Source organism: Myotis lucifugus, unplaced genomic scaffold (assembly GCF_000147115.1).
Source record: "Myotis lucifugus unplaced genomic scaffold, Myoluc2.0 scaffold_107, whole genome shotgun sequence".
NCBI lineage: Eukaryota > Metazoa > Chordata > Mammalia > Chiroptera > Vespertilionidae > Myotis > Myotis lucifugus.
This window is the reverse complement of record NW_005871155.1, coordinates 2,149,571-2,221,659: the sequence shown is the minus strand read 5'-3', so window position 1 is coordinate 2,221,659 and position 72,089 is coordinate 2,149,571. Positions and strand designations below refer to the sequence as shown.

Sequence of the window (72,089 nt, the reverse complement as noted above, 5' to 3'; positions counted from 1 at the left end):
TGTCATAGACAACCAAATGCCATAGACAACCAAATGCCAAAGGCACATGTTTATGGCGTGTGAGGAGTGTGTGTGTGTGTGTGTGTGTGTGTGTGTGTGTGTGTGTTCTGAGATAGAATAAAGGAGGCTTGGGAAAGGGATCTCATCCCAAACTAGCTTATTTTGGACACCAAAAACAAACAAACAAAAACTCATCAAACCAAGCTGACAAGCAGATTATGAAGAACTCTAAGCAAATGCCAGTGGCATGTTCCCCGGGCTCTGAACATCATTTGCACTCTGCAGCTATAATTTCTTGGTTAACAAGTCAACCCTCCCAGTTCTCTCCGTGGCTTCAGATGTGTCACTATTATATACAACTATGGAAGGACCGTGGAGGGTGGGCTGGGGAAGGAGGGTATGTGACACCAGCCATCAATCTTTTACAAACCACAGGTTCTAAAAGAGCGAGGGATTTATGAGCGAGCAAGTCCAGGAGCCCCCGCCAGAAAGTGCAGAGATCCAGGGTGTGGGATGACTGTGGACATGTCAGAACCAAACAATGAGGAGGGACAGATAACATGACAAAATAGCTCTTCCTTGAAGACTGATCATTCTGATTGTCATCCAACTTGATTTCAAGAGCATTTTTTCAGTTCTGGAGTTTTTTTAATGAAATACAGGATGGGGCAAAAGTAGGTTTACAGTTGTTCATATGGAAAATCTATATGTATAAAAGCCTAAGCAATCATCCGACTGTTTGACCAGTAGCTATGATGCACACTGACCACCAGGGGGCAGATGCTCAATGCCCAGGCATGGAAACATGGAACAGACTGATGAATCTCAGAGGGAAGGGGGGAGGGGGGAGGTTGGGAAGAGATTAACCAAAAATCGTATATGCATACTAGAGGCCCAGTGCACGGATTTGTGCACCAGTGGGGTCCCTCGACCTGGTCTGCAGGGATCAAACTGAAACCGGCAGTTCGACATCCCCTGAAGGGTCCCAGATTGCGAGAGGGAGCAGGCCACGCCGAGGGACCCTACCAGTGCACGAATCCGTACACCAGGCCTCTAGTAGTACAATAATCCTATATAATAAAAGGGTAATATGCAAATTGGCTGAACAGCAGAATGACCGGTCGCTATGGTGCGCACTGACCACCAGGGGGCAGATGCTCAATGAAGGCGCTGCCCCCTGGTGGTCAGTGTGCTCCCACAGGGGGAGTGCTGCTCAGCCAGAAGCTGGGCTCCCGGCTGGCAAACACAGCAGCAGAGATGGGCTCTGCAGCAGCAGCGCTAAGGATGTCCAACTGACGGACATCCCCCGAGGGCTCTCAGACTGTGAAAGGGCACAGGCCGGGCTGACAGCACCCCCCCACCCATGCACAAATGTTGTGCACGGGGCCTCTAGTTAATAAATAATAATACAAGAGTAAACTCTGTGTTTGCATACTCACCACTATAAATCTACTTTTGCTCCACCCTGTAAAAATAACATGCCAAAAAGTGTGACTGATACTTGAAGTATGCTGATGGTTGGCTAATATTCCAATAAGGACATTTATATTTACTCAATTCTTAGTGGAGTTCAAGCACATGTATTGGATGTATCTGTTCTGAGGGACATGCAGGGTCTTGAATACAGTAGAAATTCAGCAAATCTGAGGGTATTAAATTGGTTGTATTCTACAGAATTCGGCATCCCTTCCTTCTCCTCTATTGTCTTATCAATTATCAAATGCTCTTGCTTCATCCCCCACGTTTTTAAATCATTCTTTTCTTTCCTATTCCCAGAACTGCACCCATTTTCAACAGTTACCAAGAGTAATGCCTCAAATACCCCAACACCTATTTAGCCAATCTTCCAGCTTTTAGTTTATCAGATTACTCTTTGTTAGCATTCATAAGCTCAAAAAGCTTTCAATCACTTTTGAGATGAAGCTCGAATCCTTCCACTGATGTTTTGAGTTCATCACAATCTCACTGTGCCTCTCCTAATGTTCAACAAACCTCAAAAGGGAAAATACTTGCATGAAACCAAAGTCCTCGCTGGACTTGGTAGCAACATGCGCATTTCTACCACTGTCACTTCGCTTTTGCTATGCACGCACTCTGCCCCACCTAGAAGGGGCCTTATAGTCCCTCCATTGCATCCTTCCACCTCCCATGCTTCAGGATCAAGTCCCACCTTTTCCATGAAACCTGGCCTCCTCTCTTTTTCCTAAGGTAGAATCTTGGAATTTCTCATTACTTTCTGATTTGCTCTCATCACCCACCCCAGGCCATTAGTATGATCTCCTCTCTCAAGTATTGCCATGCTTTCTTGAGCTGCTCTCTATTTATTCATCAATCCATGCTTTCATTCAACAATCATTTACTGGCTATCTATTTTGTGTCAAGCACTATGCAAGATCCCATGTATAGAAAGATAAATCAGAAAGAATCTGTTTTTGAGGCCCTCTTAATCAAAAGGAAGAATTATAATGCACTATGCTTAGTTCAATAAAGCATATTTATATGCACATTAATATGACCTTATGGTTAGCCTCATAAATTCCTGAAACCAGAGCCTATACACCATGGACTTCTTTCATGATCCCCATTATCCTTGTTGAGTAGTACTAGGCTTTGGAACATCCTTGCTGAATGTAATTGAATGTTTCAATAACAGACTAGGGCTCAAAATTATCTAGGCAATTAATTTCAGCATTTCTTCATTCTGCCAAAAAGAAAATTCAGGTCTAAATGAGATTTACATATGGTACACAGAATATCTCTGAAAAGATCCACAGATAGCCCAACCAGCATGGCTCAGAGTTTGAACGTAGACTATGAACCAGGAGATCACAGTTCGATTCCTGGTCAGGGCATATGCCTGGGTTGCAGGCTCGATCCCCAGTGTGGGGCTTGCAGGAGGTAGCTGATCAGTTATTCTCATCATTGATGTTTTTATCTCTCTCTCCCTCTCCCTTCCTTTCTGAAATCAATAAGAATATATGTTTTTTTAAAATCCACAAGTAACTAGTTGCCTCAGGAAAAGAAAAATAATTGGAAAAAAGAGTCACATAAAAAGAACATTTGTCCATAGACACATTTTTGTACTTTTGAATTTTGAACCATGTAATTTACTGAAAATTAAATAATGCATTCTAATCCATATAGTTTCAATAAATTGATACGGACAAAATAAAAATGCCTAATTTTTCTGTTTCTCTTGTCTTCTTGAGGATCATTGGTAATATGACAATGTAGAAAATCTTTACTATAGACTCAGATGAGAAAAAATATGGGAAGAATGCAGGTGAATGCATAATGCACATAGCGTTTCAAAGATAATGCCTAACTCTCTCTTTCTTCCTCCATCTGTTCTAGCCTGGATCTAAGTTGGCCCCAGAAAAAAACAGTAACAACAACACACACACAAAAAACCCTTGGGGGTGGCATCAGCCGTCTCTGGTTCTGCAGGCCCTGATGTTTTCTTGCCCACTCTGAAAATAACCAACAGCAGAGTCTGTGGGGTGATCTGGAAGCCTTCTGGACCCTGCCAAGGGCACCGGCCCTGGCTGGCCATGCCTGTAATATAACTGGGCACAGTACGTTCTTGACTGTCAACTGAGCCCTACTCAATGCTACTTCACCCCTGTTTATCCCTATGGATCTATTCACCTTTTCAGCTCATGAAGAAAGGGCTGCTTTTAGAGAACTGACCATGATATTAAGATATCAGCTGCCAAGCATTTAGTTAAATGACACAATACTGATAACATCCTTTTCTACATCTTTCCAACAGCTGGTAATCTTTTGTCAAGAACCAAAAACATATTAAAGTGGGTATTCTTTGTGTAACCAATATTATACGATGGCAAGTTTTTACAGGATACCCTTTTAACAAAGCACCATGTGACTGGGTTATATCGAGCTCAGTATCACACACTCAGAGTTATTAACAAAAATTAAGAACTCTCCAAACTATTGAACACCTATTAGCTGTTTGTTTCTTTTTTTCCTTTGTGAAAATCACAGTCAGCCCACTTGTGATCACGTTCCCACCGACATGCCTGGAAACAATTAAAAACAGATGTCCAGACCGAGCTCCAGACATCTGGGGATGGAGAAACTGGTTGCGTCATAAACACGTCTCTGTGCATGAGGCTAAGCTCCCTTCAGGTGTCTTTTTTTGTTTTCTTTATAATACCAAATATCTAACCCCCAAATAATAAACTAAAGGCAGCTTTTATTTGTATTTGCTTTGGCATCGTTTTTGTTTTGTAATTTGCTTTAACTGGTTTTGAAATATGAACTCTTATCTTGAGCTGTTGAGTCCTTCATAAAGATTGCAGTCAGACCACACATTTATACCCTGAAACTAGAGATTTGTCTTGTGTACATTATCTACCCTGGAAATGCCAGAGCCTACTTTGTTGCATCCAATAAATACTCTGTTATTAGGAAAAGAAAGAGGGGAAGAAGGATAACTATATTTAAAACAAGTTTTTTGTTTTTGTGGGTTTGGGGGTTGTTGTTGTTTTTTCCTGCACTGTTGTTGTAAATTTGGTGTTTGGTTACTGGTTTGTTTAGGTTTTGTTTGTTTTGGTGTGTTTTTTGGGGGGGAGTTGTTTTTTTGGTTACTGTTTCTCTGGTATTTGCAGTTTCTAAAATTATTTGAACCAAAGCAACATTTGTCCCGACTTCTTCTGGTAATAAAAAAAAAAAGTATGTCTGATCTTATTCATACTATCAGAACACAAGAGTAGGCTTTGAGCATGAATAAAAGGGTAATTCCAAAGAATTGATTTGCTAAAGAAATATTTAAAATTGAGAGAAATATGGCACTATTTACTCGTAAGTCTTTGAATTTTGAGAACTGTTGCCATGCTGATAGTCTATTTCTCAACTACAGTCGTTGGGGAAGGATTCTAACTCATCCCATTTGGGAAGAATAGGTTTAAATTGGCAAGTGTTGAGATGTCCAGAGCAAGTGGATAAGTGAAAGATGAAATCAATGACTGTCTTTTCTACTTTTCCCTTCCTCTATCCACCCCACCCAGTCTCTCACTCCCAGGAATCCACCTGCCATGAATGTCTGTTCCTCTCAGGCAACTGGTCTGAGCAGGAGGGAGCTACAGAAAGCCCATAGAAGAGAGGGGTTTCAATATATTTTATGAGTTTTTTAATAAATCTGCTTGGAGTCTTATGGATAAAAATTTTAAGCCCCTATGATTCATGGAGGACTTTTTCCCCTCACTTCCTTTCCACCATTGCCTTTCCTGCTTCCCTACCCACACTCCCAAACACTTACTAAATCAGAAGCAGCCACTGGCTCCTGGAATGTTAGGATTACATCAAAATGCGAAGAGAATGAACCCAACCATAGTCAGGTTTGAGTTTCAAAATTGACCTATGAGATGCATAATAGATAATAGTCATGCTCTCCAAAGGTTTTGATTTTAAAAGCTGGGTTTTTGAGTTTCAATAGACTAAGCCTATGAAGCACACAAAGTTTATGATAAAAATAATACATTGGAACTAGTACAGCTGAAAATTAAATTACAGTTCCATTGGCTAAGGTAGGAAAGTTGAGCAATAAAGGCAGATGATGATGCAGGTCTGCAAGAGAGTTCTCTAAACCCTGCCCTATGCCCACCCTCAAGGCAAACTCTGGAGGAAGGGGGACTGATGGAAAACCCAGATAGGGATCTGAGGGCAGGGGAGCTTGAGATTCCAAAAAGAAGCCAGGAAGTTGAGAAACCTCAAGGAGAAGTCACCTTTGTCAGCAGAGTGCGGCAGCCAAAGAGGTGAAATGGCAGTAGGTCTAAGACAGCTCCTGAGTCTCAGCCCCAGAGAGGTGGGAGAGAGCATCCAAAAACTTTCCCTTGCTCTCCTACCTCCACAAAGGGACCAACGGCTGAGAAAGCCTGGGAGCCAAAAGGAGCTTTAAAATCAGAATGAGTTTATCTTCAGAGGAAATGGTGAAACTGTCCACAGCTCATGAATGCTTCAATGAACAGAAAATGAACGTGGCGGACCAGATGCCCCTCCCCTCCAATTCACTGACAGCAGAGCCCTCCTCTACATTTTAGATGCAGCCCCAGGGAGAATTTACTCCTAGCTGACTAAGTTTTAGTGCCTATTGTAAGGTAGAATAAGGACTCTAATGTAGAAACTAAGTGGGGGGTTTTGTAAATTATATTTTTTTTCACACTTAAGTTTGTGAATAGTGAAAACTATACAGTTGCTCCACTATACTAACAGGAAAATAATCATAATACACAATGGCCACTCAATAAAGAATGTTTAAAATTTCTTAGCATCCTGATGAGCTAGGATGGGTCATCTGGATAGGTCACTCTCAGGGTCACTTAAGAAACAAGCTTGCCTGGCCAGTGTTGCTCAGTGGTTGAATGTCGACCTACGAACCAGGAGGTCACAGTTCGATTCCCGGTCAGGGCACATGCCCTGGTTGTGGGCTTGATCTCCAGTGGGGGGTGGGGGGGTGGGGGGGGTGCAGGAGGCAGCCAATCAATGATTCTCTCATTATTGATGTTTCTCTCTCTCCCTTCCTCTCTGAAATCAATAAAAATATATTGTTTTAAAAAGCAAGAAAGAAACAAACTTGATAAAGTTTAAGTAAGTATGTAGCCATCTCCAAGTAATTATTATCTTACTCTTTTTGTAATAATTAGGTCTTTGTTAATATAAAACAATTCTAGTTTCAGCACCACAAATGAAAAAAAAAATCAGAAACATAGAAAACAGAATAAGTGAAAAGCAACTATCATGGTGCAATCAGGAAAGGTAAAAAGTAAGAAATACTTTCCATAGCTTAGCAGGGGTGAGGAACCTTTTTCCTGCCAAGGGCATTGGGATATTTGTAACATCATTTGCAGGCCATACAAAATTATCAACTTAAAAATTAGCCTGCTATCTTTGGTCAAACATTTAATTAACTTATCCCTAATGCCTTGGCAGGGCCAGACCAAATGATTTTGCAGGCCTTATATGGCCCATTCCTGAACTCCTCCACAATGATTTGAGGACCTGATAAGTAGTAAGCACTTGATAAATTTTTCTTAATAAATAGCTACATTTTTAGGATATATCCTAAATAGCCCATAATTTTTCTCCTTTTCATTGTTCTCATTCCATGAAAAGAAAGCAATATTTGAGCCCTTTTAGTTTTCACTTCCTGTTCTATTTTCTCGATTTCTCTGTCATCACCCACAGGCTAATTATTTTTATTTTTCATCCACCACACTTAACAACTATGTATTGAATGCTTACTAAGTGCCAACTAAGTGCTTCTAGGTTCTAAAAATACATCAATTAGCAAAAGGACAAAAATTCCTCCCTCTAGAAACTTATATTCTAATAGGAGTGCCAGACATTAAACAAAATAAAATGTTAGGAGACAAGTGTTATGGAGAACAACAAAGTTGGAAAGGGGACAGAAAGTATTGGAGAGAGATGCAAGTATCTTAAATGCAGTGCCCTGAAAATATCTCATGGAGATGGTGACACTTGAGTGGGCACTGGAGGGAGGTGAGGAAGTGAGCTATGCAGAGATTTGGGGAGAGCACTCCTGGTGGAGTTTAAAGGCCTTGAAGGAAAGGCCTGCCTGGTATGTTCATGGAATGGCAAGGACATCAGTGTGGCTGGGACTAAGAGAATGTTGGGAATAGTTATAGGAAATGAGGTCAGAAAAGTAATGGGAACCAGATTGTAAAGCCTTTCGGCCACTGTGAAGATTTGGCTTTTACTCTGGAGGACTATAAGCAGAGGGTGACATGACCTGAATTACATTTTAACAGGACCACCCTGGCTGCTGAGTTGAGAATAGACTAAGTGCAGCTATGGCAGAGACAGGCCATTTAGGACTACTGAACTAGCTCAGGCAAGAGATTATCGTGGCATGGATTAAACTGAGAGCCATGAAGGTGATAAGAAATGATTAGATTCTACAAATATTTTGAAGACAAAACTGACATGATTTATTTATAAGTTAAATGTTGAATGGGGAAGAGAGGAGTCAAGGATGACTCTGAATTAGAAGAAACTAGAAGGATGTAGTTGCTGTTAACTAAAAATAGGAAAGCTGAAGAAGAAATTAATCTAGAGGCAATGATCAGACACTCTGATCACATTTTCAAGTACACCGTTGGATACAGAACTAGACTGCAGATATTGATGGAGGCTGATCAGTGCATAATGATGAGTTTAGACCTATGAGGCTAGCTAAGGTCATCAAGAGAGTGAGTATAAACAGAAAAGAGTTCTAAGACCTGAGTCTTAGGGAACGCCAAAGATATGTCAAGAAAATGACAAGGAACAAGCAATGTGACTTCCTTTGAGGTAGTTACTCCTGCCTCAACCAAAAGAAGGGATAATCCTGTAAGCATCAGAAGGAAACTGATCACTTGAGAACAACATTGATATTGACTGCTGCCTGCCTTTAAAGAATTTTTTGCTCTTTAGTGATAAGAAGTGTAAGGAACAAGAGATAAAACACAGAATCTTACTAAGCACGTGAAACTGAGAGGAGACCTCCAAATAAAAATGATGGTCCAGAAAAGGGTGAGGGGATTAAGAAAAAGCAAAACAAAATAAAAACAAACAAACAAAAATAAACCTCATAGATAAGACAACAGTATGGTGATTACCAGAGGGAAAGGGGGTGGGGGGAGGTAGAAGACAGTAAAAGGGGATAAATGGTGATGGAAGGAAACTTCACTTGGGGTAGTGAACACGCAATACAATATATTATATTATTGTATAATGTATTATAGAATTGTACATCTAAACCTATATAATTTTATTAACCAGTATCACCCCAACAAATTCAAAAAAAAAGAAAAAATAGTTACTACATATATAAAGCACTTAGAACAGTGCCTACCACATACTAAGGGTACAGCAAACTATGAATTACTACGTAGTACCAGCCAAGTGTGTGTTCAAAACATACAACTCCATGAATACACAGTAACTTAAATATACATTTAATAAGAAACACTGGAGACTAATCTTGAATCTGAAATGTATAGACTTATCCAAATCCTTTTAAATACCTTATCTTATTACATTGAAAAGATTCTTTAAAATATTGTGGTCCAAAATAACCCACAAGCCAAAATTTTATTTTAAAGGCTCACAGGTTGATAGTGACCCCATTCCTGAGAGAAGCACATTCTCCTCTGGAGGCATGCTACTGCATCCGGGTTGCAAAGAATTCCCGTAGATAAAATTCCACTGAGCATGGTCTCACATTCAAAAAATGGCTGAGTACATGCGCAAACAAGGAACCCTGAGCAAAAGTCAATAGAAATGATAGACAGACCTGGAAAGGCTTCAGTTTTTTATATAGTTTGAAAATATATCCATTTAAAAAATATTTCATGGTTTATAAATGTTTTATTATATATTTAAAGAAAAGGGGGCATTGAAATCACTAGTAAGGGGAAAAAAAGCTATAAAATGACCAAGCACTTTTGAAAAGCACAAAATAAAACTGGTAGAAATGAAAATGGTAATAGTTGAACTTTTTACAATACTATACTAGTAGATGGGTTAAATAGATTAAACACATCTGAGAAGCAGATTCAAGATAGAGTTAAAATTATTGTCCAGCAGAGAGAGACAACTAGCTGGGACTGGGAGGGTAGAGGGCCAGAGAACATCTAATGTACAACTGATCAGAGTTCCAGAAAAGTATGAGAATGAAGGAGAAGCAGTATTGGGAGACAAAAAAAAATGACTGAAAATTGTTCAGATCTTATGAACAACAAAATTCAGATTCAGGAATTAAAATGGATTCTAAGTAGAATAAATGAAAAGAAATCTGCAGCTAGACCCTTATAATGAAACCATAAAATAACAAAGCAAAAGAGACCTTAGAAGAAGCCAGAGCAAGAAAAGAATGTGTAAGTAAAAAAACACACACACACACACACAATTATACACAGACAGGATACAATGGAAGCCAGAAATAGTAGACTAGTATCTTCAAAGTGCTAAGGGGGGAGGGGGAGGGAGGAGGGGAGAAATGCTAATCTGTAAATTATAATTAGAGCAAAGCCAAAATAAAGACATTTTTGAACAAACAAGAAAATTAGAAATTTTACAATCAACAAATCCTTATTAAATAAAATAAATCAATACACTACAGGGGGACTTCAGAAGGAAAATTGCAGAATAAAGCTGAGACACAAAGTCATGTTGAGCAAAGAAAGTGGTTAACATTTTACAAAATCAAAATATTGACTGTATGAAACAAAAAGAATGAGGTATGTCATTTGTAATGTTAAAAATAATGAAAGAATTAAAATAGCACATGGGAAGGAAGAGGGTGATCAGATTACTTGTGCTATTTGCAAGGAGGGTATAAAAACCAATTAACTTATTAAGTGGGCATGTTAAGTGTCTAGGGTAACCAAAACTAAAATTATAATTTATTACTTTTAAACTAGTAGAGGGAAAACAATAGAGTAAGAAAACAAATCTATCTAAAAGGAGGCGAGAGGTGGAAAAGCATGGCAAAGAGAAAACACAAAATAACAGAAATAAATCCAAACAAGTCCAAAGTGTGATGGCCTGGATAAAATATCCAACCTGGGGAAAAGTATAGGCCTAGCTACTGACGACTTCTAAGAGACATACTTAAATACTGAAAACATACAGACACAGAAGGGTTGAAAGTTAAAAGACAGGAAAATACTAGCCAAAAGAATGAAAGGCAGTTGGCTATATTAATATAGAACCACAACAATAAAAAGACTTTAAGAAAAATTATTCCTAAAGATAACAAGTCATATGATAAACATTTTAATTCACACAAAAAGATGTGATAATTCTAAACTTTTACATACTTAATAATAGATCCTAAAAATATAGTAACATTAAAGGAGAAAAAGGTTTTAACAAAACTATAGACAATTTTTAAAATCAACCTTCTTTGTAGGATATTTTATTACAACCCTATAGATAATTGTGATAAAGAAGCAAACATAAACAACAACAAAAAGTAAAGATATAAGACTAAACAGCTCAATTAACAAGTTTGGATTTATGTATTACCCAAAAATTGAAGAATATATATTCATTTTAAGATACCCAGAATATATTTTGAGTTAACCGTGTACTAGACTTAACACATTTCAAAGAATTTGTAGCATATGAACAAGTTCTTTCACGAGTTCTTAAGATTTGGTTAAAAAATTCAATAACAAAAAGAAACCTAAACCAAATAAAAAACACAAACAAACAAACATTCATTTGGAAATTTAAAACATGCTTTCAAACAAGTATGAGTAAAAAAAAATTATAATGAAACTAAGAAGAACGTTAAAATGGAAAGATAATGAAAATATCCATATTCAACATGGGATACTGACATGTTACTTAGAGAAGTTTTTAGCTTATATTTTTTTAAAAAATGAAAATACACAAAGCATCCATCTAAAGAAGTTAGATTTTAAAAAAAAGAAAAAAATTAAGAGCCCAGCCGGCATGGCTCAGTGGCTGAGCATCAACCTATGAACCAGGAGGTCATGGTTTGATTCCCCATCAGGGCACATGCGCCGGCTGTGGGCTGAATCCCCTGTGTGGGGCATGTAGGAAGCAGAGAGCAGTGATTCTCGCTCATCATTGATGTTTCTATCTCTCTCTCCCTCTCCCTTCCTCTCTGAAATCAATAAAAATATTTTTTTTAAAAACTAAAGGAGAAGAAAGGCAAAAGTAAAAGAATAGAAACCAGTAAGATAGAAAACAAGAAACAATAGATATCAATAAAGCTAAAAGTTTGCTCTTGGAAGAGACTAAATTGACAACCTCTTATAAGATTAATTAAGAATAAAGAGAAGATAAAACAAAACATTTATTAGGGGTGGTTGTAGGGGCATAACTACAGGCACTACAAAGATTTAAAAATATAAGATATAATGAACAACAAGCCAATACATTTCCAAAAACTAGATGAACTGAAAAATTCATAGAAAGAAAATTTAACTTATGAAAACTAACTTGTAAAGAACCAGGAAACCAAATTAGTTCTTTGACCCTTTATATAATCAAACTTTTCTCACAAAGAAAAGTTGTTTTATGTCAAGTTTAGCAAACTTTTAAGAACTTATTCCAATTTTATCCAAAGTGCCAGAAAAGACAAAAAGTAGGAACGCTGTACAATTCATTTTATTATGCTTCATATCATAAATCCCAGACAGGAATTGCATAAGAAAGGAATATTACAAGCAAATCTCTCACATGGACACTGATGCAAAACCTAAACAAGATATTAGCAAAACAAATCTAATAATATATTTAAAAGACCAAATTGAGCCTTGTGTCGTACAGTACACTAAAAGGTTGCAGGTTGAATTTCTAGTCAGGGCACTTATGGGAGAGGTTTCTCTCTCTCTCTCTCTCTCTCATAAATAAAACCATATCCTCACTCGAGTAATAATAATAATAACTAAAAATAATAATAATAATTTTTTAAGATCAAATTGAGTTTAGCCCTGGAATGCAGAATTTAATTCACCACTTTTAAAGATTGAAAAGAAAATCATTTGATTTTTCTCAATATTGGTAGGGGGAAAGAGCATTAAAAAGCAATATTTAGCAAACTAAAAATTGACAGAAACATCCATAAAGAGAATTCAAACAAACAAATACAAATATCATACTTCAAGGTGAAACGCTAAAAGCATTGGCTTTAAAATCAGAAAAAAAGACACAGATGACTTCTTTTATTTTCCACTAGACTTCAGGGCTTAAACAGTACAGTAAGAGTAAAACAAGAAAAAGATTCAAGAGGAATACGGATTGGGGGGGGGGGGGGAATCACTATTTTTCTTCATAATAAACCCCATAGTATCCACATATAAATTATTGGCATAATGTTCAACAAACTTGCCAAATACAAATTAAAAGTTAATTGCATTTCTATAAATCAGCAAAAAATAATTAGAAAATATAATTTGCAAATGATATTATTTACAATAGCAAAAATGATGGGGGGAAATAAGCAGAGTGAGCAAGGCACTAAACATCTTGAAGAAGAAGACAAGATGCTCAAGAGAGTTGTAATGATCAAAAGATATGGTCAAAAAAGATGACTGGATTTAGTACTTCCTAGTTGAAGCCACTCGAGGTGGTGGCAAGGGCTAAGGTGTGGGAGAAAAGCAGTGGCTGCAGACAGCAGAGGCAGCAGCAACTTAATTGTTTCTTTGTAAGAAATGATAAATAACTTAAATGGCAGAATCAGGTTGTAAGAGAAACGGGAGGAGTCTATGGGGCTGTCAAAAGCTTCTTTTTGCGTGTTCTGATTTAGATCAATAAATATAGCACGGATACTTTTCTTCCCCTTTTACTATAACAAATAACACCAGGTTTTATTTGAATTTATTATATGCTAGAGGCCCGGTGCTCGAAATTCATGCACTGGGGGCGGGGGTGTCCCTCAGCCCAGCCTGCACCCTCTCCAATTTGGGACCCCTTGGGGGATGTCCAACTGCTGGTTTGGGCCCGATCCCACAGGGATCGGAAGTTAGACATGTCTCCCACAATCTGGGACTACTGGCTCCTAACTACTTGCCTGCATGCCTGCCTGCCTGCCTGATTGCCCCTAACCGCTTCTGCCTATCAGCCTGATCACCCCCTAACCACTCCCCTGCCAGCCTGATCGATGCCTAACTGCTCCCCTGCCGGCCCGATCGCCCCCAACTGCCCTCCCCTGCTGGCCCGGTCGCCCCTAACTGCCCTCTCCTGCCAACCTGGTCACCCCTAACTGCCCTCCCCTACAGGCCTGGTCCCCCCCAACTGCCCTCCCCTGCAGGCCTGGTCCCCCCCAAATACCCTCCCCTGCAGGCCTGGTCGCCCCTAACTGCCCTCCCTGCCAGCCTAGTTGCCACTAACTGCCCTTCCCTGCAGGCCTGATTGCCCATAACTGCCCTCCCCTGCCGGCCATCTTGTGGTGGCCATGTTGTGACCACATGGGACCCCATCTTTGACCACATGGGGGCGGCCATCTTGTGCAAGGGTGTGATGGTCAATTTGCATATTACCTCTTTATTATATAGGATAGGGTGGCTTGAGAATGCGGTGGGTGGATTGTATGAGGAAGATTTAACCAACACTGCCCACAACTCCTAGATACAACCAGCAAGGGAACATCACTGGAAAAAAATCAGGAAACATTTACTTTCAAAATCCATAATTTTTACAACAAATAAATATCAGCTACAGACGAGTGTGCTCATGTTTTTGTATGTAAATTTGAAACACTTTGGGTCAGACTATATAAATGGCCATTGTGTGGTCGAATGAATTGATGGCAGCAACTTCATATGATGGAACCCAGTATTTCCTGGGTTTGCTATATGGAAGCCACTGACGATGTTGAAAGAATGCCTTTAATGATAAAGGGGATGGAGTGTTACCGAGTACTTCATGCTTTTTCAGAGAAACTGAAAGCAAGCACAGCTCTCTAAGTGCCAATTATATTTTGCTATTATTGCCATGATGATTCTATTAACTGTGTTAAGAAGCTATAAAGTAAAATATTTTGCTGGTTACTTCTTTAGTCTACTTGGGTAGATATCTCTTGACAAATGAGTAAGGGCTCATTTGCTTATAAAATGCAGGAGTGTATTAGTGTGGTTTAGAGGAGCATCAGATGCTGCTCAGAATCTAACTGGCATAGATGGCAATTCCAACGTTTTTATGTAGGCCTTGCTTCTCTATTAAAATGGAAAGTGTTAATTTGCCAGTAATCACTCCACTTTCTCCTATCGTCTCACTAAAAGGACAGGCCCTTGCTGCATGGATAGAATGTAGTAATGCACTTAGTGCTAGGCCATGATTTTAGACCTCCAGCTGTTTTACTGGTTGTGTAACTAAAAATAAGATAATGTTATGCTGGGTAACCACGGCTTTTGTAGGCATTCACATTTTACAAATCACTGCACAGTATGCAAACCATTATATTTTTTAAATGCTTCAATTCCAGGCTCGGAGTCGAAGCCTCCCATTCTTAAAGGAGAGCTCGCTAGACTGTGAAGTGGGGTGGATTCTGGACAGGGACGCAGCAAGGCTGAGTTAGTACTTCAGTTATTTTTCCCTAATCCCCATCCCTGCTGCTCAGTTGGGAACAGGCATTCCTCGCCATCAGTGATGTAGAGCGAGATCTTGAAAGGTTGGTGGGCTATTTTTGTTTTTACATTTTTATTTGATCTGTAAACCTCCTACTTACTGAAATAATGCAAACCAGAGAGCAGTATATTGTGCAAGAAGAGTGGCAAGAAATCGTACGCTTCTCTAAACGGGCTCATATTAAAAAGAAAGGGTCAGAGGAAAGAACTTTGTTGGTTCATGTCATGCAAACACATAAAAGCCCTGTGATATTTATACTTCTGTGATCTAATCAGAAGCCCAGAGCATGCTGTCTTTAACCGAATATTTGTTTTGCATGAAAGCGTTGATAACTAAGTGGAGCGATCCGAAGCTGCATTTTTACCATAGCATCTGCTTTCAGAAACACCGGTCACTCAGAACAAATGCCCCTGGACCATGTTGCTCCACGCTCACACAGATCCCGGCGAGGGCTTGGGGAGACTTTGCACAGTACCTAAACTTGCTTTCAAGGTTGTATGGGCTATTTACATTTTTTTTAATTTTGAAATGGTCTGTTTTTTCCAAACTACCTCATCCCCTGTAGGACCCCGGGCTTCTGGAAAGGCACCTAACACTCTGGAAATGTGGCCGCATAAAGGACAGGACTTTTCTAAGGGCCCTGAGAGACTAAATAACTCTGGGGTCAGTGGGTCCAGGCAGGCCAAACATAAAGCAAGATACCAGTAATGAGAAGGGCATAAGTGCCCACGCAGTGTGAACTGATTTTAGATGCAGATTTTAACTAACTTGCTTCTGATCATCAGATGGGTGGTGGGGAGACCGATCACAGAAGTGGGTAAGAGGAAACAGACTGAAGTCTGTGGTATCCACCATCAAACGCTGAGCAAGGGGCCAGAGAGGGAGGAAAGGATTTGGCAGTATGGATTTGAAAAACGAAACTTAGGAAATGAAATTAGGAACAACTCCACCTGTGAGTTTTTAAGACAAGATTTCTGTATGGAATTGATAGAAGGATACGGTTAAGATGATTAATTTTGTGAGAAAAAGTGAAACTTCAGGAAAGATCAGTCAAAAACAGTGTTCCTGGGAATTCAGGAAAAAAATTAGAATGTATAGAGCCCATTTTTTCCTACCAAGCAATGAGGTACTTGTCTTCCCCCATCACTTCCTTCAGAGTCCGTCTGAGTAGACAAAAGGCTGCGGCACAGTCCTTTGATGACAGGCTGTCGACAGAGGCCAAGGCTCAGAGTTGCCAGTCAGCCAGGTACAACCTCTTCCCTTGTAGTCACTGAATGGCTGAGTCACACCTTCCCCTCCCAGCCACTCCAGCTTCATCTGAAGGGTGTGGTGAATATTCCTTAAACCAAAGACTCAGCCTCACTTTTTTTCCAGAGAAAGTGAAAGACTGAAGGGATTTAGCTTGGGTTTTGCTGGTTCTTTCGAAGCTTTACAAAATCTGTCTTAGGCCAAACTCAATAGTATTATACCACATATGATAAAGTTAGTTTTTGCTTTTGTTTTTGTTTTTTTAAATGTCCTAAGGAAGCCCTACGGCCTTCACATGCATTTTCAAACAATGCCCAGTTCTTAAGATCACCTTCTAAGCCCTGTTTGTTCAAAGTCATTCTGCTCATCCTGTCAATATTTAAGAACTTGACTTTCACGTTATAAAATGAAGTTGTCCAGGTGGGCGATGCAATGTCTTCACATCTCTACCAGGCCCCTTTACTGACGGCCGTGCAGGTCCTAGAGCTCAATGTTCTGAAATGTGAGCTCTCGTTCCTGGCACATTGAAAGCATGTCACATCTGCTCTCTCCCCCAACCTCAGCTTCCCGGATGTCCCATGTTTCAGGCTAATGACAACGTAATTGATTTATTTTATTAGTTCTTACTGTTGCTTGAAAAATATCTCACAGAGTAGATAACATATTGAAGAAGGCACAAAGCCCCTCCTTTTCTTCAGCTCAGTGACAATGAGAAGTCACTCAGCCCATCTGCACTCTGGAAGATGCCCAGTGCTCTGAGCCCTTCCATACTTTCTTCCTTAACTCACTATGCATTCTGGAAACACAACACACCAGAATTAATTCTCATTCCTCTCCCAGTCTCCCAAAAACCTTATTTTCCTTGGGGACAGGAGTCTCTGACAAGGAAAGTCTTCAATAAACAAATAAAGCAGGCCTTTTTTTTTTAAGTTCTCAATTCATTAAGCAGCAGATATCACATTCAAACGGTAATGAAATTAGGTCCCCCCCCCTTCCATCACTCTACTGAAAGCCATTAGTAGTTGCAAATTGATCAGGCTAAATTGTCTCATCACATTTTCTGTACCACAATCTAGGAAATGTAAGGTTGCAGGGGTAGAGAGCGAAGGCACGTGTGCAGGGAGAGGATCCATGCCCTCTTGGCAGGAGGGATTTTTCACCCCTACCCTCCCTTACCCCCCAGTGTCTTATGTCCATTAGTTATGCTTATATGCATTGCATCAAACTTGCTTATGTGTATAACTAACACCCCCACTTTCACTCATTACATAAACCTATTAGCTGCTATTGTTTCTTGACCATTTCTTTAGCCAGCATCTCCCACTTCCTATGTTAAACACAACCGAACAAATAACAGAATAAAGTTGTGTTCAACCCCCATGGTGGTTGTGTTTTTGTATCTACTTTCTCTGAAGACATATGGAGAACAGCCATATACTGTGTATAGCTATAGAGAAACGCTCACTGGTCTCTAGGCTTTGCCTCTGAAGAGCATTTCTTCTGCCTCAACATTTTAATATTTTATTATTGTTTATATAAAAAATCCTTAAATTGTAAATGCTTAAATATGACTCACCATTTGCTGAATCTACAAGAAACTGATGTGTGTGGGGGTTTTTATTATTATTATTTCTGCTTCAGAGACAAGAAAATAAGATATTGGGTGGCAAACAGAATTAATATTCTTCCCGAATCCTATTTCTCAGCTTCCTAAGAGGCAGTACAAAGAAGGAAGAACATGGACTTCTCTTTCTCAAAAGCAGATGATCCTGGGTCCCAGTCCAGTCTTGCCCAGCCTTTCACCAGTTGTGTGACTTTGGGCAAGTACTTAACTCCTCTGGGACTCCATTATTTTCACAGTCAATGTACTTACTTTACGAAAAGTCAATAGGGAAAACTGCGGGAAAGATTTAGCATCATATTAATAGATGGTAGCAATTACTATTAGACCCAAAGCAGTCAAGGAGGCAGAGCTTCTATACATAGCTAGTTCAGTCACTCTGTTGGAATTGGCTGGCCTTCCATGAAAAGCTGGGGTCTCAACCAACTAGTTTTAGTTTAAGCATTTAAAGAGATCATTTTGACCCCATTCAAAGGCACTTCTCATCATCCTCTATTAAAGTAGGCAAATAGAAAACAACACATCCAGAATACAATGTCTTTTTTATATAGAAGAATTAAATATATTGCTTTTGTAATGGATGTTGTTGGTTTCCTTAAAAAAAAAAGTATCCATTCCCACCTCATCCCAATTTCAGTCATGAAAATTGGATACCAACCTACTCCATTTCCAGGGTGGATCCTGGTTCTGTGCCAGTCAGTTTAATTATTGGTTCAGAGATAAGTACATAACCCAAACTAAATTAATTATAGGGTTGTCCTGGATTTTGTTAAATTGTTGAAGAAAGAGAAATTTTCTCTTCCTCTGGGAAGGTATCCTTGCCCATGGAAAGCCAGGAACTCTGCAGGCATTCCTACTCTGAGGAAATCCAAACTGAGGAGGAAGCCAACAACCAGAGCAAGGCAAAGCCACAGTCATCTCAGAAAAACAGGGCTGGAGAGCTAACCAAAGCAGTCCTGAAACTTACTGGAATGGGCTCTTCAACTTCTTGAGTCAATAAATGTCTTTACATCCATATAAAATTGGGGTATGTGATATGTGTGGCCTAACATAGCGTAACTGTTATGGCTTTATTATTATGACTATTATACCACCACTCTTTACCAAGGGTTGATGTATAAAATGCCATTGCATATGTGTCTGCAATTTCTGGAAAACCAGTCTTGAAAACATTACGATACTATTGCCCATTAAACCTGAATCCACATGGTGAATATACCCTTTGAATGTAATCTTAGAGAGGAATTACTCTCACTTTTACACAATTGGCATGCCCTTTTTTTTCAAACTATGATCTGTACTCCAACGTAATTTCCTTTCCGCCTCAACTGTCTAGAAAAGCAGAGATACATAATGTTGGCAGGTTTGGTCATGAGAATTGCAGGGATCTTGATAATGTGTGAAAATGAGAAGATTGAGGTAGCTGAGAACACACTTATCAGGGTCCCCAACAGCACCTGCATCAGGGAGCAGCATGAGTCCTGGACATGCTTGGGAAGACAGAAGGTTGAGATGGGTAATAAGTATGCTCAAAGGTTTAGAACAGCTTGGACAGAATCATTCACATAGTAGGCCCTTCATAAATAACAGTTCCCTCCTAGGGCAGCATTTCTAAAAATGTAGCAAAAGAATCACCTGCAGCAGATTAACTTGTAGAGTATGACAGAGTGGCTGAGAATGCTGATTCCTGGGCCTCGGCCTAGACCTATTAAATCTCATTTTGGTTGGCCTTGGGAAATCTGCACATCTAAGAGTTCCTCAACTGAATCTCAGGTATCCTAAATTTCCTAAACATCCCTGCCCATAAGACTGACCTAGAGCACTTTTTAATATTCAGGCCATAGTGATCCATCCCAGAACTCATGAATTAGAATCCTCAGGGGAAGGATCTGGGGATATTCATATTTAACAAGCACCCCAGAAATTCTTATGATTAGCTCATTTAGAAAAAGCTGCCTGGAGGAGACTAGGCTTCCATTGGCAGTACAGTCCAGGGGTTCTTCCAGCAGACTTGCTGGGCAGTAGAGAAGTCCAGGGAAACGACATGGCACTGGAAAATACTAAGTCATCAGATCCAATGTCCCTCAAGATGGTGAACATCTCTATACTTTCCATCCCTGCTGATGGGCCAGTTGCCCAAAGCTGGGCAAGCCAAAGCCAGGTGACATGAGGCACTTGCCTGCAGTGAACCTCAGACCCTATAATCCTCACTCTTATCATTGGGTCTCAACTGTGGCTGATTTAAATGAAAACTTGATGCAAGGCTCCAACTCATATGAATTAAATCAGAATGGCAGGGGCAGGAGACATTGCATTGTTTATTATACTCTCCATCTCCCATCTTTTTAAATTAAATTTATTGGAGTAACATTGGTTAATAATATTATATAAGCTTTGGGTCTATAATTCTATAATACATGATCTGTATATTTCACTGTGTGCTCACCAACCGAAGTCTAGTCTCCTTCCGTCACCATATAGTTCACCCCTTTACCCTCTTCATCCTCCTCCCACCCCCATGTGCAGCTGGCTGGGAAACACTGTAAGTGATTACCACTCTCAGTGGCCTTGCCTCAGCATTTTTATTTAAAAAAAAAAAAACTCCTTAACTGTTGTTGTGAATCGGTGTGCGAATACTGTAAAAGTTCAACTGATTTGCCTTGGCTGGTGTTATTCAGTGGTTGGAGCATTGTCCCATGCACCAGAAGGTCATGGGTTCAGTTCCCCGTCAGGGTACATACCTAGGTTTCAGGTTCAATCCCCAGTTGGGCACATCCAATTTATGTATCTCTCTTACATAAATATTTCTCTCCCTCTCTCTATCCATCCCTTCCTCCCTCTCTAAAGTAAAATTTAAAAATAAATAAATATTTTAAAAGTTCAATTGACTTATTAATTAAATCAACCAAAGAGTTCATTTTCAAAATATTCAACATATAGATGGGTAGGCTTTTTTAAAAATCCTTCCTCAATAATCCTATATAATAAAAGCCTAATATGCTAAGTGTCCAGTCGGCCATTCAACCAATCAATGCATAATATGCTAATGATATGCTAAGGCTGCTCAATCACTCCCTATGACGTGCACTGACTACCAGGGGGCAGACGCTCCTACCAGTAGGTTAACTTGCTACTGGGATCTGGCCAATCTGGACTGAGCGAGATGGGCCAGACATACCCTGGAGCCCTCCCACAGTCCCTCCCTGGCTGGTCAACCTCCATGTTCCTTCCCGGTCCCCTTGCACCAGAGGGGTCCTTCAGCCTGGCCTGCACCCTCTCGCAATCTGGGACCCCTCGGGGGATGTCAGAGAGCTGGTTTTGGCCCAACGGCCAAATGAACAGTCGCTATGACGTGCACTGACCATGAGGGGGCAGATACTCAATGCAGGAGCTGCTGTCCCCTAGTGGTCAGCATGCTCCCAGAGGGGGAGTGCCGCTCAGCCAGAAGCAGGCTCATGGCTGGTGAGTGCAGCAGCGGTGACAGGAGCCTCTCTGGCCTCCGCAGCAGTACTAAAGATGTCTGACTGCTGGCTGCAAGAGGGTGCAGGCTGGGCTGAGGGACCCCCCCCCCCCAAACCCCGCCCCCCCCCCTCCGCCGCCAAGTGCAAGAATTTCGTGCACCGGGCCTCTAGTGAAAAATAAATCATAAGGATTTCTAGATCCAGAATTATGAATGTGCTTACCTCTTTAGTATTTAGTATTCAGTATTTATCATTCCTAGAGAATGGGAAAGGACATTTACATAAGTACTAAGAGGTAGATCCTTAACCTTTCACCTGACCAATGTCTTTACCCTCTGTAGACTTTGGTCATGTACAAGTGAAGCCACCCATACTCAGGAAGTGTTCCAGGCACCTTGGATTGTACAAGCAGGAGTGCACTGTAGAGGGTTTAGGATCACCTTTTTCCTCACAATAAAATATCTTTTTTAATGGAAACAGTGAACAAAGAGCCCTATAGGTAAAAGTTTCTCATCGCAATGTGGACACTAAAGAGAAATTTAGTGTTTCTAATAGCATCTCTCTAAGGCCTTTACTAATGGCACACACTCAACATGAGCCTACTCTTTTACCAGCTGGCTACTCAGCCCCACTACACAGCAGTCAAAGTACTGAAGGATCAGTGAGTCAAATGGAAGGACTATGGAAAGGTTTGTTGGGGGAAAATTAATGAAACCAACCCAACTATAGTAGGAAAAAATGAGCTCTTGGGAAATAGAGCAGAAAATTATTTAGATGACTGTGTAGTTTACAAATTGTTTATAGACCAATAGAGCCTGGATGTGGTTGAAAGAACATTGGAATTAGTGACCAGTCCTAAGACCCAGACCCAGCCACAAAGTATTGTCTCTGTGACCTCAGGCAAGCCTCTGAGTCCTTTTGAATCTCAGTTTTCTTATCTGAGAAAGGGGGATGATTGTACCTAGCTCATTAGATTGTAATATAGGTAAAAAATAATAATAATAACACATAAGAAAGTCCTTTGAAAATTGTCTTTGCTATACAAATGTAAGATGTTACCATGATTGCATGGCATAACAGCAAATTGTAAAAGAAGGCATGCCTGTGTGCATAAATTACAGTAGGGCATCTAGAAATGATATATATCCCATGTTGTGAAAACATTTAGCTGAGAACTTTGAGCAATTAGGTACTCCATAGCAAATTGAAGGACATGAAGACCTTGGAGAAGGTTCAGAAAAGAGCCACAGAGATGATTAAAGAGATGGAAAATCAAAACCATGCTCAGAAAAGGTTAAAAGAACCAAGTTCATTCTGCTTAGGGAAGACGAGTCTACTGGGTAATTTAATAATTGTTTACAAGCACATGCAGCCTGGTGTCCAGCTGTTCTTTCCAACAGACAGAGGAGAAGAAAGTATCATAGACCCTTAGCAATGGCAGATTTGACATGTGAGGTTTCAAATAATTGTGCATGACCCTGACAGTGCATGACATGTAATAATTTGTAATTTTTCTAAGCCACAAATTCTAACCACAGGTGTGTGAATGAAACCCATTAGTTTGTCAGTGACTAAGTCTGTCCAACCACCCAACATAGAAATCTCAATTTCAATATGTTGTTCTCCACTAATTGCCATTCACACAGTAATTTTCAGACATAGCAATAATAATGGCTACCCTTGAGTGTTTACCATGTACCAAGTAGTTTGTGCTAAGAGTAATATGGGAATTATTTCATTTAATGGAGAAGGAAAATGAGGCATGAATAAGTTAAGAAATCTGCCCAAGGTCACCCAGAGAAACCAGAACTCAAATTCTTAATTTCTGTAACTAACTTTGTTTCTTTGTGGAAAATGACCCTCAAAATAAAGTCACTAATCAGTGCTGGTGAGAGCAATAAAGGCCAAATGGAGAAGTCAAATGAAGTAATGGTTCTTACCAGAAACCAAAAATTTTATTGAATTTTAGTGTAGCTGGTATTTATGACACAAACTAAACCACCTCAGATTTTGACATTTCATCCACTATTATTTTTGCACATTTGGAGATTTTCTATATCTGCAGGCTTTATCCAGCCTTCTTAGTCTAATTCAAGTGGATTCTAATCATCTTCCTGCCAATGCTTGTCTAGGATGCTCTCTCTTTTTCCTATAGCAGTCTGTACTTGCTGTCTATAAAACAAAATTAAGTTAACATCACATAAGTTCCTGCTTTTTGTCTATTTCACACCTGCCCCTATTTTCATTGTTTTCCATAATCTGATTACAGTGCATGAGCTTTCTGAGTAAATTCTTCAGTTATTTTTCAGGGTCTGAGATGAACCAAGACTGAGTGTTGTTAGTCTGTGAATTGGTGCTGTGGTAAGTGCCAAGGGAATTCTGTGCTAGGTTGAGTTCTTACCCTGAGAGGTTTTAGAAGTAAACCCACTGGAAGTGGAAATTAGATCAAACCCAAGAGAAAGTCAAGTTCAAGACTAGAAGCTCAATATCCAGATACCAACAATGAGAAGCCACCATCAGGAAATGAGGCAAGAAGCCAGAAGTCAAGGAGAAATAGGTGGAAGTAGATAAGAAAAACTAATTGGATTTGCCACACAGACCTCAACAAAACAATGACAAGACTCATTCATATTAGGACACATGGCATGGAGGTAGCTTGCCAATTTAAAAGCACAGAATTGGCCAAGGCTTATGTTCTATTTGTCTAGAAGGGCAGACGATGATGAACACTATCTCAATACAATGTGCCCTTCTACTCTAATAGTAAACACTGTGGAATCACAGAGAAAGAGTCTTCAGAGTAATCTTGTTGGAAAAGATGAGGCTCAGACTGAGTTTTAAGAGAGAATTAAGAAACAGAAGGAAAGCTATTCTAGGGAAAAGAACAGCATATGCAAAGACTCCCTACATTGGTCCTATAGGGAATAAGAAAAGCCAAAGGTCAGTGTGACAGACATTTTGGGGAAAATAAACCTTATGATGTGGCATAGATTTAGAAGATCGAGGCTAAAAACCTAAGCAAAGGAACAGAGGCAGTAAGTAAACTTGCTTAACCAACAGCCAAAGTCAGCCTGGCATAAGAGAAGATTCTGAATGCTGAAAGGGAAGCCTTGACAATAAGCAAGAGGGAGCCACTGATAGAGGAATCCCACAACCTAGGAAAATTTACCAGGTGAGCATACACACTGTGGACTTCGGGGAGATGCTGTTGGCAAGGAGGCCAACTAGGAAGTCAGTCACCCAGTCACTGGCCAGAGCAGGAACTGTAAAGCTATTTTTTTAATCCAAAGGCAATATAATAAAACAACGACAAAAAGGCCTAGAAAGAGTTTGCAAAGAGTAAGTAAAAGTAAAAAAAGTCAATGAAACTAAGAGGGTTCCTTGAGCTCCTGGGAGAATTAAATACAACTGGGGATAGAGCAGCCCAGTGTCCTGATGTCATCTGATTTGAGGAAAGAGAGAACTGAGGAGGAAATTATGGGTATTTCCCACCTCAGAATGCCAGGGTAGACTGCCCCTGGACAGTGAACGGTTTGCCCAATGGCCTCCATGGCCATGCCCTCTTGCTCTGCTGCCTATAATAATATCATTAGAAATTATATTGTCTTGTTCAATTAACATTTGACAAAGGAGGCATGGACATATAATGGGGTAAAGATAGTCTATTAAATAAATGGTGCTGGTAAAATTGGACAAATACGTGTAAAAACATAAAACTAGACCACCTTCCTACACCATACACAATAATAAACTCAATGTGGATTAAAGACTTAAATGCTAGACTAAGAACCATAAAAATCCTAGAAGAAAACATAGTCAGTAAAATCTCATGCATTTCTCATAAGAACATTTTTTCTGATATATCTCCTAGGGCAAAGGAAACAAAGAAAAAATAAACAAATGGAACTACATCAAACTAAAAAGGTTTTGTACAGCAAAGGAAACCATCAATAAAATCCCACTGAATGGGAGAACATATTCACCAATGATACATCTGATAAGGGGTTAATATCCAAATTTATAAAGAACTTATAAAACTCAACACACATACACACACACACACACACACACACACACACACACACACAATCCAATTTTTTAAAATGGGCAAAGGATCTGAATAGACACTCCTCCAAAAAGGATATACAGATGGCCAATAGACATATGAAAAGATGTTCAATGTCACTAATCATCAAAGAAATGCAAATTAAAACCACAATGAAATGTCACCTTGCACCTGTCAGAATGGCTATCATCAACAAATCAACAAAAGACAAGTGCTGGCAAGGATGTGGAGAAAAGGGAACACTTGTGCACTGCTGGTGGGAATGCAGACTGGTGCAGCCACTATGAAAAATAGTATGGAGTTTCCTCAAAAAATTAAATATGGAACTGCTATTTGACCCAGTGATCCCACTTCTAGGAATATATTCTAAGAATCCAGACACACCAATCAGAAAGAATATATGCACCCCTATATTCATTGCAGCATTATTTACAATAGCCAAGATATGGAAGCAACCCAAGTACCCATCAGTAGATGAGCAGATAAAAAAGCTGTGGTACATTTACACAACGGAATACTACTCGGCTGTAAAAAAAAAAAAAAAAAAAAAAAGGAAATCTTACCTTTGGCGACAACAGGATGGACCTGGAAAGTATTATTCTGGGGGAGATAGAAGAAGGTAAAGGAGGGATAAATGATGATGGAAGAATACTTGACTGGAGGTGGTGAACACACAATACAATATACAGATGAAATATTATAGAATACCTGAAACTTATATAACTTTATTAATGTCACCTCAATAAATTCAATAAATTTTTTAATGAAATTATATCATTAAATTATTTAGTTATCATTAGAAATGCAAGAGGCAGAAGAGTACAGTGTTAGAACCCACATTTTGAAACCACAGACCCAGGTTCAAGTGTGGGCCTTAGAGGTACTAGCTGTGACTTGATCATGTATCAGTTCCTTCACAATACAGATAAGAATGCCACATGGGATTGTGTGAAGAGGAGCCAATATTATGTGTTGTGGGCAATCAAGTTACAGTCAAATTGTGGTGGTGGCTGGCCCCTTGTCTGCACCTGGACTGGAATTCTGGGCAGGACCAAGGCCAAGCAACCAGACAGAAACACTAACCCAGTGAAGAAATGCAATCCAAGCTCATAGCTGGGTCCTCCTTGCTATCAGGGGAAGCTCAGATGTGTGGAGTCTTTCAGGAACAAAACAAGTTTTCAGTAGGACTAATATTTGATACAGGTGATCTGCAAACAGCAGGGAGGGTCTACACAGAAACAGGTGAAGAGCATGAAAAGTGCTTCAGAAAAAGCTTACAGGCACAATACAGTTGTGAAATTTTATTTCTTTTTCCTGGCAGAAAATGCTTAAAAATCAAATGAGTGGCAGACACATGTAACTATCTATTTTATAGATAATTTAAAATATGATTAGGATTCCTTATTTAGAACATGTCTACTTTATTTTCTAATAATGAAAACAGTATTGGCCAAAAGTTGAATTAATCTGTTTAAATATCAATGTGCTGTGAAATCCCTTTTGACCTTAGAAAAAACAATTTAAGAGCATATCTCCAATCAAATTATGTGAAAACCCAGAAAAAGGGACTAAGCAAATCCTCACTGGCCCCACTCATTTATCCACTTAGGGTTTATCCCCTGGAAGATTTCCCACTCCTGCCCCAAACTTCTAGGCTATTTCCTGCCATCATGAGTTTATGTACCACTGAGAAACACTAACATATTTTAACAGATTTAACAAAACCTAATTAAGAGGTTTTTTCTAAAAAGTAGATGCTGTCTTTCAACGCCAAATTGAAGTCATTGTTTAATGTCTCTTTTTCTGATGATGCTCTCCCACCAGAATTCCCCTGCATTTAAAACAGAACAGGTGATGCCCAAGTGGTGTGGCTCAGTAGTTGAGTGTTAACCCAACAACCAGGAGGTCTGGTTCAATTCCTGGTCACGGCACTTGCCTGAGTTGCAGGCTCGATCCCCAGTACAAGGTGTGCAGGAGGCAGCCAATCAATGATTCTCTCTCATCATTGATGTTTCTATCTCTCTCCCCTTCTCCTTTTCTCTCTGAAACCAATAAAAATAAATAAATAGAACAGGTGACACCTGTTCTCAGATTTCCCTCTATTGTCTTTACCCAGCAGACCCAAAACATTGCCCTTCTCCCTTAATTAGTTCACACTTTTAAGCACCTTATTCAAACAAACACAAACCCTCTACAGCGGTTCTCAACCTGTGGGTCACGACCCCTTTAGCGGTCGAACAACCCTTTCACAGTGGTCGCCTAAGACCATCCTGCATATCAGATATTTACATTACGATTCATAACAGTAGCAACATTACAGTTATGAAGTAGCAACAAAAATAATTTTATGGTTGGGTCACAACATGAGGAACTGTATTTAAAGGGCCAGAAGGTTGAGAACCACTGCTTTAGGGTGCTTGGCATGTCACATTTAAGAGTGAGATCTTCCCCATCCACTGGATTCAATAAAGCAACACTGTCTCCTCCCCCCCACTACCTCCCACCCCCAGTCAGTCCAAACCTCTGCAGCTACCTAACTGCCTTCCTTGCTGTATTTTTCTCCATAAACTCATCATAACTGGTATTTACATATTTCACTTGTTTATTTGTTTATTGTCAGACTCTTCCATGTAAGCTCCACGAAGGCAATCCTTTTGCATATTTTCTTCACTATAGTATCAGGAGTCCTTAGGATAATTCATGGTACATCGGGGAGACCCAATATTTGAGTGAATGAATGAATGAATGTTTGCATGAGAAGAAAATTCAGTGTCAGATTGAAATAAACAAGAAATTACTAACATGTCTTGGCTAGTTTCTTCAGGAAAATTCCTTCCTTCCTGAGCCCTTCCATGTGCATGCACAAACAGCCAAGTAAAGGCTATTGTGAAATTAGGCTTTCCCATAAAGTATTTGAAACCTGGGCCCTCAGCAATAAAGTTTGCTGATACAACTTGATTATAACATGGCAGTTCTGTTTAGACACCAGGAATATGCTTGAAATGCAACTGTATGGTTGGTTTTTTTAAAGGATTACTCAATAATATGTGAAAAAACTGGTTGTCCCTGATACGATAAGGCCACCATCCTTGATAAGAATGAGGATAACATTCAGCTGATTCCATTAAGGAGCCCTCTGGCTGTCTCCCTACAAGCCTGAGGCAACAATACAGACAGACTCTGTGGCAACTGGGGTACTAGCTCCTAGAAGTGCTGTCTCTCCTCCCACTGGGTAACAAAGAACTCTGCTTTCTCCAGTATCAATGGGTTATGTGGGTGCTGGTCCTGTCTGTACCCATCCCTTACCTAGAGGGGACAGACACTGTAACTCTAACTCCCCTAGAGATCCCTGACACCTCCTAACTCTTTCCCCTACAAGTCTCAAGACAGATTTGTTTTTATCTTCGAGTCTATGTCTCTATGCAAAGGTCTGTTCTCCCAAAAGAAAAAAAAAATTGCTTCAGTTCTGCTCTGGAACTAGAAAATCAGTCCTTACTCAAACTAAAATCAAAGGGATGTAGTCATAGTTGCCATAAACTCAAAATAACATCAGCAAATAGTTACTGAGTATAAGACATTGGGCTGCTTGACATAAAGGAAGAAAGGTGGGATATGAGCACTTCTTCCAAAGACATAAATTTCTAATCTGTATCAAAGCCAAGTCTAGCCCATTCTTCATGCCCACCTGATCAACGTAGAAACCCAGGACAGGCTTCTGAGAGGACCCCAAACTTGAAAAATGATAGGCAAAATAGCGATAGACTCATAGATAGAGAGCAGGCAGACAGCTCCAGGGTGGGGGGCAGGGTTGAGAAAAAAATCAAAAAGGGAGAAAGAGAGAAAACTCATGGACAACAGTGTGGTGATTGCAGGGGTGGAGGTGGAAGAGGGCATAGAGGGGATAAATGGTGGTGGAAAAAATAAAATTACATTTAAGATAATAAAAATAAATAGATAAAATTGATAAGCAGATAAACCCAAAGCAATCAGAATAAAACTTTATAACCAAAAAATGAGAGAACAATCCTTCTCTAGCTCCCAGGGAAAGTGGAGACAGGAGGAGGACAGAATACGTGCCCAGGCTGGGGACTCACCCTCAAGTCAAGGAGAGTCTGGCGATATGGCCTCTCCCTCTGTGAGGACACAAGTTTATGTTTGGTGAAGAATATTTTTAGTGGAATGCCAGTTAGCGCCACTTAAATTAAGCTCCACCTTCTGGAACTTTCTAAGCCTCTCACCTTTTCATTTTCCATTTTCTAACCCTGACAGGGGAATGTCCAATAAAGGACCAAGATAGGAAAGTTAGGCAAGTTCATCAATATAATCATAAGGCTTTGTCTTGTATGAGTCCCATTCTGAGAATCTGGGAGGCCTGAGTCTAGGCACAGATAGTGCCATACTCCGGGGCAAACCAAGCTTACCCTCTGGGGTCACCATCAAAATGGAACTAAGACCCTGGGAGTAGAAAATGATTGGAGCAAAAGAGGGTGGGGAGAGTGGAGGGAATGCTTCCAATTTTCATCTGAGGCAAATTTATGGGGAAAGTAATAAATGCTTTCCATCATTCTCAGGTATGTTCTAGATCAGGGGTTGCAAACTGTGGTTCACCACCAGTTTTTATAAATAAAGTTTTATTAGATCACAGCCAGGATCCGTTTGTTCTGTACCATCTATGACTGCTTGTGTGTTACTGGAGTAGAGTTGAGGAGTTGTGATGGAGACCATATGGCCCACAAAACCAAATATATTTGCTACCTGGTTCTTTACAAAGAAAGTTTGCTGACCTCTGGTTTCAAACATGAAAAGGAATGCTGCCAGCTCACTCTGGACCTTTTGTCAGAGGAGTAAGTTTACTCCAGGATTTTCGGTTTTCTTACTTCCTGTTCCCCCTTTTTGAAATTGCTTGTATTTCCCCTGTCTTCTCTCCATTCCATCGGGCCTAGGTTTGTGTTCTTGGAACCGCACTCATCTGTGGAAATGGGTGACATGAAGGAGAGAGCGACCACCTTCTGTAAAAATGAAAAACAGTGTGAACATATTTTAAGCAAAGCAGTCTACTGCACTCTTTGGTAAACACTGAGAGTTTATCTCTCAATGTCCTACGTTCAATCAATACTCGTAATAATCTTCATAACATTATGTATCTCTGAATGTTTTCTTTTTTAAAAATAGATATATTTTTATTGATTTCAGAGAGGAAGGGACAAGGAGAGACAGAAACATCAATGATGAGAGAGAATCACTGATTGGCTGCCTCCTGCACACCCCCCGCTGGGGATCAAGCCTGCAACCCTGCATGTGCCCTTGACTGGAATCGAACCCAGGACCCTTCAGCCCCCAGGCCAATGCTCTATCTACTGAGCCAAATCAGTCAGGGCTGAATGTTTTCTTTTAAAAAAATATATTTTTTTATTTATTTCAGAGAGAAAGGGAGAAGAGAGAGATAGAAACATTAATGATGAGAGAGAATCATTGATTGATGGCTTCCTGCACTCCCCTTACTGGGGATCAAGCTGCAACCCAGGCATGTGCCTTTGACTGGAATTGAACCCAGGACCTTCAGTCTGCAGACTGATGCTCTATCCACTAAGCCAAACCGGCTAGGGTTGAATGATGTTTTCTTATTAAAATAAAAATAGCTAACATTTATTGAGCCCTTACAGGATGTCACTTGCCATTCTAAGAGCTTTATGTGAACTATCCCATTGGATCCTCATAATAGACCTGAGGACACTCAGCACACACAACATCATCATTTCACAGATGAGCAAACTAAGTAATAAATAAACTACACAATAAATCCAGGAGCAGGGTTTCAAACCTCTCCTGAGCTACACTCTATTCACCTTATGAAAATATGAAAATAAACTTAATCAAAAATCTAAGAAAAAAGTAAATTCTTATAAGACATTCAATGTTTAAGTATCTATCAAATGTTAATACCAAAGGCTAACTTGGAATAACAATATAAATTTTTTATTTACATAAATTATTCTATAATTTTTCAAATAAATATCTTCCATGAGACTTTTTCAAAAATGTAACTTTAAGTAATTTTTATGCACTCCTAGCTGGGTCTTTATTGGATTTTGATGTCTTCATTGGATTGAGAAGCATTTCAGTCATTCCTACTAAATTCAACATGAGAATATCATAAACTAATGATTTTCTTATTACATCTGAAATACAGACATTGAAGGAAAGCAAAGCAAATGTAATTTTCCCACCTTTTACTTATGTGTATTTGTTAAAATACTTGCAAAAACTCTGGAGCTCCCAGAAACAGCAACTCAGCATCAGCAGGCTTTTAATTATTGCACTTCAAATGCTGTTGACTTATGAGGGACCTTCAAGTAGCAAGACTTTCTTTGTTCATGGACATACAAAAATAAGCTAAAAAATAGGACTCATTCATGATATTTAGATTAACAACTTTGGAAGGAAAGCTTTTGAAGTTAGAACCAAACTCCTAGATGATCAGGAATTGGCTCTGCTTCTGCCCCAAGTTCTTCTCCAGAGAATCTGACCCAAAAGTTTCCAATTATCTCACCAGAGAATTTCCCTTCAATTTTAATCAATACCAACATGGCAGACTCATATCTGTGCCTGGTTTTAGGACACATATAGTATGAAAAGATTTTTTTAAAAAACATGAACTTCTGGTTTCTGGTCCAGCATGTAAGGAATGTGAAAGTGTTCACTCTGTCCGAACAACAGGTAACAAGCTGAACAAACCAAAAAATGAACAATTATGCTTAGATCTACCAGTGAAGTGAGGACACAGGGCAAACCACTACCCTCAAAATTGGAGAGACAGGCAAATACAGAGAACCACAACTTACCTAATGAGAAAACAGCATGGGACATAGTGTTGGAGCAGGAAAACTGGAACTGTGATTGAGGAATTTCTGGAGGTTCAGTGTGGACAACTGTGATAGATAAAAACTTCACAGGGGCCCAATCATGGGGAAGCCCACACTTTTGTAAGTTTTATCTCCAGGAGCTCTACCAGGTCCTCACAGTAATATTGGGGGGGGGGGGGTGCGGAATGCTCTCTTTCTTCCATCAGGGGGAGGGAAAAGGAACCATTTTGAGATTTGCCAGAGCATTCTGTTCCTCTTAACAAGGCCTGCCTTGGGAAGAGGCTATTTTAGCAGAGCCTGACCTATTTGAGTTTTACCAGAGCCTAATCTACCTGGGGGAAGGAAAATATACAACTTTAGTCAGTTGTAGCCTTCTATGTGGGGGAAGGAAAATATACAAATCCAGCTCCCGCCTGTCATCCTGTTCCACCTAAAGGGAGAAAAATAAGCTAAGAAGCACCAGTGAAGTTCACAGTTCACCAAAAGGGTAACACCTCATCACAGGACCATAGAATTCTTCCCCTCCCTACACCCTAACTCACATTACTAAAGACCTACTTTCCTTAGTTCTCTTTACCCAGGACATCACGTATGCCTTTCAACAAAAAAATTACAAACCATACAAAAAGGCAAAAAAGACAGTTTTAGAACCATAATGAGATATGGCAAGAATATCAAAATTATCAAACCAGGAATTTTTGAGAACTGTGATTAATATGCTAAGAGTTGTGGTAGAAAAAGTAGATAACAATCAAGAACAAACGGGTCATGTAAGTAGAAAAATAGAAATTCTAAAAATCAAAAAGAAATATGAGAATTAAAAATAACTCTAACAGAAATAAAGAATGCCCTTAAAGTGCTCATTGGTAGATTGAACACAGCTGAGGAAAGAATATCTGAGCATAATAATATGACAATAGCCCTGGCTCAGTTGGTTGAAGTGTCATCCCATACACTGCAAGGGTGTGGGTTTGATTCCCGATCAGGGCACATATCTAGGTTGCAGGTTTGATCTCTACTTGGGGTGCATACAGGAAGACAACCTATCGATGTTTCTCACATCAATGTTTCTCTCTCTCTTTCTCTCTCTCTCTCTCTCTCTCTCTCTCTCTCTCTCTCTCTCTTCCTGCTTCCCTCCCTCTCTCAGAGTGAAGAAACTTCCAAAACTGAAAAGAATAGAACAAAATATAAAAGAATTGTAGAAGAGCTACAAAATATGTAATATACATGTAATAGGAATACCAGAAAAGAAAGTGAGAAAGGAACAGAAAAAATAAATTAATTAATTAATTAAATAAAAAAGAAAGGAACAAGAAATATTTGAAGTAATAACAACTAAAAATTTTCCCAAATTAATGTCAGACACCAAACCACATAACCAGGAAACTCAGAGAATACCAAACAGGATAAATACAAATAATAATAATAATTTCCAAATAAAAAAGCTATGCCTAAGTATAGCATATTTAAACTACAGAAATCAAATATGCAGAAAACATATTGAAAAAAATATGTTTTCCTATCGAGGAGCAAAAATAAGAATCATATCAAACTTCTCAGAAATATGGAAGCAAGAAGAGAAAGAGGTGAAATATTTATGGTGCTGAAAGAAAAGAAGCCACAAACGTAGAATTCTGAAACCTGCAAAATTACCCTTCAGAAATGAAAGAAAATTAAAGATTTCTCAAACAAAAATTGAAGGTATTTGGTGCCGGTAGACCTGCCTTGCAATAAATGTTAAAAGAAGTTCTTCAGGGAGAATAAAAATGATATAAGTCAGAAAATCAGATCTACATAAAAGAAGAGAATCAGAGAATGAAAACATGAAAGTAAAATAAAGCATTTTTCTTATTCTTAATTGATGTAACAGGTAACAGGCTCAAAATAATCATATCAACAATGTATTCAATTATGTATGCTTATGTATATGCTATGTATAAGTATATGCTTATGTGTATACATGTATACTTCTATACAATTGCAATGAATGATAGTAATGACATAAGAGATGGGAGGGAGGAATTAGGAATATTTTGTTATTATAAGGTACTTGCACTACCAGTGAATTGGTATAGTGTTATTTGAAAGTGGATTTGGATTAGTTGTAAATGTATATTACAAACTCCAGGGCAACCATCAAAAACAATAAAAAGAGAAGTAAAGTTGATATGCTAAGAAAGAAAATAAAATAGAATAATATAAAATGCTCAATTAATATCATAAAAGGCAGAAAAAGAGTGGAAGACAAAAATAGAAACAAAGAACCAGGGGCAACAAACAGAAAACAGTAACAACTATGGTAGATATTAATCCAACTATATCAATAATCATCTTTTCTTTATTTAAATATATTTTTATTGCCCTATCCGGTTTGGCTCAGTGGATAGAGCGTCGGCCTGCAGACTCAAGGGTCCCAGGTTCGATTCCGGTCAAGGGCATCTACCTTGGTTGCGGGCACATCCCCAGTAGGGAGTGTGCAGGAGGCAGCTGATCGATGTTTCTCTCTCATCGATGTTTCTGACTCTCTATCCCTCTCCCTTCCTTTCTGTAAAATATCAATAAAATATATTTTTTTAAAAAAATAATAAAACAATAAATATATTTTTATTGATTTCAGAGAGGAAGGGAGAGAGAAACATCAATGATGAGAGGGAATCATTGATTGGTTGCCTCCTGCACGCCCCCTACTGGGGATTAAGCCTGCAACCCAGGCATGTGCCCTGACTGGGAATTGAAACTGGGACCCTTCAGTCCATAAGCCAACACTCTATCCACTGAGCCAAACCAGCTAGGGCTCAATAATCATCTTAAATATCAATTATCTATATACACAAATAAAAAGACAGAGATTTTCAGAGTGAATAAAAAAAACAAGGCTTAAACTATATATGTCTGCAAGAAATCCACCTTAAATACAATGAAACATATAGTTTAAATGTAAAAGGATGGAAAAAGATATATCATGCTAACACCAATCAAAAGAAAGTGGGAGAAACTATATTAGTTTCAGAGAGCTATATAACATTCAAAGCAAGAAAAGTTATCAGGGATAAAGAGGGGCATTACCAAATGATAAAGGGATCAATACTCCAAAAAGATTAATAATCCTTAATGTGTATCGACCTAACAACAGAGTATCAAAGTAACATCACACACACACACACACACACACACACACACACACACGGCAAATTACAAAAAATGATAGAACTGCAAGAAGAAATAGATGAATCCACTATTATGCTTGGATAATTTAACACCTTTCTTTTGCATAAAGCAAAGCTTCTATGATACAAGCTGTGATGTGGATGAATTAAGAAAACTCGACATTATCATTATCTTGATTGCTAATATTCATTAAGCACTTGTCTACAATATTTCATGGAATCTAACATTCCACTAATCATCAGACTCTATTATTTTATCAACCACCACAAAAGAAAGAAAATTTCAGAGATGTGAAAAAGTGTGAATCTCAGAATCAATGAAAAATAGTATGTAGCAAGTACTCTATGTAACTAATTTTATTTAATTCTCAAAATAGACTTCTAGGGCTAGTACTATTACTTGGGCCATTTTTCAGATGAGAATATAAAGGTTTAAGTTTCTTATCTATGAGAAATCCATGCCTGCTTGTACTTTAGAATAGAATAGAAAAGGGACTATGGGACTGAATCCAAGTAGAACTCAAATAAATCAGTTCTTACCTCTTGCACCTGGAGTTTTGCATTACAAACAACAAAAAGTGCAATGACCTCTTTTCCCCACCATATATGATATGCAAGAATGCATATCCCTTTGCTTGTGCCCTATATATATACAAGCATTTCCCAGAGTACAGAAGCTCAATTAAACATTAACCTGCTGCCTTCCTCTTAAAAAGAATATAATATTCTGAGGACTAGTCTAGTTTTCTGGAATTTAGGGGGTTGTCATTCTATTTACTCTACTTTTTTGTGTTTAGAATTTTTATAACAAAAGTGTTTTTTGTTTGTTTTGTGTTTTGAGGAAAGTTGACTGATACCTTTATTGCTTTGGGGGTGGCGGGGGGTGCACAGAGCTCTTGATGGGGCTGGCCCGCTTCCTTTTCACCATCACGGGCTTCTGGCCTCGCAGGATGGCGCTGGCCCTGCGGATGGCGGCCAAGCGCAGATCCGGGCGGTCCTTGTTCTTGCAGATCAAGTACGGGATGCTGCCCAGGGTGGCCCAGGCGTTCTTGTTGATGGTGGACCGCACGGATCTCCGCTTCCTGATGACCACCACAGGCCCACCGTCTTGCGGTGAATCAACCCCTTGTAACGAAAGGAGTTGCAGGCCTTCGGGTTATTGGGTTTGGTGCTGTGCCTCTGCTTGTTCCTCCTGATCAGGAAGCTGGAGCAGTTCCCCACGATCCTCCGTTGCAGGTGGGCAGACACGCGGCAGCTGCTCACTGTGCCGCAGCCGATCAGGAAAAGCTAATAAAAGTTTTTTAATCAGAATACATTGTTATAATGATAATAGTCAACATGTATTAAAACTTAACTATTTATCATACACTAATCTTTTTTGTTATTGTTTAAAGTATTACATATGGCCGAAACCGGTTTGGCTCAGTGGATGGAGCGTCGGCCTGCGGACTGAAAGGTCCCAGGTTCGATTCCGGTCGAGGGCATGTGCCTGGGTTGCGGGCACATCCCCAGTGGGGAGTGTGCAGGAGGCAGCTGATCGATGTTTCTCTCTCATCGATGTTTCTAACTCTCTATCTCTCTCCCTTCCTCTCTGTAAAAAATCAATAAAATATATTTAAAAAAAAAAAATAAAAATAAAGTATTACATATGTCTCCTTTTTCCAGATTGACCCCCTCCCCACCACTCCCACCCCCCAGAACTAGCCCCCACCACCCCAGTGTCTGTGTCCGTTGGCTCTGCTAATATGCATGCATACAAGTCCTTTGATTGATCTCTAACCCCCCCTCCTCCCCTGCCTTCTCTCTGAGGTTGGACAGTCTGTTCAGTGTTACCTTGTCTCTGGATCTATTTTTGTTCATCAGTTTATGTCGTTCATTATATCTCACATATGAGTGAGCTCATGTGATATTTATCTTTCTCCTACTGGCTTATTTCACCTAGCATAATGCTCTCCAGTTCCATCCATGCTGTTGCAAATGGTAAAAGTTCCTTCTTTTTTATAGCAGCGTAGTATTCCATTGTGTAGATGTACCACAGTTTTTTAATCCACTCATCTGCTGATGGGCACTGAGGCTGTTTCCAAATCTTAGCTATGGTGAATTGTGCTGCTATGAACATAGGGGTGCATGTATCCTTTCTGATTGGTGTTTCCGGTTTCTTGGGATATATTCCTAGAAGTGAGATCACAGGGTCAAATGGGAGTTCTATTTTTAACTTTTTGAGGAAACTCCATACTGTTCTCCACAGTGGCTGCACCAGTCTGCATTCCCACCAGCAGTGCACAAGGGTTCCTTTTTCTCCACATCCTTGCCAGCACTTTTCGTTTGTTGATTTGTTGATGATAGCCATTCTGACAGGTGTGAGATGGTACCTCATTGTCATTTTAATTTGCATATCTCGGATGATTAGTGTCTTTGAGCATGTTTTCATATGTCTCTTGGCCCTCTGTATGTTCTCTTTCAAAAAGTATCTATTTAGGTCTTTTGCCCATTTTTTAATTGGATTGTTTATCTTCCTTTTGTTAAGTTGTATGAGTTCCCTGTAAATTTTGGAGATTAAACCCTTATTTGAGATAGCATTGGCAAATATGTTCTCCCATGAAGTGGGCTTTCTTGTTGTTTTGTTGATGGTTTCTTTTGCAGTGTAGAAGCTTTTTATTTTAATGTAGTCCCATTTGTTTATTTTCTCTCTAGTTTCCATTGCCCTAGGACAGGGGTGGGCAACCCCTGGCACGTGTGCCAAACATGGCACGCGAAACCCTCTCTTATAATCTTCCATTTACAATTTTTTTCTTAATATCGACTTTTTTATTTTTCAGATAAATTCAGTGTAGGTGCATCTTAGATAAATAAATAATTTTACATAACAAGTTATCTTAAAGACCATAGACATGGATTGACGAGAGAGGGGAAGAGCAATTTCTATGCCTCTGCCTTAACTCTCCCTGCCTTCCTAGATCTGACCAGTGTTTTGGTTTCATCCACATACGCTTGTGAATCTTTGTTCTCAGTGATGAATTTTGTTAAGTCTCGTAATAGGAGTAGCCTGACGGATGAAAGTAGTAGCTCGTGCATATCTCTGAAGGTCACGAAATATAAACCTGATGTAAAATCTCTGTCATCAGTGATGCAGCAGCAAAAGTCCCACTGATAATATCAAACGGAGTCATAAAGTTTTCTGTCGGACTGTCAGTGTACATGTATACATTAAAAAATAAATGTATTTTTCATCATCATATGCTGTGTTTTTGTCACTCGAATGAATTTTATTACTTCTTCAAGGTTCTTCACATATGTACACCTTAAGAGATATCAAGTAGGCGTAACATGTTCTCAAAAAATAAGGGTTGGAACACAGAAGAATTTTGAGTCAGAGATTTTGCTGGTTTTGGCACGCACTCACAAAAAGGTTGCCCACCCCTGCCCTAGGAGCTGTATTGGTGAAGATATTGCTACAACAAATGTCTGGTATTTTGCTGCCTATGGAGTCTTCTAAGATTCTTATGGTTTCCCTTCTTACATTTAAGTCCTTTAATCATTTGGAGTTTATTTTTATGTATGGTGTAAGTTGGTGATCTAGTTTCATTCTTTTTATATGTAACTGAACAATTTTCCCAACACCATTTATTGAAGAGACTGTCTTGACTCCGTTGTATGTTCTTGCCTCCTTTGTCAAATATTAATTGAGCATAGTGGTTTGGATTGATTTCTGAGTTCTCTGTTCTGTTTCATTGATCTATATGTCTATTCTCGTGCCAGTACCAGGAAGTTTTGACAACAGTGGCTTTGTAATATAGCTTGATATCTGGTATTGTGATCCCTCCAACTTTGTTCTTCTTTCTCAGGATTGCTGTGGCTATTCAGGGTCTTTTTTTATTTCAGATGAATTTGTGGAGAGTTTGTTCTAGGTCTGTGAAATATGCCATTGGTATTTTAATGAGAATTGCACTGAATCTATAAATTGCTTTGGGTAGTATGGACATTTTAATTCTGTTGATTCTACCAATCCATGAGCATGGTATGTTCTTCCATTTGTTTATGTCATGTACAGAGGAGAGGGTTGCTTACCGTTTCTGAGGCTTCAATAAAGAAACTGTTTAATCAAAGTCTTGAAGGAGAATTAGTGTTGAGTGTGAGAATTAGATGAGAAGAACTGCGTGTGTCAAGACAAAATGGATGAAAGAGTACTTTTAGGGAAAGACTAGGAAACCACAAGTGGCAATTCCTAAGCAGTGTTCCACACACACTGCATTTGTGACAAATGGCCAGTTTTTCTGAACACTCTACCATGTTAACCCATGCACTCCATGTGCCTATAGGTATTTTTAAGCAGTTTCTTGAGATAAAATATAATTGATTCATTTGTATTCACATAGAGAATGAGTGCCTCATCCTGCCAACACAGAGTGCTCAGAAATCTAGTGTGTGTGCACGCACTCAGAGAACAAAGGCATCTGGCCTCATGAAATTTCTATTCTTTTCAACAGTCAGAGAGAATATGACCCATCAAAAGCAAAGACAAAAACAAAAAAGGTTGGGGGGGGGGGGGGTTAGCGTTTGCATAAAGGGCTAAAAACTTTTAAACTAATTTGCCTTAAAAAATAAGCAGGAAAGAAAAAGATTAAACAAGTATCATAAACCTTCAGTAATTTTTTGTTGAATCTGGGCTGGGTTAAGGAGGATCAAAAACATTCTCTCCTTGTAAAAGTATGTTTGAAAATGAACATAATAAGAGTTTATTATAAAAAGGGAAGAAAAGAAAGCTTGATTAAGCAGCAGATTCTTGACATTTCCATAGCAGTGGGGCTGACTGTCCGAGCCCCCATGCAGCCTGGAGTCCCATGCTGAGGCCTGAGGCGCCTCCCAGGTGGCTGCCCTGAGAAGGGCAGTGGAGGCAGAGGCGCAGCTGAATAGGCAGAAGGGGAGACTGGGACAGGGAGGAAAAGAGAAAGGAGAATGAGTACAGTGAAAGTGGACTCGGGAAAGAAAATACTCACTGAAAAGTTGACAGATTAGCAACCCCTTGTGATGGCTGGGGCTTTCAGGAGCAAAGTTGTTGAAAGATTGATGCTCAAAGAATGAAAGCTCAGTCCATAAGACCCTGAACATACTGGCTCCCCCAAAATACTTTCAAGTATTACATTGAAATACTCTTGAATGAATTGTGTTATTTTCAAGATATTTGGCTTTATTTCACACAAATTCATAATTTTTCAATCTTCCAAATCACTTTTTTAACCCACATGAGAAATAAAAATCTATAGTAATGTATGAAAATTACTGGCCTGAAACACTTCTTTTTCCAGTTAGCATGTGGATTAGATACCTGGGAACATTTACATTGGAATATCGTCTGTTCACCCACTTTGATTATCACAGTGATAGCTGGCTGAAGCCAGGCAGTAATAGATTCAAAGTTGTGCGTTAGCCAGTTTGGCTTGGTGGATGGAGGGTCGGCCTGTGGGCTGAAGGGTCCCGAGTTCAGTTCCGGTCAAGGACACATACCTCAGTTGCAGGCTCGATCCCTGACCTTGGTCAGGACCCATGTGAGAGGCAGTCAATCTATGTGTCTCTCTCACATCGATGTTTCTCTCTGTCTTTCCCCTGCCCTTCCACTCTTTCTAAAAAAAAAAAAAAATAAAAAAAAAAAAAAAAAAAAAAAAATGGAGAAAATATCCTCAGGTGAGGATTAACAAAAAACAAACAAAATGCAAATGAAATTTGTTAAACTCATTAGTCAAAAGCATAGAAAAAGAAAACCCAGCCAATAGTTCATTGGAATAGAAAAGACTTTTTTTGTTTGTTTGTTTTGTTTGTTTTTTTGTTAATTCTCACTGGAGGATACTTTCTCCATTTATTTATCTGAGAGAGAGAGAGAGAGAGAGAGAAAGAGAGGGAGTAATAGAGAGAAAGAGAGAGAGAGAAACATCGATGTGAGAGGACAGGGATCAATCCTGCAACCCAGGTACATGCTCTTGACCAGGAATTGAACCCTCAACCCTTTAATGCACAAACCGACACTCCAACCACTGAGCCCAGCCAGGGTGAAAAGGTTTTTCTTAATAAAAGGACAGTATGAAACTGATGGTTAAAGTCGAATTAATTTTTCTCTGACAGTTACATTCCCTGACTAGGGAGCACCAATACAGAAGTCACTTTCAAAGCCTTGCTCATGTAGCAAGATATAAAATCCCAAAAGTTTTCAGTGGGTCCTTTTATCTGTTACACTTGTCTGTGCATTTCTTCACCACGCTGAGCCCCTGAAGGGTATCTATAAACTAACTGCGTAGAATAAGGACAACTATTTTGCTCTGGACTGATAAAGTTTATAAAATTGTCTGGAGACATTTAATCAGGCTTAGAAACCAAATCTCAGTTCAGGCTTGGAGGAATGTATGTTCCTTTGAGAATGTGTTTTGCCACTTTGGCCTACGCAGCCCCTGGCCGGGCCAACGAGCCCACAAGGAAGTCCCTCGGATGAGCAGGCACTTCTCCTGCAACCTGGTTCACTTCTCCCCTCTGTTCCCTCAGTTCTCCTAAGACCATCCTCCCAGGATCCTTGCTGCAAAAAACTGCCCAGTCAGAGAGCTGAGTCACAAGAAGTTGAATGTTTGTCTTTTCTGGTTTCCTAGGTGTGTTGTTGGCTGACATGCAGCATTAATGCCAGTTTAGCTGGCTGACATTTCTCTGGCATCCAACCCAGGTTGTGAACCCCCAGATCTGTCCAGCCCTCCTCCCAGAACCAGACTTGTTTTCCCAGGCACTTGTGAATACGGAGGCCTGGAGAGAAGGGGGTGTACGTGCACAGGCGCACAAATACAAAATCAGCTTCCACTGAGGATGCAGCCTGCTGCACAGTGGGAACCAAGAGATACAGGGCTGCCCATGTAACAGATGCAAGTTTCCCGTGCTCCGGTTCAGCTGGGAACACAGGCTGTAACGCAGAAATAAATCACGTGGAACTTGCTGTCATCTCTGCCTTCCTGCTCAACGCTCCAACACTGCCGCTTGACTGGCTGGAGTCGCTGGAGTTTTTCAATGAAGGCTGGAGACTGGCATTGGCAGCACTGCCTAATTTTTAGCTAATACCTCTGTGGGTTCTGCGTTCGCATCTGGCCAGTGCTATCATGCTGGGTATGATTATCATAGGCTGCTGCTCTTTCCCAAGCAGGAAGCTGGAGTCCTGTTACCAACAGCCTAAACAGAGGCTGCTTCCAAACACAACAGCACATCACAGCCAGGGAAGGGTCTGTGGTGTGGGACTTCTCCCAAGGCATAAAAAAGAGAGAGGGAGAGAGAAATGTGTTAACTGTGCTAACAGTGCCAAGTAATATGCTTCGTTAAAAATTTAATCACCTACAAGTGCAAAACAAGTGCAAAGCAATCATGTTGTAATTAGCACAGCAATTAACACCTCCCTTTTCGATAGCACATGCATCCTAGGAAGTGCAGGATTGCAAGTGTTTATGCTGCTGACAGGCTCAGTTCCTATAGAGAAGGAAAAACTTGCTGAAATAGAATTTTGGGGATTTTGGCATGTGGGTTGTTCTGTGTTCGTGAAATCTCAGAACCAGCTGCCATTTTGGTTTTGTGCAAAAGTTGTGCTGCTATGTGGTGTAACAAACCAACTTCCCTACTTTTGTGCGTTCCCTGAGCTTCTTTTTAGCATCGCCTTCCCTTTTCCTAAGATTAAAATATTAATAAATCAGTATAGGGACCAAATCTGCATGCTAAATGGTGCTCCATACCTCGCCCCAAATTGTCATCCTCAGTCTGTTATCGGAATTGTATGAATGGTATTCACTCTATCACTTCAGAGGACTCTATGGCACCACGCCTGGCCACTGCTCTGATTAGGGGTGAAGAGCCAGTTTTTTGAGGAAGGGGAAGGGAAGGAAGATGGACCCTCGCTCCTACGCACCACCCCATATCAAGCCCAAGTCTAAGGACATGACACAAGATCAGTGTGGCACTGCCTGCTAACCTGATTCGCAGGTACCCCTGTGCTCATCTCAGTGCATAGAGTCTTTAGGAGAAGCAGCTAGAAAAGTAGAGCAAGCAGTCTTCAACTCCCATTGGACAAAGAGAGTTGAGATTTCTTTAACTTTCCAGTCTATGTCATGTCTGTACCCCAAACAGATGAATGTGTGGCAGAGTGTACGGTCTGAGACATCACTTATTGGAAATTAGCCGAAGCCCCAAAGTCTTGGGCACAGTTTAGATATGACTCTGAGACCTAGCTAGTGACTCTAAAACTTTAAATGTGTTTGAAAGGAGTTTTATAAGAATATTTATCAAAAACTAATGAAACATCGAGGGATTTAAGAAATAAATGAATAACATGAGGAAAAAGCAAATGAAGTATTTAGAATATATTTGTTTTATTCCTGTTGGCCATTGGTAATGCATGTGCTTTAAGGAGCAGAGGAAATATTTGGGGTGTGATGTTTGGGGAAGAGAAAAGCCTCACATTTCTGCAGTTGACTTGGTAAAAAATCAATAAAAATATATTTTAAAAAAAATAAAATAAAATAAAATAAACTAATGAAACATCCAGGGAGTTAAGAAATAAATGAATAACATGAAGAAAAAGCAAATGAAGTATTTAGAATATATTTGTTTTATTCCTGTTGGCCATTGATAATGCATGTGCTTTAAGGAGCAGAGGAAATATTTGGGGTGTGATGTTTGGGGAAGAGAAAAGCCTCACATTTCTGCAGTTGACTTGGTAGCAACATTGTAAAGATATGAGGAGTGAAAAGCAAGAGTAAGATGGCTCACATTCCAATATGCTGCAGACTCTCTAGAAAAGGGCAGGCATTCACAGGGCTTCTCACTTTACTGGTTTGCTATTTCATTTTCCCAACAATTCTTTTGTTTCAGCTCCCAGAGAGCTGAGAAAAGAAACCTCAGCCAGATTGAAGACATACTTTATAAGTGGGGCAATTGCAACAGAAAATTCACACTGGAAAGCTCAGTAGGAAGTAAAATGAAACCCCTGTTTCAAACACAAAGAGGACAAATGTCTTATTATGCTAAGAAGCCTCAAATTAAATATGGAGAGCTAGTTGGAGTAGACAGTTCCCTGAGTCAGAGTTTTTATTCATTCTTACAAAAATACATCTTTTGAGACGGATGTTCTTTAAATATTGCTATCATTTGTAAAACTGGTTGAAAATGTCTGCCGTATCGTAGCCTTAATCCAAGGACTCGGATGATATATTCCTGCATTTGCATTTATTTCTAATAAATTTTTCCTCTGCTCCTCAATTTTTATTTTCTCTTTTATCAGAAAGGGCTAATGCCAGAAAGTTTAAAAACAAAGTCATTATGCAACTTTAGTAATCTTCTCCTATATACTTGCTAGTTCATTCATTTGTTTAATAGGGAGTACGTACTAGATATGCCAGACATTAATCTAGGATTAGGCATTCTTTGCAATATAAAAATAAACTAACAACAAAATAAGAACCGGAGGCTGTAAGCAACAAGAGGAGTTCTTTTCACTGTCACATCCCCAGTGCCTTGCACAGAGCCCCTCATGCCTTAAAAATCGGTTGAATGAATCAATAAATGACTCAATCACTGATCAACCAAGCTCATCCTAAGCTGACAGTCTAGTAGAAGTAAAGTCAGTATATATATCTAACACAATTTCTAAATCAGTGAGTACTCTACAAAAGAAAAATTTGAAGTGCAAAGGAAGAATGGATATAATACCCTTATTTTAGGTGCTGGAGGGGGAGGAGAGAATAAGGATGATAGAACAATAGGTGTTTTAGTTTTGCAAAACCCAGTGTCTCCATGGGAATAATGTTGGGAAAATGCTGGAAAGGTAGATCGAGGCCAGAGCCACAGAAGTCTTGAGTGCCTGCCAAAGAAAATTAAGTTCAGAAAAGGACTCCAATAAAGGTAGATTAATCTAGCTACAATGAATAAAACTGATTAGACTAGAAATTGACTGGCAGCAAAGAGACCAATTAAGGAACTACTGGAATAGTTCAGGCAAAAGTTCAAGTTCACCTGAACTGGGTAAGGGCAGTGTGAATGAAAAGGGGGTAAAAGCAAGAAACTGGTGAATTTCTAGCAGAAGCTATCAAGTGAGAGCTGAGCCATGTCAAACACCATGCTGAAGTCTCAATGCCAACTGGCAGGGAAGGTACTGGTTCCAGTCAGAGAAATTGGAAACATGAAACAGAAGTATTGGGGGCAGAGAAGATGAAGATTTTGGTTTTAGATAGATTTTTGAAGGGTTGGCTGGATATTTGGTGGCAAATGAAAGGTACTAAGAAATGTCAAACTGAAGTCCAAAAAAAGATGTCAGAATCAAAAGTAAAAATTAAAATTTAAGATCTCTGCATATTGTTTTGGAATCAGTCGTGGGGCTGAAGACAAGACAAGTGTGGGAGTAAGAAGGGAAGCCAGGGAAGACATGAAGTATGGTAGCAATCATCTCAGATAGAAACTATAGTTTAACTTTAACCTGGCTGTTTGGCTTCTGTACTTATTTGCTTTGTTTAACAATAGAAAAGTTATTTTGATTTTCTGAATTATATAAATCATCCCATCCGATTAAATACCTTATTGATTGTAATGTGAAATCCCATTAGTAGTGGTCATACTGGTCTTAGAAAGCACATTTTCCTTTACCTGGGAAGGACAGCACAATTATCCCAAGGTCAGAGGGCTCCAGTTAACGTGTCCCTGTTGACTCAGTGTTCCGGAGAACCAAAACTGTAATTTAGATAACATGCTGCTTCTGCTTCTGTAAACTGCTTTTTTGCAAACCAGGTTCCTCATTCCAAACCTTGAGATGTAATCAATACCTTTGTGATCTTTGCCTATATAAGTCTGGTTTTGCCACCATCTTATCACTATGAGATTTGGGGAATGGCCCCTCATAGTCCAGGATTGCAATAAATGTGACTCTTTAATTCGACTTCTTGAGGCGTCCTTCTGTGATTCGCGGGGTACATTACAACAGACAGAGAGTAACTAAAGCCATGAAGTCCAAGGAGATGCGAATTTCCAAGTGCGTGTGGTGCCAAATGCTGCAGAGAGATGAAAGTAGATGGAAACTAAGGAAAGGCCAGTGGATTGGATTACCAGATGTAGATTGGTGACCTTGGAGAATACAATTTCAATAGACTGGTAAGGTCAGTAGATAGATTGCAAAGGATTAAGGGTGGAGAGGATGGCAAATCAGTGGAAAAAGAGAGTAGAGATAATGCTTTCAAAAAGACATGCATTTAAGGAAAAGAAAAAAAAAGACTGTCTCAGGAAAGAACAAGTTAAAGGTCAGTTTCTTTAAGACAAGTGTGCCTCAAACTGAAAGAGGGCATTTATCAAATAAGAATCAAGCAGGAAGAGATCATTGGTGAAGCAAGTTTTCAGAGCAGACAAGAGGAGATGTGATGGCCTGGGAACCAGAAGGGGAGACTATAACCCCAGAAAACTAGTAGAATTTCTTCCTCTGTGGCAATAGGAAATGAGGAAAAACTTAATGAAAAGAAATAGGGAAGTGGAGAAATAAAAAACTTTGATGGACTCAACATTCTCCTTAAAATAGGAGTCAACTAGGACTTACACTTCTGGGAAAATGAAGTAGGTTTACTTTTCCATGTTGCTTCTGCTAAATACAATTAAAGACACTGCGCATTAGATATAAAACAAATATGACTCTGAAGGGTGGAAAGAAGGAAGCAGACCAGCTTAAGATCTCAGGACATAGAATGATATAGTGATGAGTTCTGTGAGTTTTCCTTTTGCCTCATATATTCAAGATTTGGAGCTAAGAAGTCAATCTGGAAACTCCAAGCACAGCAAAAACAAACAACAACCAGAGAACCAGAAAAGGGCAGCCTAGCAAGACAGAAAAACTCTGCAAAAAACAAACAGCAACAACAACAAAAATCCTGTGGCCCTATCCACACTCACTCCAACAAAGGCCCAATGGAGGGTAGACTTCCACCCACATAGGCTATAACAAGTGCACAAACACACCCACAGGACTGTAGTCCTCAATGAAGACCAAACAAGGAGTTGGAACGTTTATCCCCACCAGAAGATGTGTCAATGGAGGCTACAAGAAGAGCAGTAATAAGGCACCCTACCCACAACAGGGTTCTCAGTAGAGGCCTGGTGGAGAGCTGGAACTGCTATGGATGAAAAGGGCCACATGCTAACCTAACTCAGGGAAGGCCTGCATGGCAGCCTTGCAAACTCAGAGACCTAAAGTAACCACAAAGAATGGTCTGAAATTAAAACATTTTAATTAAAAAGCAGTTTATAGTGGGTAGTCATGCCCTAGGGCCTAGGCCATTGAGATTCTGCTTTGCGACAATTATCGACATTTTGGCTCAAATAAGCTCATGAAAATTATTTACAGTTTTCAATGTCCCTTATGTTAACACTCCCAGCCCCTTTCAGCACTAATGAGGAGCCCCTTGGACTTCTACGCCCACGTGGCAGTAATGAGGATGTACCACCCCTCTCCTACTGCCATAGTGTCTAAAGAAGCCATCTAAAGCAGAAGATTTAAATGAGATCCAGAATCTCGTAACATCATACCATAAATGTCCAGATTTCAACTGAAAATCACTCATCAGACCAAGAACCAGGAAGATCTCAATCTGAATTTAAAAAGACAATCAATACATACCAACATTGAGGTAAAAGAAATGTTAGAATTATCTGACAGATATTTTAAAGAAACAATCATCATAAAAATGTTCAAAAAAGCAATCAAAAACACACTTTGCTGGAGTCCATTCATTGTCTTCACTAGCTGAGTTTAGACAGAGACCCCCAAAAGCTAGTAACCTTTGAAGTCCTAGCAAAGGTCAGAACTGCACCACCCAGTTAATCTAGGAACCACCCAGTTAATTTAGGTAATAACAGCTGAAGCATCCCCACCTTAGTTCCCTTAATGCCTTAGATACTTGTGTAAATCCTTGTTGATTATTGTTAATCAGATATTCTGCCTATTTCTGGAAATTGTCTACCAATGAGCTAATCCATGTGTCATTCAAACCTCCTTACCCTAAGGCTACCCCAGACAAACCTCCTTACCCTAGGGCTACCCAAGACCGAAATAAAAGCTTGGAGCGGCCTGAGCATCGGTGGAAGTCCTTCGGGACTTGCCCGCCTGGTCCCCCAATATTGCAAAATTATCTCGTGTCTTTTTCTTTCACTTGTGTGCGGCTCCTCTTTCAGATACCGAACCCTACTCCACGCAGAACGTGGAGGGAGTGTTACTCGACACACTTGGAACAAAAGAAAACAGAAAATCTCAGATAAAATAAAAAACAGAAATTCTCAGTGAACAAATAGAAGATATATATTAAAAAAAAAACCCAAATGGAAATTTTAGAACTGAAAAATACAAAACTTTTTAAATTTTGCAAAAGACATATAGATTTTAAAAGTGCAATAAATTCTCCAAATAGGATAAACTTAAAGAAATTCACACCATGAAACACTAAATTCAAACTTCAGAAATCAACAGCAAAAAAAAAATCTTGAAAGCAGCAAAAAAAGAAGAAAAAATACCACCTTACCTGTGAGGGAACAAATAATACAAATTACAGCAGATTTTTCATCAAAAATCATGGAGGCCAAAAACACAATACTTTTACAAATACTGAAAGAAAAGAACATTCAATCAAATTTCCTATCTAGCAAAACTGTCCTTCAGAAATGAAGAAATAAAGGAATATTCAGTTAAAGAAAACCTCACCAGCAAATCTACTCAAAAAAATGGCTAAAGGAAGTTCTCTAAGCAGAAAGAACACAAACAAACAAAGAACACATGCCAGTGTAGCTCAGTGGTTGAGCATTGACCTATGAACCAGGAGGTCATGGTTACATTCCAAGTCAAGGCACATGCCTGGGATTTGGGCTCAATACCCAGAGGGGAGTGTGTAGGAGGCAGACGATCAATGATTCTCTCTCATCATTGATGTTTTTATTTCTCCCTCTCCCTTCCTCTCTCTGAAATCAATAAAAACACCTTTTTTAAAATAACACAGTAAGCAATGTTATGGGTAAATACAATATGCTTTCCTTCTCCTCTAGAGCCTTCTAAATTATGATTGACTGAAGCAAACACTGTGTGATATGGTACTAAATTATGTGGAGGAAATATTTAAGAATTATAATGTGAAAATGGAGTGCTGAGATGTAAAGAGAGGCAAATTTTCTACACTTTACTCAAAATAAGAAAATGACATCAGTAGACTACAATAACTTATTTATAATAATAAAAGGGTACTAGTAATATGCTAATTAGACCAGACGTCCTTCAGGACAAAGCCGGGGCTGGAGGGAAGCCAGCCCAGGTCCCCAGTGCCTGCAGGTGGCCAGAGGGAAGCCAACCTGGGTCCTGGGTGCCAGAGGGAAGCCAGTGCCTACTCTTGCACAGATTTCGTGCATCAGGCCTCTGGTGTATATATAAATGCAATACCTAGAGCAACCACTAAAAAACAAAGAGATCCTCTCAAAAACACTATAACCCTGACCTGTATGGCTCAGTTGGTTGAGCGTCATCTCATGCACCAAAAAGTCACAGATTCAATTCCCGGTCAGGGCATATACCGGGTTTTGGGGCTGGCAGGGGAGTATTTAGGGGGTGATCAGGCTGGCAGGCAGAAGTGGTTAGGGGCAATCAGGCAGGCAGGCAAGCGGTTGGGAGCCAGCAGTCTCAGATTGTGAAGTGCAGGGTCTAAATTGGCAGTCGGACATCCCCTGAGGAGTACCAGATTGGAGAGGGTTCAAGCTGGGCTGAGGGACACCCCCTCCCCGGTGGCCCCTAACTGCCCACCCCTGCAGACCTGGTTGCCCACAACTGCTCCCCCCTGCAGGTCTGGTCGCCCCCAACTGCCTTCCCCTGCTGGCCTGATCACCCACAACTGCCCTCCCCTGCCAGCCATCTTGTGGCTGTGGGCGCCGCCATATTTGAGGGTGGGGCAGTCAATTAGCATATTCCCTCCTTATTGGCTGTGGGTGCTTCCATCTTTGCAACAGTGTGAGGGTCAATTAGCATATTCCCTCTTTATTAGATAGGATACTTGTAGTATGCTGAAAACTACAAAATGCTGATTAAAGAAATTAAGAAGGTACAAATAATTGGAGAGACATACAGTGTTCATGGATTAGAAATCTCAACATAATAAAGATGTCAATTCTCCCCAAACTGATATACAAGTTTGTGTTGGGTTGGCAGGGTTGGTTCCTTCTGGTTGGTTTCCTGAGGCAGACCTGTTTCATGCCTCTCTCTTAGCTTCTAGTGATTATCACCAATTCTTTGCATTTCTTAGCTTGTGATAACATAACTGAAATGTCTTACTTCATCTTCACGTGGTCTTCTTCCCTATGTGTCTCTGTGTCTCTCCTCTTCTTATAAGGTCACAGGTCATTGGATTTAGGGCCCCTCCTAATCCAGTATGACCTTATCTTAACTTTTGCAAAGATCCTATCCTATATAATAAAAGCCCAGCAACCGAAACAGCGGAATGACCAGAATGACCAGAGACCAGAACGATCACGGCCCCTCACCCCGGCCGGCCCTGACCCCCAGCGGGGACCCCCCACCCCAATAGGGGGCATGGCTGGCCTGCAAACCCCCCACAACCCCTCTCCCCAGCTGGCCCTACCCCCCTACGGGGACCCTGACCCCAATCAGAGGTGTGGCCAGCCTGCAAACCACCTGCAGCCTCTTGTCCCAGCCAGTCCCACCCCCCAGTGGGGGCCCCCCACCCCAAATTGGGACCCCCATCAGGGCAGGCCGGCCGGCCCCGACCCGTGTACCAGGCCTCTATTCCTACATAATAAAAGGGTAATATGCAAATTGACCCTAACGGCAGAACGACCAGAATGACCACTCGACCAGTCATTATGAGGCGCACTGACCACCTCTCAGTCCCTTTCCCTGGCCAGCAGGCTCCGATCGCTCAATGGCGAATAGGGAACTGGGGGTGGGTGGTGGGTGACGCCAGGCCAGGGCCTCCGCTCCACCAGTCGCCCCACACACAGAGGGCAACCTGCGGTGGGGGCAGGGCCAGCAAACAGGCAGGAAAGGCCAACCTCTCGGTCCCATCCCCGAGCCATCAGGCTCCAGTCACCTGATGGTGAATGGGGAACAGGGGGTGGGTGGTGGTGGCGGGGTGGGGCCGACTGCGGGCAGCCGAAGAAAATGGCCCTGATCGCAGGCCAGGCCTAGGGACCATACCGCGCATGAATTTCATACACAGGTACAAATTTTGTGTGCTGGGCCTCTAGTTTTCAAATAAGATCACATGAATTTTGGAAGAACATTATTCAGCACACAACAAAATTAAACTCAATTCCTATCAGAATCCCAGAAAGATTTTCTTTGTTGATGTAGACAAGATTATACTAAAATGTATATGGAAAGATAAAGGAAGTAGAATAGTTAAAATAAATTTTACAAAGAACAATAAAATCAGAGAAATCATTCTACCTGACTTCAAGACATATTGTACAGCCATAGTAATCAACACTGTGCTGTATTGGTGGAGGGATAGACACATGGATCAATAGGACAAAATAAAGAACCCAGAAATAGTCTCACAAAAATATGCCCAAGTGATTCTTGACAAGGGTGTAAAAGCAACTCTGTAGAGGCACGATAACCTTTCAATAGTCCTGGAGCAAGTGTCTATCCATTCATAAGCAAAAAAATGAAACTAATCAAACCCTCACATCTTATATCAAAATTAACTCAAAATGGATACAGGCTTATATGTAAAACATCAAGCTATCGACCTTTTAGGGAAAAAAAACACAGGAGAAAATCTTCAGGAGGTAGGGTTAGGAAAAGAGTTCTTAGACTTGACCCCAAAAGCACAACCCATAGAAGGAAAAAATAATAAATTGGATTTCATCAAAATTTAAAACTTTGTTCTGTGAAAGACAAGCAAAGACTGGGAGGATGAAAAGACAAGCAACAGACTAGGAGGAGATATTTATAAACCACATGTCTGACAAAAGCCTAGTATCTAGATAGAATAATAAATAAAAAAACTCTCAAAACTCAACATTAAAAAAAAACTAACAATCCAATTGACAAAAAACACACAGAGACACAGCAAAGGGAATACACAGACAGCAAATAAGCACATGAAAAGATGTTCACCATCATTGGCAATTAGAGAAATGCAATTTAACGCTGTAATGAAACATCACTACATACCTATTTGAATGGCTTAAAAAATAGTGACAACAGCAAATGCTGGCAAGGATGCAGAGCAACTCAGTCGCTCATACACTGCTGGAGGAAATGGTACTGCCACTCTGCAAAGCCAGTTTGACAGTTTCTTATAAATTTAAACACGCAAATACCACATGACTTGATGATTAAACTCTGGACACTTATCCTAGAGAAAGGAAGATAAAAATCATGCACAAATATTTATAGCAGTTTTACTCGTAATGGGCAAAAACTGGCGGGGGGGGGGGGGGGACAGATGTCCTTCAACAGATGAATGGTTAAATAAATGGTGGTAAATTCATACCATGGAAGACTAACCATACGTGCACATATACTGGTATGTAAATAGGAGCCTGTGTGCTGATACACGCAGCAACCTCCAAAGAATGATGCCAAGTGGAAAGGTTACACACTGTATGACCTGATTTATTATAATTGTGTTAGAATTATGCAAATGGAGAACAGTTTGGTGAATACAGAGGGGGAGGCATGGGAGGGAAGTAGGTGTGGCTACAAAAGGGCAAATGAGAGGACCTTGGAGAGAGAAAGGTTTTCTGCATCCTGGCTCTGTCGATAGCCCAGTTGTGGGCGTGCACCACAGCTGTGCAGGAAAGGGTACATGGATTATCTGTACTCTTTCTTACAACTACACGTTAATTTATAATTATTTTAAAATAAAATTTAACTTTAAAAAAAATATAGAACTGTGGCTGGTACACACTGGTGTATATGAGTATTTGTTAAGTAGAATTAATTACTAAACTAAAAATTAAAATAGGAGAAGGCACCAGGAAGAGGTGGGAGTAGAAAACCTTTGAATAGGTGCTGTATTTCTTTTGACAGGAAGTCAGAGATTATTTAGAACTGCTTCACTCTCCATGTCCATATTAACCATAGAAATGCATCAAAATATCAAAATGCGCACACATAAATACCTATACTCAGCTTCTCTTGAAATACTTGTTTGTTTTCACAAAGTTTGGTTTTTTTTAAGAGGGGAACTGAGCATTCTGTTTTTCTTAGCCAAAGATGAAATCTACTATAACCTAACAGTATCAAGAAAAGTGGTAGGGGGAACCCAGACCAAGATGGCGGCGTAGGTAAACACCGGAGACCACTGCCGCAAACAACCATTTCAAGAATACAACTAGAAGACGGAACGGACATCACCCAGAACCACAGGAGGGCTGGCTGAGGAGAGACTCTACAACTAGAGGGAAAGAGAACAGCAAACCGAGGCTCAGAGGAGGCGCAGTGTGGAAAATACAAAGGTACCAAGGTGCGCGCGAAAGCGGGCTGGTGGCTGAGGGCGCGGTTGTCGTTTTCGGTCGGGAGTGAGTCTCAGACTCTGGGCTCCAGATCCGGGCGAGTCTCTAGGGACCCAGACTCAAACGGGAGAAGCGGGATTATCCGGCATCAGTTGGAACCTGAGGGCAGCTTTCTCTCCGAGGTTTGCAGCGGCTGCCGGGGTTCTGAGAAGCAGAGCCTCTGGGAACGGGACTGAGAGCAGCCATAACTGCTCCCTCCGCCCACCCGCCCTGTTGATCCCGCCCTGCCCAAGCCCTGCGCAGAGCCATTTGCCGATCGCCTCAGGAAAGGCTGGATTAGCGCCTTCCCAGAAGACAGATGTTTTCCACACAGCTGATTCCTACAGCCAGTCGGCCTGGTGGTCAAATCCCTCTAGTGTTAACTACAACAATTAAGGCTTGGCTAGAACAAGACTGCGCACAAAGACCACAAGGGGGTGCACCAAGAAAGCATAAAAGATGCGGAGACAAAAAAACATGACAGAAATGGAGGATATGGAGCTAAGAATCCCAATTTTGAGGGCTTGCTATAAACTTGAGCAGAGCCTCACGAAAACTAATGAGACCCTCGATGCTACGATAAAGAAATTAGAAAGTAAACATACACGGACTGAAATAAAGAATATTATACCCAATAGCAGACCAGAGGAGCACAAGAATCAAACCAAAGATTCGACAAAAAACACCCAACTGGAAAAGCAAAATGAAAAAAGAATCCGAAAGTGTGAAGATAGTGTAAGGAGCCTCTGGGACAGCTTCAAGCGCACTAATATCAGAATAATAGGGGTGCCAGAAGATGAGAGACAGCAAGATATTGAAAACCTATTTGAAGAAATAATGGCAGAAAACTTCCCCCACCTGGTGAAAGAAATGGACTTACAGGTCCAAGAAGCGCAGAGAACCCCAAACAAAAGGAATCCAAAGAGGACCACACCAAGACACATCATCATTAAAATGCCAAGAGCAAAAGACAAAGAGAGAATCTTAAAAGCAGCAAGAGAAAGAGACTCAATTACCTACAAGGGAATACCCATACGACTGTCAGCTGATTTCTCAACAGAAACTTTGCAGGCCAGAAGGGAGTGGCAAGAAATATTCAAAGTGATGAATAGCAAGAACCTACAACCAAGATTACTTTATCCAGCAAAGCTATCATTCAGAATTGAAGGTCAGATAAAGAGCTTCACAGATAAGGAAAAGCTAAAGGACTTCACCACCACTAAACCAGTATTATACGAAATGCTGAAAGGTTTCCTTTAAGAAGAGGAAGAAGAAAAAGGTAAAGATACAAATTGTGAACAACAAACATGCATCTATCAACAAGTGAATCTAAGAATCAAGTGAATAAATAATCTGATGTACAGAATGAACTGGTGATTACAATGAATCAGGGACATAGAAGGGGAATGGACTGACTATTCTTGGGGGGGGGGGAAGGGGAATGGGAGATGCGGGAAGAGAATGGACAAAAATCGTGCACCTATGGATGAGGACAGTGGGTGGGGAGTGAGGGCGGAGAGGAACAAATGTAATCAGAACAATAAAGATTTAATTAAAAAATAAAAATAAAAAAAAATAAAAATCTCAAAAAAAAAAAAAGAAAAGAAAAGAAAAGTGGTAGGTTGAGAAGGAGAAGTGGTAAAAAATATGGAGGGCCAGAGAGAATTCTGTTGGCCTGAAGATTTTTTTTAAAGTTGTTTACAGACACGAGTAATGGATTACATGGTTGAGTGACTGCATGAATGAACACAATCCTCAAAGATCTGAGCACACGGAACATGCACTGCACCTTTGGGTCGTTCAGAAATGTTTCCCACGAACAGCAGAGGCAGATTTAAACTTTTGATTGCGAGGTCTTTAGATGGGTTATTATTCCTGATATTAATAACTCCACTTTGCATAGCACATGTGGTTGAAAAAAACATTTGACATCCACTCCTGTATTTATAGTATGTCACACTCAGAATTTAGAGGTATGTAAATTCTATATCTCGAGAGCAAAGTAGAATGTCCAAAAAACTAAAAAGAAAAAGAATGCAGTGGGGAAGGGAAGGACATATGTGCTTCAGGGCAGTGGCAGTAGTAGTAGTAATGGAAGTGGCATTGACCGTTTACTCAACACACAATAGCCAGCTGTGAGTGCTTCACATGCATTATCACATCTGGTCATTTTCAGATCATCTCCATCAATACCTCAATCTTACAGATGAAGAAATTGAGGCCTGCATAATCAAAGTTGTACTACTGGGAAATAGTCAAATGAGTTAACAAAGCTTGATGTCCACCAAGCTTGATGTCTCTCCACCCACCCACCTACCCACACTGCTGCACTGTCCACCTGCTCCTGAGAGCAGAAAATGACCTGGAGAGAATGCATGGCATTGAGCTTAAGGTGCCCTGTTCCTTAAAAACTGGAAAAGGGAGAGGAATTCAGGGATGTCAGCCAAGGAACCCGGCCTTCCTTTAGGGATGGTCCAAATTTCAACATCCACTGGAGTGGGAAAAACTCCATTCCTTGATTTCCAATGGTTTCCTCACATGGTTTCCAAAATCTGTTTGAAGTCTGGTGCTATTTACGTAAGGACAGAATTAAAATGAGAACCCCCTTGAAGTGTTCATTTGTTAGGCTTTGTTATGACTGTTAGCGTGGGCAATTATTTAAATGATACTGGTTAATTTGTTTTATTGTTGCACATAGTTTGATTTATTTGCTATTTATCAATTCACTTATATAATGAGCAGGGTTAGATTAATAGATTTTAAAATGTAAACTCATTTCCACTAATGTTTATGAGCTACATTTGTAGATTGGGTTAAATAAAACACAACCAGGAATTAGGATTACTATACATTTTTGAAGTAATAAAGTAGGGATTCAAATATGTTTCAGAAATAAATAAGATATCAGATTCAAAAAGAAAACTGTCTATTAGAAATGGAAGACATAGCCCAATTTTGTCACAGAAAATATGCCTCATTTTCTTCCTGGCCCCCTACCCCCCACACAATGAAAATCCTTCTGTAGATGTCTCACTGAGAAAGGCTTGCATGCTATCCTGCTCTGCACTGCTGGTCTCTCTGGGCTGCTGGCTGTGGCACCCTGGCAGTCAGGCTACATCTGAGACAGGTGCCAAGGGGTAGCCTCTGCCATCTCATGCCCTCCCTGATCTGGCTGCTGCCCCTGCTGAACCATGCAGGAGGGAGAGAGAAGGTAACAAGGGAGATGATGAAGTTTCCCTGCAAAACCCTTTGCATTCTCAGAAACAAGCAAGCTGGTCAGGCTGATCTTCTAAGTAAATGACTGAGAACTAGGCGCTCCCTGGTTTGTGAAGGATGAACCTTTGCTAAGTACCGTGGTACTGCTGAGTACACGCCCAGAAGATTGATTAAATGGGCCCTCGGCCCCAGGAAAGAATTGATTCCTCTCACTTGGAAGAGCAGCAGAAATACCAGTTTCCTAACCAGAGAAGCAGCCAGAGCAGTGATAAGTTACCTGTAATGGCCTGAACCAGCCAACTTGTTCTTAAGTCCAGATGCCCCAGTCAAACAAGTGAGCTTTGCAGAACAGAAAGCTTTTAATAGACAGCTTAACTTCTCCAGACATTCATGGCTGTTATGGGCTGAATTATGTCCCTCCAAAATTCCTATGTTAAAGTCCTAACTTGTGGCCCTGGCCAGTTTGACTCAGTGGATAAAGCATCAGCCTGCGGACTGGAGGATCCTGGGTTCAATTCCAGTCAAGGGCACATGCCTGGGTCACAGGTTTGATCCCCTCTAGGGTCATGTAGGAGGCGGCTGATCCATGATTCTCTCTCATCATTGATGTTTCTATCTCTCTCCCTCTCCCTTCCTCTCTGAAACCAATAAAAAGATATTTAAAAAAAAAAGTCCTAACTTGTGATTCATCAGAATGTGATTATTTTTGAAGGAAGAGTCTTTAAATAGCTAATTAAGCTAAAATGAGAGGTCTTAGGGTGGACCCTAATCCAATAGGAATGGTAACCTTTTAAGAAGAGGGGACTAGGACACAGACATGCACAAAGGGAAGACCATGTGAGGACACAGCGAGAAGGCAGCATCAGTAAGGTAGGAAGAGAGGCCTCGGAAGAAACCAACTCTGCTGACATCTTGATCTCTACCTTCTGGCCTCCAGGACTGTGAGGAAGTAAGTATCTGTTGTTTGAGCCACCCAGTGTGGTACTTTGTTATGGCAGCCCTAGCAGACTGACAGTGACTAAACTGAGATCTGTGTCACACTCCTGCCATCAAAGTGGAGGCTCCCAGCCCCTTGTCATAGCAACACACTGATGATGCGTTGTCATAATTTAAGTACCAGAGGCTCAACTTTTTTTTTTTTTACTTATAAACTAAAGGAGATTCTGGGTTATCCCTATTATAATGTCACTCTTTTTGGGTGTGATGTTTTCTTGAATGGAGAGAAAGGGGTAAAATTACTGCTAGCGAGAAAATTGTGCATAGCACAGCCAGAGTGGCTCAGTGGTTGAGTGTCAATCAGGAGATCATGGTTTGATTCCTGGCCAAGGCATATGCCCAGGTTGCAGGCTTGATCCCCAGTGTGGAGCATGCAGGAGGCCACCGATCAATGATTCTCTCTCATCATTGATATTTCTATCTCTCCCTCTCCCTTTCTCTCTGAAATCAATAAAAATATATTTAAAATAAAGAAAATTGTACATAATAGTAAGTTTATTGTTCTATATCTCAGCTGTCAACTGCATGCCATAAAAGCTTTGTCAAATCCAAATGATTGGTGTGCTATAATTCTTAACCCATAATTCTTTATTCCTATAATTCTTAGTGGTAATTCTGTTTTCTTCAAATTTATTTTAAATTTTAAATTTCTTAAATTTCTTCCATAAATAAATGTTTAATAAGAAAATGGCAGGAGGGATCAACACACTCCTTTATACATGAAAAATAGAGGGTGAGTGATCATCAAAAATCAGGGTTTTCCCTTAAGGAATTATGAGCATTATTTACTTATTTAAAAACTATTTACAGGTTTTAAACTAAATAATCTTAACCTTCCAAACTAGTTACTGTTTGGGATAGAGAAGGAGTCAAAGATTGAATATGAGAACTTATAGGTCTGGCCTTGTATTAAGGACATAAAAGCTTAGGAGTCAGTGTTCGATGATTGTTAGGTGCACGGTGTGCAGGCAGCAGGGCTCTACCACAGGCTAGGTTCTGATGAATCACTCTACCCTTCTACTTGTTCATCCTTAAAGTGGGAATAGAAATACTACTTCAGAATGCCCACTTTCTGTCATTATAGAGTGATAAGAACTGGATTTACCCTCTTGATTTAAACAACTAAGAAACAGGACAAAATATATGAAATAATAGATCTCAAATATTAGATCCCTTGTGAAGGGAAATAATTTGAGCCTATACTTGTCCAGCAATCTACCTGCAGAGAGTTCCCATGCCACCATGTAGGCAAGGGGAATTCAGAAGTAGCTCAGCAATGTCCCTGAGTTGAGAGCTCAGGGTTCAGAGAGGTCCACAAGGCTAGAGTTTGCAGAGAGAGTTCTGGAGATCTGCAGTGGGTCCGCATTGAGTGTCCAGCTAAGTATTGATCACAGCATGCCTATGAGGAAATTACCAGCGGTCAAGAAAGAACTGCCCAAAACGAATAGGCAGAACAGTACCTGGAGCTAAATAATACCTGGAATAGTTCACGTTCCCACCTCCCAAAGTGGAAAAACCTCCTAATACATGGAGCAGTGGTAGCAGTACTTAGAAGTGTGTTGTGTCAGTGGGAAGAAAACAATTAGGACCAGACTAAAAGCTGTTCTGGTCCCATCTGCAAAGTTTAAAAGTAAGCCTCAAAAGGATCAATATGTTTCTAAGTATCTGAACTACATCCCAGCACAAAACTTAAGAACATCTAACACAATAAAAGAATATATAGGACCTAACAAAGTAGAATTCACAATATCAAGGTTCCCATCAAAAATTACTAGGCATGCAGCAAAGCAGGAAACTATGACCAGTAACAAGAAGAAAATCAATCAAAACTGACCCAGAAATGATACAGAGTAGAAAATTAGTAGATGAGAATGCTAAAACTGTATTCTATACATTCAAGAAGGAAGAGGAAAGCAAAAGCATGCCAAAGAGAGATACATACAATATTTAAGACCCTAAGTCAAACTTCTAGAGATGAAAAATAGGTCTGAAATAAAAACATATAGGGTGAGATTAAAAATGATGCTTCATAATATTGGTGAAAGGATTAAGGCAATGAATTTAAAATGCTTAACACCATGTCTGGCACTTCATTTGTGTCAATAATGGAAAACAACTGATGTATAGACTCCGATTTAAATTCAGATAAACATGATAATCATGGCTAATATTTGTTTAGCACCTACCTATTTCTACACTGTGCTATGGACTTCAACTGAAATATCTCCAACACACAAGTAAATTGTAGATATTGATATATATGTGGGGGGTGGGGGGAACCTCCCTGTTATAATTAAGGATTGATTTACAAACTTGATTTTGGCATTCTGATTTCTCTATCTCTAGCTCTTATTTACATTTGCTTTCCTCATTCTGTTTTTTATTTGCTTTGTTTGTTTGTTTAACCTAAAAGCTTTACCTTGGGAAAATTAATTATTTAAAATTTTCTTTAAGTGTTATTGACAACTGCTTCTCTCTTATATTTAACAATACACTGAAAACACATACACATAATTTTTTTAAAAAGGGGGGTGTGGAACAATGTTCTGCCTAGCAGAGTGTGGTATCAGAAGGAGCCCAGGGGGTAATTCTAATAAATGTATAAGGAAAATTGGAGCCTACACTGGGAAATAACAATCAAATACCGTTTAAATAAAGCAGATCAAGCAGTATCGACATTTATAACAATATCTCTATTAATGAGCATTATGCTGTCCCAAGACACACTTTACAATCATAAACTGCTCAGCCAGGGATAGAGGTAATTTAGGAATCAGAGGGGCATATTTTAGGGTTCCAGGGACATAAATACAAGTTTACATCAAATATGACAAGATCATAAAATATAAATCTGGGGACTTAGGGCACAGAGGAAGTTCAGAGCAGGGAAGTAAAGGCTGAGGCTTTGAGGAGACTGTGCAGGCCCAGCTTTTGGTGCCATTACAGCAGAACATGACATTCCAACATGGCCGTACTGACCCATCCACTCACATGTGGAGATATTTTGACATGATTATACAAACCACCAGTGAAACTTTTAACTCTTTTAAATTATCAAGTAATGTGTGAAACAGAGTCCCCCTATTCCCAGTCCCTGTCTCTCATTCTGTTCCTGGACTTCCCCCCATCCCTGGTCTTTCATCAAAAGAGCTCTGCCCCATCAGCCACTTCAGCACACCCTGCTTGTGGTGGAACAGAATTCACAGTCAGAAGAAGACAGAACACAATGTCTCACAAGTCACCAGCCTGCTCATCTCCACCCCGCTCCTAACCACCCAAATCACCCCACTTCTCCCAGCCATCCTCCATCAACTCCAGAGACCTCACTCTCTCTTTTCATTATTCTCTCCTTCATTCTCCTGCCCACTCTCACCCTTTCAACAACTGAAAAATCACAAGGCCCTATCTTTTCATCCTTCTGGAATAACCAATGCATAGTGTGATTTCACATATTCCCTGCACCCTCTTCTCCCTCAACATGTAGTGCGTGGATCAGAAGCAACGACATTGCCTTGGAGCTTGTTAGATGCAGAATTTCAGGCCACAGCCAGGCCTGCTGAATCAGAATCTGCATTTTAACAAGATGTCCAGGGGATTCAGGGGCATTCAAGTTTAAGAAGCATTGTGTCATCATCGTGCCCTAAAATTTCTTACTGCCTATTAACAAAGAAACCTTCAGTCTACAGTTCCTGTTGAAGCCCTAATCCTTGAGGTAATTATATTTGGAAATAGAGCCTTTAGGGATGTAATTAAGGTTAAATGAGGTCATAAGGGTGGGACCCTAACCCAATAGGATTGGGATCCTTATAAGAAGAGGAAGAGACCTCAGATGTATCTATCTCCTCACACATGCACAGAGGAAAGGCCATGTGAGGACACAGTAAGAACACAGGCGGCCACCTGCAAGCCTGGAAGAAAGTGCTCACCTAAAACCAACCCTGTGACCATCTTGATTTTGGACTTTCAGCCTCCAGAACTGTGAGAAAACAAATTTCTCAAAGTCTAAGCCACCCAGTCTGTGGCATTCAGTTATGGCAGCCGAGCAGGTTTATACAGTGTCAAATATCCAAGACAGGTAACCCATGGACTGAACTTGTTCATAATAAAAGACCACCAGTCCATCAACCAAGGATAAATAACTAATGTTTAATTATTTGTCCTAGTTTTCTAATTCAGTTAGAAAGCAAGAGGACACTGAGTATTCAAAGGGGTCGGGGAAATGAACATAAGAGATGGGCACAAAAACATGTAGCTAGGAAGGTTTGCTACTGACAGTGTGAAAACAGCATTCTATGTTCCAGGCATCCTTCTAACTTATTGAGTTGGCTAACTTGTTTGGGCCTCTGAACAGCCCTTTGAGGTAAGGCTATTAACATAACATTGCAGAGAAGAAACTGAAGAAGGGAAGGGCGAAGTTGGCACAACACCAATCCTGGAAGCTGTCTGTCTTCCAGGGTCCTGGCTTTCAATCATTATGCCATGTCTCCTCTCCAAGCTGGACTCCAGGATAGTTTCCTTCATTTTAACTTTTGTTCTGATGTGTGTGTGTGTGTGTGTGTGTGTGTGTGTGTGTTTCACTTTTGTTTTTCTGCCTCATATAAGTGACTTCTTTATAGAGAAACTCTATTCCTAAAGAATGGATTCATTAAGGGAAATGCAATCTAGCAAAGGTACTGGAAAAACCATCCTTACTTGAGGGAAGAGGGGACAGGGAGGGGGGAACATCAACTAAAAATAAATGGACCAAAATAAATATCAACACATTCAGGATACATGTTAACTAGACTTTAAATGTATTCATTATAATACTGTCCTTTAGGTCCATGTCAAATCAAGTTGTGAGGTGGCATTATAGCATGGATCTTCAGATACCTCCAGAAATACCTTCCCCCTTGGAAAATGCCAAAAATAGACCCACCTTATATCAAGTTCTTTAGAACTGCAAGATGTGTAAAAAGAGTTTCTAGCTCATCAGAATTGATTATTCTACTCTTGATGTCTGTAGTCTTGAGATAAGGCTTAAGGAGAAGGCTACATTATATCTCAACCAGATGAGAACTCCCTGTAAGACTCAGATCCACCTGGTAGGGCACAGTAGGCTTCAGGTGAGTGTTGTATATCCAAAGCAACCACCCAATGCCAAAACACTAAGATTCCTTGTGAAGATGTTCTAGAGCCATGAATACTGAAAATAGAATCGTGTTATTATAATTGGTGGTGGTGGAAATGGGAAAGAACCTGCAAAAAAAGAAAAGGTAGATGAGAGGTCCATTACACCCCTAATATTTAATCATTTCTTCCAAAGACTGTTATCTTCTCTAGAAAAACTGGGTTGTTTTATTTACACCAAGCATTTGCTGAGCTCAACTCTGCTCATGCACTACATCGATAAAATGACCAACTCCTCCTGTCTGTGGTTGTGTAGACAGCTGTGGACATGACTTGTTTGCTCCATGTTAACAAAGATCACAGGAGTCGCGGGAAAGGGCCTGACTTAAAGAATAAGCTTAGAGTCAAGTACTGAAAGTGCTGGGAACAAATTATCCCTGGATGTCCTCAGATAAATCATGTTTATGTGATAATTGTGTCAAATAGTCAATTGATGGAGCATCAAATATGAAAAGACAGTCCCGTGAGGTTACATTGCAGTTAAAAACAGTATCATGCTCAGTGAAAACTTCAGAGCCTTGCCATGGCATATGTAATAGATCTGTCCAATGACTATTCCAGTGCAGGACATTCAGATTCCTTAAGGCGCACACACACACACACACACACACACAGCACAGCACATCACATCACATACAGAAATATTTTACATAATTCCATCTCTACCCTAATATTAATTACACTTACATTGCACTTTTTATCCTACATTTTTATTATACTATACACCCTCTCATTTAATTCTTACAGTGAAGACATTAGCATCATCATCATCATTACCCACATTTAATAGGTGAGAAACTGAGGCAGAAAAATAGTAATTAATTAGCCCAAATTTACATAGCTAATGAGCATGGAGCTGGGATTCAAATTTGGGCCTCCTGCCAACTGTGAGCTAAACCACTACACTCACTGTTCCATCTTCTAACTCTTCAAGGCCCAGCAAGCCCATGTGTATATAGGCAATTTTCCCCTAGTGGCAGGAAAAAAACAGACCCTACAAGAACTTGTTAACTACTTGGCACTTTGATTCTGAAACTTAGAAAAATTTGTCTACATTTGTCTTGCTCCTTCTGCAGATTGCCAAGTTTCAAGTGCCAACCCTTTAACTTAATAGCTGTGTGACCAAAGACAAGTCGCTTTACTTCTATTCCCTCAGTTTCCCAATTTATAAAATGAAGATAAACAGCCCTAGCCAGTTTTGCTCAGTGGATAGAGCATTGCCTGTGGACTGAAAGGTTCCGGGTTCAGTTCCCCTTAAGGGCACATGCTCAATTTCGAGCTCGAGCCCAGAAGGGGTCATGCAGGGGGCAGCCAATCAATGATTCTCTCTCATCATTGATGTTTCTGTCTCTCTCAATCTCTCCATTCCTCTCTGAAATCAATAACAACATATTTTAAAAAGTATGAATAAAAAATAAACAAAAAGAAGATAAATGTTTATTTCAAGATCTTATGAGTTAATATCTTTGTAGCATCTTAAATTATGCCTCCCTTACGGTAGATGCCCTATTATTAGTGATAGTGCTATAGTTAATAATAGTGGTAACTATTATTATTCTCCCTAGATAGATGTCCGACACCTGATTCATTCCTGTGTCCCCAACACAGGTGAGCATACAATGGATGTCAGTACATATTGGTGGAATGAATTAATGAACAAGCAAGTCTTTATGAAGGAGAAACTCTAAGGTAGGCCTCCTATGATGAATGAGATTTGGATAAACAGGGAAAAGAGAGGGGCATTTAAGGTACAGGAATTGATTATAGAAGCCGGAACAGGAAAAGCCAGGGAGGCTAGTGGTACTATAAGGAGACAAAGCTGGCCAGAGTAGAGGATTCCAGCTGGACAATAATGGAAAATAACAAGGAAGCCCTGGCCAGTTTGGCTCAGTGGATAGATCGTCAGCCTGTGGACTGAGGGGTCCTGGGTTTGATTCCAGTCAAGGGCATCTGCCCTGGTTGCGGGCTCAATCCCCAGTAGGGGGTGTGCAGGAGACAACCAATCAATGATTCTCATCATTGATGTTTCTATCTCTCTCCCTTCTCCTTTGAAATCAATAAAAATATATTTTAAAAAATAACAAGGAAAAGCAGGATGATATCAAAAGATGGAAAGTTTGAATTGCCCAGGTCACCCCAAGTCTGTACAAGTCTCAAGTCTTTGCTGTCCTATGTGGTTAAGAATCTTTGTAGATGCCTTGCTTAGCCTCTCTCTATAGTATTGAAATTGTAAATCAGTGTTCTTTAACAAACAAAAGATAGAATGATAGTAGCTTTAAGCTTTTTGTGGCATATACTAGTATATATATAATCTCATAATGGACACCTATCTTACAAGATACATAAGGAAATAATAGTATTATATAATACATATTATATAATATATGTAAATGCTTTATTTTCTGAACATTGTTTTCAATGTAAATCAACACTGAAGGCTAAGAAAGTATCTCATAAGTCACTATACCTTACAGTGAAGAAAACCAATTACTAAGGATTAACTGGTTGGTTGATTTACAGGTCATGATGGTTAATTTTATGTGTCAATTTGGCTGAGCTAAGGAATGCCCTGATAGCTGGCAAAACACTATTTCCAGGCGTGTCTGTGAGGGTATCTCCAAAAGAAAATAGTTCAGTATGTAGTCCGTAGGCTGAGCAAAGCAGATCACTCTCCCCAGTGAGGTGGGCCTCATCCAACCCACTGAGGGCTGAATAGCACCAAAGCTGGGGGGAGGGAGAACTCGCTCTCTGACTGAGCTGGGACATCCATCTTCTCCTGCCCTCACACATCGATGTTCCTGGTTCCTGGGTCTTCAGATTTGGACTGGGACTTACACCACCAGCTCCCCTGGTTCTCAGGCTTCCAGACTCAAGCTAAATTACACCACCTGCTTTTCTGCTTCTCCAGCTCGCAGACAGCAGACCCTAGGACTTCTTGGCCTCCTAACCATGTGAGCCAAGCCTTACTGTTTCTGTTTCTCTGGAAAACCCTGACTAATACACAGGTCCTCTCCATTTTCACTCCACTTCCTAACATTAGCTATATGGAAATTGGTCCTGGGCTGAATCCCTGGATTTGGCTATTTCTGATGAGTATTCAACTCATGACAGAAATTTTCAGTTAGGGATATGCCAACAAAAGAATTTCCATGTGTCAAAAGCTAACCAAAGACTGTGTGGGAACACAAATGGAAATGTGAATGCCATAACTCTGGAGAGGGAGAGAGAGAGAGAGAGAGAGAGGGAGAGAGAGAGAGAGACTGCCAGGCTAGACTCTGGCCCTTGAAAATACAGAGGAATTGACTGTGGCTCAACCATACTGCTGGCCCCTGCATCCCAGGCAAGCTGCCTCTGGAGGGAGAAGGGTACAGGGAGAAGGCTGACTCTTGCAGGGACCTACCCAGCATTATTAGCAAGGTGAGATGTGCAATTAATGTGATTTCCACACATTCCCATTTTGTTAATTTTCTCAACAGGCAGGATAAGGGCAGTTGTAATGGGAAAGGATTCAGGGGCCCTCCATACTGTGACACTTCTAGGAGGGTGGTTTCAGAGACTTTTGACCCCAAAGATCACCCAGAACTATCCATTTCACAGATGAATCATCTGCACTTGGGCTCTCACCCTGGCAGCGGAACAGGATCCTGTCACCCCAGGATCTAGTCACATGCATCTTGAAAAATTAATACAGGTAATCCCTGAGTCAGATAGAGGTGGCAGATGTGTGTCCTTTTTTGTCACAGAGTGCAAGAGTTTACGAATTTCCACATCTCCTCAGGGTTAGATTCAAGGTAAAAGATGCAATTATTCTGAATGATACCATTTCAGGACCCACCCCGATGGGACTATGTCATGTGCAGATGATAACCGCAGTGGGACCAAGCACGCACCACACAAGCCCCAGGACTTGCCCCTCGGTAAAAGCATGCAGGTCTCCTTATTCTCTGTACACGGTTGGCTGCCAAGTGTCCCCACTCTGCCATGCCACTGATGACAACGAGTCCATTTCCAGGCAATTCTCCTTGGCATATTCTTGATGAAAGGTGGCCCTCAGCACCATATTACATACAGACTGCAAACACTGCCACAGATACACATGCTGCCAGGTTACTGCCACTTCATTGATTTAGGATGGGCATTCACTAGAGCCCTCCTTCAAGATCCTATAAACTGAGCACCATTTCCCTCACCCATTGTCGTACCAGGACTGGTTGTTTCCAACTATCATTTTCCTGTTGGGTTGGCATGAGAAGCATAAGCAAAGCAGGAAGTGGTGGTGTCTGTTATTCTGTTTTTACTGCCTTTCACATATACAGAAGGGTCCCTAGTGTCCCTTTCCATAGCTAAGGTCAATATTTTAAGCACAGAACTCAAATTCAGTAACATGCAGTTATAGCATAAACAAGGAAATGAATCACAACAGCTTGGATGAAGACAGAGCTCTCGAGCCAAGTAACCCACAGAGTGCCCGCATTTATAGGCATGGTCGATGTTGCTGCTGATTTTATTTAAAGCTGGGGAATGCTGGACTCAGGCTGCAACCGGGAAAGGCCATTTCAAGGCAGATGCATGCTTTGCAACTTAAACTGGTGCTGTTTGCAAGCCTGAGGTTGGTGAGCCTTGTGCAAAAATATATACTCTCCAGCCTGCCCATAACTCCTTACAAGAATAGATCCCCAGCTGAGGACACTTGCAGGAGTTTTATGGCAGCCCCGGTTTATCAGCATTGCTGCAGACTTCTGCAATGCCAGAGCTGATGGAGGAAGAGAAAAGCAGCCTGGGAGAAATCATTTCCTCCTTCTCCCAGCTATGCTTAATGGTCCCTGCACTTTGGAGGCAAACAAATTCTTCTATCCTGCTTCATATTTTTAGGACACCAACACACTTCTTTTTCTTATCAAGGAAATATCCCAGATAGCCAAGCACTCTGTACTGTCACATCATGGCATCTGCATATAAAAACACCAGTTCATCATTGCCCCCTCCTCATTCTATCATTTCATTGGCAGAAGTGTCATTAACTTTGCAGTGACAATTACTTGAGGACCAAGTAAACTGCGGAAATTCGTAAACTCTTGCACGACTAAATTAAATGCTATTTTAACTAACAGTTAATAGTGTTTACTGCTGTGTAATAGTAATTTTCATTTTTTTACTGTATCTAATGACATTCTGATGACTGGAATTCTCTGTAGGGATACCAAATCATCACATTAAGGATGAGTGATTTTAGTATGCGATGACTGATCAGTACCATAATATGTAGACTAATGCTTGAGCTAGTAAATTAAATCATTTGCACCACAGTGTTTGTCAACTAGAATAGGGATCCCATTATGCCATTAAATGATAATGTAGAGCCTGCTTAAAATAAAATAACAAACGAGCATCTTAGATTGGTGACGCATCAGTAGAATACTTTCTTAAGAGGTATGGAAAAGAAAGAAACACTGCTAATCAGACCAAACAGCTCATCAATTCCTTATAGCAGGCGGCCATTGAACTGAATTATAGAGGAAGCCTTGTAGACACTTTAAAGTGTTAACATAAAAGGGGATTTGCTCATTGTAGGGAGAGAAAGGAAATAAGACCTCAGGGAAGGTTTGGATAATCAACCATGTAAAGAATTGGGGTTCTGTTAGTATGTGAAATATAATGAAAAAAATACAATTGAAAGGGGAAAAAATAACTGTCTTCCATTCAGGTGATTGGCCAGGCCTGGAAGCGTGATCAAAGCATAACAAGCACCTGGGTGAGACCCCTGCTTCCAGGCCACAACCAGGGACTCCCGCTCAGGTCTGAAAGCCGTTAAGGCTTTCCTCACTCTCAAACAGACTGCACTTCACACACATAAGCTCCTTCAAAAAGCTAAAGCAAGTTCAATATGTAAGATCTGAGATCAGTCAAACTTGAGAGACTAAAGCACTCAAAATAAAAATCATCCAAGTTTTTAGACTTCCTTAGATTTCAGTGATTCTCAATCAACAGATCAGGTTTTAGAATCAACATTTTTAAAAAGTTCTAGAGAATAGAATTCATAGAGTAAAACACAGGAAGGAGAAAAGAAGGAACAGTATTCTCTTTTTGCTAAAATAAAGGTTTGAGGGTGAAGTGGAAAGGAAATAGACTTTACTCAAAATATTCAGTGTCTTTTGGAGAGGAACCTTTAGGAACAAGGTCTACTCCATTCACTTCCATTTGAAGTTCTTTTTGAGCCCTGCCAGTGTGGGTCAGTGGTTGAGTATCAACCCATGCACCAAGAGGTCGCTGGTTCGATTCCCAGTCAGGGCACATGCCTGGGTTGCAGGCTCAATGCCCAGTGTGGGGCATGCAGGAGGCAGCCAATCAATGATTCTCTCTCATCACTGATGTTTCTACCTCTCTCTCAATTTCTCTTCCTCTCTGATATCAATAAAAATATTTTTTAAGTAAAGTTATTTTTGAGCAGCCATGATGAAAGATGCTGGGCTTATATAGATGGGTACTCTGAGTTGCTGTCTTCAAGAAACCCACAATGCTCAAAACACTAATTCAAAAGAATATATGCATCCATTGGCTATTGCAGCATTATTTACAATAGCCAAGATATGGAAGAAATACAAGTGCTCATCAATAGATGAGTGGATAAAAAATTCATATATATATACAATGGAATATTACATGGTCATAAAAAAGAATGAAATCTTACCATTTGTAACAACATGAATGGACCTTGAGGGTATTATGCTAAGTGAAATAAGTCAGACAGAGAAAGACAAATATCATATAATTTCACTTATATGTGGAATCTAAAGAGCAAAATAAACAAACAAAATGAAAACCGACTCATAGACACAGAGAACAGACTGATAGTTGGCAGAAGGGAAGGGAGTTGGGGTACTGAGTGAAAAAGATGAAGGTATTAATAACTACAAGTTGATAGTCACAAAATAGTCCCAGGGATGTAAAGTACAGCATAGGGGAGATGGTCAATAATATTGTAAAACTATGTATGGTGCCAGGTGGATATTTGAAATAACTGGGGATCACTTCGTCAAGTATATAAGTATATGATTGTCTAATCACTATGTGTGCACCTGAAACTAATATAAGAGAATATTGAATATAAACTGCAATTGAAAAATAAAAAATCTTAAGTACTTATAAGAAGAATGAATATGGGTGGGGGGAACCCACAGTAGAGTGAGACAAGCATGGAAACAAGAATTATCACAGTCACATTATGTTTCAATGCAGGGAAGCACAAAACACTGAAAGCACCCAAAAAAGAGGCACTATGTCTATAGATGGAGTAAGGACTGCTTCCCAAAGGCTGCACCCTTTATGTCAAATAGGAGTTGGCCAAATGAAGAAAAGAAGGAAGGGCTTGCCATCATATCAAAAGGCTCAGAGGTTTAAGAAAATGTGTGTTATTAACCAACATTCAGGAGTGTAGCAGGAATAGTCCTTGAATGTCAAAAAGAGGACTAAGTTATGTAGAGCTTCTTGTATAGCAGACTCTAGGGCTGAAGTTTCAACTTGAGGGAATAGTCACTAAAGAATCACCCAGCCAGTGTGGCCCAGCTGTTGAGCGTCGACCTATGAACCAAGAGGTCACCAGTTTGATTCTCAGTCTGGGCACATGCCCAGGTTGCAGGCTCAGTCCCCAGTAGGGGGCCTGCAGGAGGCAGCCTATCAATGGTGTTCCATTCTCATTAATGTTTCTATCTTTCTATTCCTCTCCCTTCCTCTCTCTCTCTCTCAATAAAAATATATTTTTTTAAAAAAAGAATTTAAGTCAGGGTGATGTTACCTGTGGTCAGATGTGTATTCTGGAAAGATCATTCTAGTGGTGATATAAAGATGCTTTTAAAAAGGGGGAAGGGCCCTAACCGGTTTGGCTCAGTGGATAGAGCGTCGGCCTGCGGACTCAAGGGTCCCAGGTTTGATTCCGGTCAAGGGCATGTACCTTGGTTGCGGGCACATCCCCAGTAGGGGGCATGCAGGAGGCAGCTGATTGATGTTTCTCTCTCATCGATGTTTCTAACTCGCTATCCCTCTTCCTTACTCTCCCTCTTCCTTACTCTCTGTAAAAAAAAATCAATAAAATATATTTTTAAAAAAATAAATAAAAAAGTAAAAAGGGGGAAGGTTCAAACCAAGATACCAGAAAGAAAGTCATGATGGTAATTATAATAACAGATGATATAAAGGCATGTGAATGGCAGCAAGAAGAGAAATGCAGAAACATACATTTACAAAGTAAGTTGATATGGACCTGAAATGGAATAAGGTGACTAAGTAAATTAGTACTAGGCATGATACAAGGAGTCCATTCATTGGTTGCATGTATTCACTATTAAGCTGTACACTTAATGACTTCCCTTTGGTAAATGCAAGCACTGTATATATTGGATTATTATGCATTTTAGTTTCTTTCCCAGGGTATCCAAAAGGAAAATTTTACTATAACATTATTAGGTATTTTCCTATAAATTAAGTCACTTTACTCAAGATGTAATCCAGAACAAAGCACTGTGCTTGAAGATTATATTATTCAGGACACTATTCAATGGGTGTAGTCTCTACTAGGGTTTGTGATATTCGTGCTCTGGACAGGGCTGAATGGTGTAGGAATGG

The 72,089-nt window shown here is 40.2% G+C and overlaps 1 pseudogene; it reads right to left on the bottom strand.

Annotated features, from left to right (window-relative positions):
- Positions 1–36,411: 36,411 nt before the first annotated feature.
- Positions 36,412–67,664, bottom strand: LOC102432439 (annotated as a pseudogene).
- Between the last annotated feature and the right edge of the window lie 4,425 nt (positions 67,665–72,089).